Below are 72,089 nucleotides of genomic sequence, written 5' to 3'. Positions count from 1 at the left end.
TGACTTATCCAAGGTCACACAGCAGACAGCGCAACCTCTGACTCCCAAGGCTGGGTTCCTTCCACTAAGCCACGCTGCTAAGAAAATTTTATTCATTGATTGATAATAGTGCACTTCTGAGGAACTTTATTTTAGTTGCCCCTATGGACACTTATCTTCACTGGTAAGTTTGACCAGTCCAACTTCCCTGCCTTTCCCTCTACATCCCTAACTTTTCCTGAAGTAGTGAAGCGTAGACCTCTCGTCCATGATTATGTACAAACTCCTTTGAACCTGTGGATATTTTCAGCCTGCCCAACTCCCCGTGGGAACAGATTCCATACGCTTACCACCTGCTGGGTGAGAAGTAATCCTCCACATGTTACGCTTGAGTTTCCCCAGTGATCGTTACACCAAGGCCTCTCCTCCTCAGTGCTAGACACCCCTTCATGCTCTGCCATCCTTTTTGGGAGTGCTCTCTCGCACTCTCTGTCTTTTGGCAGATGGTGTGAGCACAGTGTGGAAGGAGACGTGTGGCGGCAGTACTGTCAGAGAAGATGGACTTCTCCCTGCTCCTTCGCTGGAACAGATGTCCCCGGCAGAATCCTGTCTTTAGCCCAGTGCTACCTGGCACCTCTGCTTGGTGGCAAGGGGCTTAGCAACTTGTGAGCGGGCATCCTGCCAAGGAAACAGATGGGCAGAGATTCTGGGGGAGCCAAACAGTTCAGGGGGCTACAAGGCAGTGAGACCATTTTAAAGGACATTCTGCCCGGCTGGGAACATTCAAATGATTGTCCTTATCTGAACTTCTTGGCCTCAACTAAAACACATTATCCTCCACTGATAATAAGGAAGCAGCCGCTTAAAGCGACAGCCACGTGTAGCCAGATAACCTACTCTGATAAGGAAAAGGGAGCATTCAAATGTAATCTTCCTGTTTGCCATTAGTCCCAGAAAGACAGAGATATTTAATGAAACATGGAAACAAGTGAGTTTCCTTAAAAAGACAGGCCTAAAATTAAAATTAGATTCATGAAGTACGGTCCGTATGTACGTATGTTTGTAGGTAAGTGTGCAAATGTATTTAGGTGTAGCACTGATGAGTCTCTTTAGTTCTTAAATGTCCTGTTTTTGTCCAAGCATTTGAGGTCCTGGGCCCAAAACCAAGTAAGGGGCTGCTTATTTATTAAATCTAGTCCCATCCCAGGAGTGTGCACTGCCAGACCTGAACTCAGGCTCATGTGCAAAGGTTCATATCATTCTCCCTAGCTTAAAATTTAGTTGTTCTTCCCACCTCCAGCCTTGTTGAATCATGGAGAACATTTTGTCTGTCTCTTCTCCTTATTGCCACTTGCCCGATGGGTAACCAAGGACAAGTCCCCCCTTCTAGACTGTGAGCCCACTGTTGGGTAGGGACAGTCTCTATGTGTTGCCAACTTGTACTTCCCAAGCGCTTAGTACAGTGCTCTGCACACAGTAAGCGCTCAATAAATATGATTGAGTGAATGAATGAATGAAAGTCACTTAACTTCTCTTTGCCTCGGCTTAATTATCTGTAAAGTGGGGTTTAAATATCTGTTTTCATTCCTACTTAGCGTATGAGCCCAGGAAGGCCAAGGACTGTGTCTGATCTAGACTGCGAGCCCATTGTTGGGTAGGAACCGTCTCTATATGTTGCCAACTTGTACTTCCCAAGCGCTTAGTACAGTGCTCTGCACACAGTATGCGCTCAATAAATATGAATGAATGAATCTGCATGCGTTGCATCTACCCCAGTATTTAATATAGTGCTTGGCCCAGGATTAGTGCTTAACCTATACTATTACTATTGCTTTTATTATTACAATATTATCACAGTCCAATTAGGAAGAACAACAGGTATGCGATCTCCATTTTACATCCGAGAAAACTGAGACACAGAGACGTTGTGACTTTGCCCAGGTCACCCAGCGGAGTGGCAGAGCTAGGATTAGAAACTAGGTCTATTGTTTTTATTATTACAGTAATATTATCACAATCCAATTAGGAAGAACAACAGGTATGCGATCTCCGTTTTACAGCCGAGAAAACTGAGGCACAGAGAAGTTGTGACTTTGCCCAGGTCACCCAGCAGAGTGGCAGAGCTAGGATTAGAAACTAGGTCTATTGTTTTTATTATTACAATAATGTTGTCACAATCCAATTAGGAAGAACAACAGGTTTGCAATGTCCATTTTACAGCCGGGAAAACTGAGGCCCAGAGAAGTGATGACTTTGCCGAGGTCACCCAGCAGAGTGGCAGAGCTAGGATTAGAAACTAGGTCTGTTGTTTTTATTACTACAATAATATTATCACAGTCCAATTAGGAAGAACAACAGGTAGGCAATCTCCATTTTACAGTTGAGAAAACTGAGGCACAGAGATGTTGTGACTTTGCCAAGGTCACCCAGCAGAGTGGCAGAGCTAGGGTTAGAAACTAGGTCAGTGGTTTTTATTATTACAATAATGTTGTCACAATCCAATTAGGAAGAAAAACAGGTATGCAATGTCCATTTTACAGCCGGGAAAACTGAGGCACAGAGAAGTGGTGACTTTGCCCAGGTCACCCAGCAGAGTGGCAGAGCTAGGATTAGAAACTAGGTCCGTTGTTTTTATTATTACAATAATATTATCACAGTACAATTAAGAAGAACAACAGGTAGGCAATCTCCATTTTACAGCTGAGAAAATTGAGGCCCAGAGACGCTGTGACTTTGCCAAGGTCACCCAGCAGAGTGGCAGAGCTAGGGTTAGAAACTAGGTCTGTTGTTTTTATTATTACAATAATGTTATCACAGTCAAATTAGGAAGGACAACAGATATGCAATGTCCATTTTACAGCCGGGAAAACTGAGGCCCAGAGAAGTGGTGATTTTGCCCAGGTCAATCAGCAGAGTGGCCGAGCTAGGATTAGAAACCAGGTCTTCTGACTCACAAGCCCATCCTCTTTCTGGTAGGTCAGGCTGTTCCCTAAGAATGATCATCCCCATCTCTGTGCCCCCATCTCCGTGCCCCCATCTCCCTGCCGTTTGCCCGTCCTTACCCCAATTTCTGCCACCATCGCTTGCTTTTCTTCTTCGGCCTTGCCCAATCTAGGGATTGTAGTGAACTGAACTGGAGAGTTCTCATTTGGGTTTTATTTTCAGCCTTTGCTTTCTGTGGTGATGAGGGAATTTCAACCTCCCAACAGCTATAAATCAACTGAGCTAAAATCCGACTGTAAATCGACGTGATAAAGTAGAATTCCTTGGACAAACATAGTAATCTCTATTTTGGCTATGCTAGAGTGCTAAGGTAAAACCGGATGTTAGTCGCTGAAGAAAAACCAGGTTTCAAGGTGATTCAGAAAGCTCTTTTCGGAGTCCACTTGCTGTGTTTGTTATCCCTTTAAAAAAAAGCAAGAAGAAACCTATAGGTCCAACGTGCTATACTACATGTAGCTTTTGCTACTGACAGCTTTAGTCAGTTGTTAATTTTGCTGAATTTATTTCCCTTCAGTAACAACGGGCAGATGTGATTCATATTCTCTGCAAGGATCAACTATTTATCTGCCTTTTAGTCCACTGGCACTGAGTCAATTCTATTACATTAAGAGATATAAATACTGCATAATCTATGACTTTGATGGCTGTCAAAGCCGCAGCTAAATAGAAAACGTGCCATCCTGTTTCTTACTCCGTTTCCAAAGTGGATCAAGCAGAATTACCATTTTGCATGTCACGAATGCCAAACAACAGTGTTTATTTGACCTTTCCGAGAACCTGTAAACTAGGTGTTTTCTGAGTGTCTCACTGATATCAGGGACTGTCTAGTTAGCAGTCAAATAGCAATATTTCCCAACTGCTATTGTGTTTTCTGCAGTTATAACAGCATGGTAGATCTAGAAATTCCCCTACTGTTCCTGCAAGGCAAAAATAATCAGAACCTTCCACTCAATTTTATTTTCAATCTATAAACAATGAAAGTAAATTTATTTCTGTGAATGTGAGTTACATTATTTCTTTCCCAGCAATAGTGAAATGGTGACGTTTCATGAAATGGGGTTCAGCGTGAGCTTGAAAATCTAGGAGCGGTTACAGGTATCCAAATTATCATTGAGCTCACTGGACCATTTCAATAAAAAAAGATTCCTATTTGAAAAGAGAAAGTTTTCAGTCCTTGCGATGAGCAGTTGAACGCATTTGGGAGAAATGGGTTCATCAGCTCCGACAAGTATTACATTTCTACATCAATCCCTTTTCCTTTTTGTGTGTCAAAAAACTGTACTTTTCCTTCTGCACTGAAAAAGTAGTACATCTAGGGATTTTGACAAGCATTTGCCTATCCACTGAGTGATAGGCACTTTGGTTTCTTTAAAAGCTCTTACAAGTCAGGAGATAGCATGCTATCTGCAACAGATTAGAGGCTCATTTTGAGAAGGAAATCAATGTGCAAAAATAAGATTGGAGGTCTGAGTGCTGATGATAATGATGATGAAGACTACAATTATGAAAAAAATATAATGATGTTGATGAAGCTAACAATGAGGAAGAAGGAAGCGTGATGGTCCTAGTGGTGATGATGATGATTCTTCAGTGACACCCAAATTCTCCAATGCCAAATTTGTTCAAACTGGGGTTTGAAAAGGGTCAGGAAGAATTTCCAGTCGTTAGCTGGGCTCCAATGGCAGTGTGGTACTAAAAGTCATAATTGCGGTATTCGTTAAGCATTTACAATTATTGTCGTATTTGTTAAGTGTTTACTACGTGCCAGCACTGGGCTAAGAACCAGGGTGGATAAAATCCAATGAGATCAGACACAGCCCCTGTCCCACATGGAGCTCACAGTAGCCTGATCCCTCTTTGAAATGAATTACTCTGAATTGAAACCTCTCAACCTGAAGAAAAGCAGTGTGGCCTACTGGATAGCGGCCGGGTCTGAGAGTCGCAAGGCCCTGGGTTCTAATCCTGCTCTACCACTTGTCTGCTGTGTAACCTTGGACATGTCACTCCACTTTTTCTGTGCCTCAGTTACCTCAACTGTAAAATAGGGATTAAGACTGTAAGCCCATGTGGGACGGGGGCTGTGTCTGACTTGATTATCTTGTATCTACCCCAGTGCTTCGTATTGTGCTTTGCACTTAACAAATACCACAATTGTTGTTCTTATTATTATTAATAGAGCATACACATACACAATCAGGAGAGGAGCAAGGACGCTTCTTCCCAGCATAGGATCCATTCTTCAAGGCCCTGATATTGTTAAATTTGTCTTCTCTTTGGCCAGAGATTGATTAAAAGCTTGATGCTAGGATCCCTTCTAGACTGTGAGCCCACTGTTGGTTAGCAACCGTCTCTATATGTTGCCAACTTGTACTTTGCAAGCGCTTAGTACAGTGCTGTGCTCACGGTAAGCTCTCAATAAATATGATTGAATGAATGAATGATTTAATAATAATGATGATGGCATTTGTTGAGCGCTTATTATGTGAGAAGTTCTGGTCTAAGCGCTGTGGGAGGGATACAAGGTGATTAGGTTGTCCCACGTAGGGCAACCAGTCTTAATCCCCATTTTACAGATGAGATAACTGAGGCTCAGAGAAGTGAAGTGACTTGCCCAAAGTCACACAGCTGACAAGTGGCAAAGTCGGGATTAGAACCCATGACCTCTGGCTCCCAAGCCCGGGCTCTTTCCACTGAGCCGCCCTGCTTCTCTTAATTTGGCAGTCAGGATTGGGATAAACATTAGACCTTTACCTCGAGTGTCCCGCGTTCAATAAATAGGCCTGTTCTTTGTATTTTGAGATGCCACTCCTGATAGTGAGGTCCTTTTGGTGGTGTGGCCGCTAGACTCCATGTGCTCAGAAAAGTCTGTCCACCACGTTTTGCTAGGCCTGTGTGATTGCCATTTGCAACAACTGTTGCTCCTTTTGAGTCCGTCTCGTGGTCTCCTCGTTTTCCTTAAATCTTTGCAGAAAAACTACTCCTCACCTGATTACTGTATCCCTGCCCCCCCAAGACTGATCCTTAGATTGGATGTGTCTTCTGACAGCCTGCTCTTATATCATTAGCAATCAGGCTTCACCAAATCTGTGAAATATTTGTTGTACACTTTCAATATTTATCCCATTGCAGTTTCAGTTGATTTTATAACAAGTATGTGGAAATCTCTGCAGAGGTTGAGGAAAGTTTTGTTGCTTACCTCAAAATGTTGGTGCTTCACTGTTGATGTTCCTCATTTTAGCATTTTAGTGAGTGTGCCTTATAGGTGAACAGGAGCAAAGCGAAAGCCCATAGGGAAGAATTCAGAAGCAAATTTGATCATCATCATCATCATCATCAATCGTATTTATTGAGCGCTTACTGTGTGCAGAGCACTGTCCTAAGCGCTTGGGAAGTACAAGTTGGCAACATATAGAGACAGTCCCTACCCAATGGTGGGCTCACAGTCTAAAAGGGGGAGACAGAGAACAAAACCAAGCATACTAACAAAATAAAATAAATAGAATAGATATGTACAAGTAAAATAAATAGAGTAACAAATATGTACAAACATATATACACAAGGAAGCCGTAGCATTCTTCCGCAGAGACCTGGCTGTCCTCCTTTGCCAAAATCTGTCATTTTATCAATCGATTGATGGTATTTATTGAACACTTACCATGTGCAAAGCACTGTATTAAGCACTTGAGAGAGTATAATAAAATGGAGTGGGTAGATGTTGCCATGATTCCTGACTAGAAGGAGTTTACTTACGCCTCACTTAATCCCAGACCTGGACTGTGCGAGAATCAGAGGTAATAAAGTATTGAGAAACAATTAAGAATGAAATGTAGATGACTGTGAGATCTTGGTGTATTGTTTTTCTTGGGTATTCCGGTGATTATAGTTGTCACTGGTTTTGAGAGTTAAAACACGTTGACAGGATTTCTGCTCTAAATTCTGAGAACAGCAGGGTTAATTGCTCGTCTTTGATTCGGGATCCACTGAGCTGAAAGGAAAAAGCCTTTCATCTCAGTGCTCCTCAGAATCAGGTATCTCTGAAGACTGTGGCTCAGCTCTCTGACCTTCTGGTGGGGAAGTGATTCTAAAGAGGAATCCTGCCAAGGAGTCTATGACTTGGGAATCAGTGTCTTTAGACTTCAGTTTAATGCTGAACTGTAAGGTATTCGATGGTTATAATGCCACTGTAAATGAGAAACATGGAAAACCTCCACCACAGTGATCATAATCAATAGCACCTCTGCCCCTGGAAAGAATGAATGTTTGGGAACTGTAAAACCCACACCCTTCAGGCCGAGGGAGACAAATGAGAATTTTTAAAATATGGAAAATTCGTATTCATTTTTTAATAGCGGCTATGTAGTCTGTTGTAACTAAAGTAATTTTAGTCACTAGTTCTGTCCCCTCTCCTCCTCTGCAATCTGATATTTCCTCCTGCCTCCAGGACATCTCTACAAGGACGTCCCACCATCATCTTAAGCTTACCATGTTCAAAGCTTAAGTCCTTATTCACCTTCACAAATCATCTCCTCCACCTATTTTTCCCAACCCAGTAGGCACTGCAATTCCCTCCGAATCTCAAGCCCACAACCATAGCATTATTTTTGACTCCAATCTTTCTGCAAATCATGTCAACTCTTCTCCACAGAAGTCCCACAATCAGTTCCTTTCTCCCCATCTAAATTGCTACACTTGAAATCTCTCCCCTTGACTACTGCATCAGTATATCAATCTATCAATCGATCAATCAATCGTATTGAGTGCTTACTGTGTGCAGAGCACTGTCCTAAGCGCTTGGGAAGTACAAGTTGGCAACATATAGAGACAATCCCTACCCAACAATGGGCTCACAATCTAAAAGGGGGAGACAGAGAACAAAACCAAACATACTAACAAAATAAAATAAATAGAATAGATCTGTACAAGTAAAATAAATAAATAAATAGAGTAATAAATATGTTCAAACATATATACATATATACAGGTGCTGTGGGGAAGGGAAGGAGGTAAGATGGTGGGGATGGGGAGGGGGACGAGAGGGAGAGGAAGGAAGGGGCTCAGTCTGGGAAGGCCTCCTGGAGGAGGTGAGCTCTCAGTAGGGCCTTAAGCTCTCAGTAGGGCCTGGTACCCTTCCTCCAGGTATCCTTCCCTGACTAACCTTTCATCTTCCCCACCTTATTCTCCCTCCCTTTTGTGTTGTCTCTGCACTTGGGTTCTCAGCACTTTGATAGTCGCCCCATCCCCACCTCCACGGCACGGACCTGTATGTCGTTATAGTCTACTGATTCTCCTATATGCAATTAATTTTAGCGTTTGTTTCCCCCACAAGATGTTAAATTCTTTATAACAGTGATCATGCCTACTAGCTCCACTGTATTGTATTTTCCCATGAACTTTGTACCGTGCTCTAAACTCAGTAAGTGCTCAGTAAGTAGCATGGATTAATTGACTATGAAGTGTTTGGAGATGAACGCTATGATGGCATTAGAGAATGTGACAGGTACAAATTACCACATCCTAAATCACAAACGGGCTCCGTATGGAATGTGGGAAACCTAATAAAGCAATTGGAAGTTCTGAGGAGATGACCATGACGGCAGTGGGCCAAGAAGTTCCTTTTTGAGTCTAAGGGATTCTGGAAAAAGACTAGCTCTGCTATGAGGGCTTGGGCAAATCCATTAACCACAGAAAGAATTCCCTTTCAACAGTTCATTCGCTTAATTATCCGTGGGGCCAGCATGTACAGGACTCAGTCGGGCACACAAAGTGAATAAACTCTAAGGTTAATGGGTAAAGTCATACCCCAGACTTTAAATTTGTTTTCCATTTCATTATTCTTTATTTTACCCAAACACTAGTTCTCCCCAAACACCAGGCTTTGGAAACACATCCCGGTCTCATTATGTCACGGTGCTTTCAGCTAAAGCTTTAACAGCCTTATCTCCACACTGAAATTATGTGAAGTATTATTCAAGTCCAGCGGACCCTACTCTTTTTCTCTTCCACACAACGTAGCATGTGAAAAGGGGGCCATCCGATGCTTTTCACATTTTCTTTGGAAGTTCCTTGTGGGCAGGGAACGTGTATATTAACTCTATTGTACTGAATCTTCCCAAAGTCTTAGTTCAGTGCTGTGCACATAGTAAGTGCTCATAAGTACCATGGATTGATTGATTCCTCTCATGAGGATAATTGTATTAAGAGCAGGGACTTTTCCATTGGAATATTCCCTTCTGGTATCTATGATCTGACTGTCCCCTGAGGGACAAGAGGGGACTGATTTGGTTCATTATGGGGGCAGAGGTTGAAGACCCCATTTTGTCCTTCCCCTTCTTCCATGAGAACTCCACCTAGTTTGTAAATTCTCTGAAGGCAGGGATTCTGCCTATCAACTCTAGTTTATTGTAATCTCCCAGGCACTCAGGGTACACTTTAAACCCCATGGATTGATTGATTGGAAAGGAGGAAGTCAGTCTGTGGGCAAGGTGTTGACATGGTGAAGAGTCATATTTCATAATAATAATAATAATAATGGCATTTATTAAGCACTTACTATGTGCAAAGCACTGTTCTAAGCACTGGGGAGATTACAAGGTGATCAGATTGTCCCATGGGGGGCTTACAGTCTTAATCCCCATTTTACAGATGAGGGAACTGATCCACAGAGAAGTTCTCTGTGCCTCAGTTCCCTCATCTGTAAAATGGAGATGAAGACTGTGAGCCCCGCGTGGTACAACCCGATCACCTTGTATCCCCCCAGCACTTAGAACAGTGCTTTGCTCATTGTAATCACTTAATAAATGCCATCATTATCATTATAATATGTTTACTAGGGAGAAGGGCTACTTGGGTCCTAAGGGGATTATTATTATTATTATTATTATCAGAATAGATAGAAGTAAAACTAGATGCACATCATTAACAAAATAAATAGAATAGTAAATATATACAAGTAAAATAAATAGAGTAATAAATCTGTACAAACATATATACAGGTGCCGTGGGGAGGGGAAGGAGGAGAGGAATAAGGGGGCTCAGTCGGGGAAGGCCTCCTGAAGGAGGCAATAATAAGAACAATAATAAGAATAATTATTGTTGTTGCTATCATCTTATTTCTCTGAATTATGGGTTTTATAAAGCCCTCAATCACTTTTCCCCCTCCTGTCTCACCTCGCTACTCACCTAAAACAGCCCTGCCCGCACTTTACTCCTCTAATGCTAACCTTCTCACCGGACCTCCATCTTGTCTATTTCATCGCCAACCCCAAGTCCTGCCTCTGGCCTGGAATGCCCTCCCTCTTCCTATCTGACAGACAGTTATTCTCCCCACCTTCAGAGCCTTATTGAAGGCACGTATCCAAGAGACCTTCTCTGACCAAGCCTTCATTTCCTTTTCTTCCACTTCTTCCTATGTTGCTCTGACTTGCTGCCTTCATTCATACCCCCTCCCAGCCCCACAGCACTTATGTACACATCTGTAAGCTTGTGGTGGTCAGAGAATGTGTCTGTTATATTATTATACTGTAGTCTTCCAAGCGCTTAGTACTCTGCACACAATAAGAGCTCAATAAATAAGATTGATTGATTTATGAACAACAGCTATCTCGTTTAGGAAGTCTGTTTCATGTAATGACTGTACACAGTGAATATACATGACTGTCTTTTGTTTGCAAAGATGATCTTAACATCGGTTAAGATCTTAACATTGGGAGAAGCAGCGTGGCTCAGTGGAAAGAGCCTGGGCTTTGGAGTCAGAGTTCATGGGTTCGAATCCCGGCTCCGCCAGTTGTCAGCTGTGTGACTTTGGGCAAGTCACTTCACTTCTCTGGGCCTCAGTTGCCTCATCTGTAAAATGGGGATTAAGATTGTGAGCCCCCCGTGGGACAACCTGATCACCTTGTAACCTCCCCAGCGCTTAGAACAGTGCTTTGCACATAGTAAGCGCTTAATAAATGCCATCATTATTATTATATACCTATCTAGACTGTAAGCTTCTTGTGGACAGGGAACACGTCTACCGACTCTCCTGTATTGTACTCTCCCAAGCACTTAGTACAGCCCTCAATAAATCCATTCATTCATTCAATTGTATTTATTGAGCACTTACAGTGTGTGGGGCACTGTACTAAGTGCTTGGATAGTAGAAATCGGCCACATGTAGAGATGGTCCCTACCCAACAACGGGCTAAAAGTCTAGAAGGGGGAGATAGACACCAAACCAAAGCAAGTAGACAGGTGTCAATACCATCAGAATAAACAGAATCATAGCTATGTACAAATCGTTAATAAAATAAATGGAGTAGTAAATATTTACAAATAAAATGGAGTACTAAATAGGTACAAATATATACAAGTGCTATGGGGAGGGGAAGGGGGCAGGGCAGAGGAAGGGAGGGGAGAAGGAGAGGAAAAAGGCGGGGCTGAGTCTGGGCCACTGACCGATACAGTGCTTTCCCCCATTTGGGACTCAGTGCTCTCTAATTTGAATTGAATTCCTTACTGCACCGATGTGTGTCACTTTCAAGAGCCGTCACTGCTTTTTTCACTAGTTTTTGCGAGCCAGCTCTCCTCCAAAGCCGTTGCCCCAGGAAGAAAGCCTCTGTCATTATTGCCGGCTGCCAGGCTTGCCTATCCACTGGCTGCTGTCTCCCAGATGCCCCTCTTAAGGCCCACTCCTTGAGAGTGGGATTCTTCTCTGTACAAGGTTTGTCTTGCCTCCCCGGTTGAATCGGGCTCTTTCCCCAACTCCTTGCACACCATGAAGTCCAGTGCTCTGCACACAGTCAGCGCTCAATAAATATGATTGAATGAATGAATGAATGAAGTAGGGAGCTTCTTTGTACAAACAGGCAGGACGGCCTGGTGGCTAGACCGTTTGCCTGGGAGTCAGAAGGCCCTGGCTTCTAATTCCAACTCCGCTACTTGTCTGCTGTGTGATCTTTGGCAAGTCACCTCACTTCTCTGTGTCTCGTTACCACATTGGCCAAGTGGGGATTAAGACTGTGAGCACCATGACGGACAGAGACCGTATCCACCCCAGTACTTAGTTTAGTGACTGACACGTAATAAACCCTTAACAAATATCATTATCATTATTATTTGAATATTCTGAAGAAGATGACAGTTGACATAATGACAGTTGACATGGGCAAGAATCTTTTTTTTTTTAAACTATTTCCTGGCTGGGGATCTGAGGAGCATGTGTTACACCTCATTTCTAAGGCTCCTCTAGATGTATTATTATATTTCTCTAGAGTGAAAGGAGACCCTTTACTGGTCTCCTGATTCAATGTCTCAAGACTGTTCCTTCCCCCAGTGGAATGGATTTAGCTTGTTCATATTTGTTCACATTGTCCCTGAATGGGAAATAGCAGTGTAGCCGAAATGTAGCACAAATAACACAAGCGATTCAAATCGACAAGGTATGCGTGCCGGAGTCATGCTCTCCTGCCTGAAATGAACCCTATTTTTCAGGCTTCACGAAAGGAATTGGAATTCATCTTCAAAATGGCTTCAGAAAGAGCGTTCCTGGCAATATTTTCTTTTCTGTTTTTTTTTTTTAATTCCTCCCATATACGCTTGAGAAGCATATGAGAATTTCAGTTGATCCATTATTATTCCATCATTTCTAGGAGTAATGGAATCGAGGTTCCAGCTCTGGATGTTAAATATATCAGGACCTAGGAAATGATTTTGGTAACGTGGAAGGAGGCGAGCCTGTTTATATAGTGTTTTTGAGTGTGTCTCTACTACAGTGTTCAGGGGATCAATCAGTCAGCGTCATCTGAATCCTATTAGGCCTGTCCTATTTTCTCCTGGAGTTATTGGGAAACATACTTCGCAAGAGGAAATTGAAACACGTCAAATACGTTGCAGCGACGGATGCGGAGGTATTTTGTCATATTGATATTTTCATTTAATGAATCCAACTGCCTCTGTGGGCAGGAAGGGAGTGAGACACCGTAATACTCTAAATAAGTGGGACAGCGAGGGTAGATTATTACGACCTATTGCGAACAGATAGAACCGCCACACTTTCCTGCCTGCCATCAATTTAAGACTTGCATCCCACATATAGAATTTTAGGCACTGGGAACACTAGTAGTAGGAGGGGAAGCCACCCCCATCGACTTTATTATGGTGCAGAAAAGACCCCAAAGTCACCATCCTGTCCCTCCACGTGTATCTTGTTGTCTATTTGGGTATGGTTATAGACAGATAATTCATTATAGTACAAGCCCCCTCCTTGGCTAGCAGCCCTACTGGCAGGCTGACCAACCTGGCATGTAACTATCAGAAGACTGCAAACACGTTGTGAGGATAATAATAATAATAGTAATAATAATAATAATGGCATTTATTGAGCAGTTACTATGTGCAAAGCACTGTTCCAAGCTCTGGGGAGGTTACAAAGTGATCAGGTTGTCCCAGAGGGGGCTCACAGTCTTAATGCCCATTTTACAGATGAGGGAACTCGGGCCCAGAGAAGTTGTGACTTGCCCAAAGTCACACAGCTGACAAGTGGTGGAGCTGGGATTTGAACCCATGACCTCTGACTCCAAAGCCCGGGCTCTTTCCACTGAGCCACACTAATTCTCTAATGATCCTAAAAGGCAGGCTCCGCTTCGTGGTTCCACAACTCCAAGCCCGCAGACAATTTTTATGTAGGCTGAGAATCGAGCGGTCCACTGGCTTGTCACTCCTCCGTATTTTGCGCCTTGTCCGCAATGAATTTCCTTATCATCGGTGACATGAATTATACAGATGCAGGCATTGAGGTCTCGATGGATTGATGACTTTGTTATCCAGCAGAGTAACGGAATTGGAAATGCTGTGGACTCCATAATTAATCACCAACTCCCCCGCTTATACTTACTATCCCCTCAGCCACTCACATCTTGTGATAATAATATAAATATATATATATATATATAAATATATATATATATATATATATATAAATAATGATCATCTTTGTTAGGCTCTTACTATGTACCAAGCACTGGGCTAAATACAGGATAATAAGATTGGGCACACTCTCTCTATTACACAGAGCTCACAGCCTTAAGTAGAAAGGAGAACAGACAGATATTTAATCTCTCTGACAGATGGGAAATCTGCGACACAAAGAAGCTGTGATTTGCTGAAAGGTGGCAGAGTCAGAATTAGAACCCAGGTCTCCTAATCCCCAATCCTGTGCTCTTTCCACTAGGCTATATTATTTCTCCTGCTAGCCCTCTTATGTACATAATGCTTTTCTTGACAGTTTCTCCTCTCTCCCCCAGCTCTCCTTGCCATCTTGAACAGGAAAGGCAAACATTTAGATTCCAAGTTAATTTCGTGCCTAGATTGTAAAATGCTTTTAGCCAGCCGCCCGGCCACTGGCTTTTTCACTTAGGCCTAACTTTCACCAAGAAACAAATAGACAAACAAAACAGCTTATATGTTCAATTTCCTGAAGTTGGGAGAGTTTTCCATTCATGCGGTTGGCTTGACTTTTTCTTCTGAAATTGTGCCTAGCATTTCGTGCCCCATTCTCCAACTATCCTTTCACAAGTATTCAGATAGTTTTTGTATTTTTTTTTCATTTTGTACGTCTTATTCCGTTCTGAAAATATGTGCATTATTACAGTGTAGAAGAGGTCAGTTTTCCGACACATCATGCCGTACACTGCTTGCTGTTTTAAAAGACTCCCTATCTTTATTTCTCACTCTGCACACAAATGCACTCTTTATATCAGAGCAATTCACCGACTCTCATGCCTCCTCTGCAAATGATAAATAGAAGCGGGTTTCTTGCTGTGAAATAGTGAAATCAAAATATGTTAACTGGAAGTTATTGCAAAGCAATTTTTTGCCTGTGGAATATTTTGCTTTGTAATTACTTTTGCTGCTTCAGCTGAACAAACTTACCCACTCAATCTTTACCATCAAAGCCAAAGAAAACATTCATTCTTGCAAAGGGTAAACAGTAACTGTTTTGGTTCTCTTATAAACAGCCTCCCCTCTCTAGTTTATTGCTGTAAAAGCTGCCAATGTTGTCTCCACATTCTCACTATTAAATGGGCTGGGGATGGGGTCTTGAAGAAGCATAGCAGTGAAGGGAAAGAAGTGGTGATGGTCTCCAGGAGACCATGGCAAACTGAGAACTTGTTTCAACATACTGATTGTAGTGCTAATGCTTTATACTACTACTACTACTAATAATAATAATGATAGCATTTATTAAGCACTTACTATGTGCAAAGCACTGTTCTAAGCGCTGGGGAGGTTACAAGGTAATGAGGAGGTCCCACGGGGGGCTCACAGTCTTAATCCCCATTTTACAGATGAGGGAACTGAGGCCCAGAGAAGTGAAGTGACTTGCCCAAAGTCACACAGCTGACCAGTAGGGAGCCGGGATTTGAACCCATGACCTCTGACTCCAAAGCCCGGGCTCTTTCCACTGAGCCACACTGCTTCTGTGCACCTGCAGTAATGATAAGCGACACAGAATCACTCTTCTTCCCTCCCAGTGGAGCACTGAGTGCCACAGTTGAGTATTTAGGCAGAGATGAAGCATATGGAAATAGGAATTTTTATTCATGGTAATGATTTATGGCCAAAGGGACCATGGCGTAGGATAGTGCAAGGCTGTGACATCATGATCCAGAGGGAAGTTGCCTTGGTAGCCATTGTGGTGTTCAAAGATCATGTTAGCAGCGTACTTTTCAGGATTTCTGTTGGACCTAAAATTGTCCTCTAGACAGTAAATCATTGTGGGTAGAGAACGGGTCTGCCAACTTTGTTCTTTTGTACTCTCCCAAGTGCTTAATATAGTGCTTTGCACACAGTAAGTGCTTAATAAATATCGAATGATTGACCTGTCCCTCTTGCAGAACACCAGAACTGAAATGCCAGTTAGAAACCTACACCACAGATGGGATAATAATAATAATAATGATGGTATTTGTTAAGCACTTACTATGTGCAATCACTGTTCTAAGCTCTGGGGGGATACAAGGTGATCAGGTTGTCCCACGGGGGACTTACAGTCTTAATCCCCATTTTACAGATGAGGGAACTGAGACCCGGAGAAGTGAAGTGACTTGCCCAAAGTCACACAGCTGACAATTGGCGGAGCTGGGATTTGAACCCATGACCTCTGACTTCAAAGCCCGGGCTCTTTCCACTGAGCCACGCTGCACCAGCAAACCCCAATGGGACTAGAGTCTGCGTCTCTTGATTCCCAGAGCAGTACTTTTTTGAATGGACCAAACAAGTAGAGATGACCTGCAAGTAGTGCTTGAATACCATTCTAATCAAAGCAGACCAACTTGCAAGATAAGGATTGATCAGTAAATACTCTGCTAGCTGAGGAAAGAACCACCTGAGTAACAAATCTCAGGCCATTGTGAGCATGGGAAATAATCATGGAGTAGATTGGACTTCAGGTGAAGCTTCCTGGAGTCAGAGGTCATGGGTTCATTCAATCAATCGTATTTATTGAGCACTTACTGTGTGCAGAGCACTGTACTAAGCGCTTGGGAAGTACAAGTCGGCAACACATTACTCATTACGGGATGGGGCCCAGCAGGAAAGCAGCATAAGATTTGCACATGCTTTGCTTTGCACATAGTAAGCACTTAACAAATACCATTATTATTATTATTATTATTATTATTATTATTATTATTGGATTTGGGAAAAATCTTCCAGTTCTGGTTCTACAAGAGCCAAAATTTCACCGATATTTTACACTGTTGGTTCTCCGGGCACCTGCACCTCTCTGCCTTTTCCTGGAAAACTCTTGAAGGTCTTGCAACTTAACTGGAATATTTCTCTAAGGACAAAGTCATTATGAAGAGAATTTCTTAAAGGCGTGAATGATTGCCCACAATACCTCACTTGCAAGCATCTTGGGCCCGATGTCATATATAGTAGGTGAGAATAGATATTCTCTTAGAATGCAGGATAGATGAGAGCCGTGAATTCCTAAACTTTAGCGCAGCTAGTCATTGTGCACACTCTCATGTATATGCACGGTAATCAATCAATCATATTTATTGAGCGCTTACTGTGTGCAGAGCACTGTACTAAGCGCTTGGGAAGTACAAGTTGGAAACATATAGAGACAGTCCCTACCCCACAGTGGGCTCACAGTCTAAAAAGGGGAATGCTTCAGACACATATCTAGAAGGCAGGTAATGGATCTCCTATCTATTATATTATACTCTCTCAAGCGCTTAAGTCAGTGCTCTGCATACATGCATTTATTCATTCATTCAGTTGTATTTATTGAGCGCTTACTGTGTGCAGAGCACTGTACTAAGTGCTTGGGAAGTACGGCAACATAATAGAGACGGTCCCTACCCAATAACGGGCTCACAGTCTAGAAGTGGGTGACAGACAACAAAACAAAACATGTATTGCATGTATTTATTCCTGTATTTATTTTACTTGTACATATTCTATTTATTTTATTTTGTTAATATGTTTTGTTTTGTTCTCTGTCTCCCCCTTCTAGACTGTGAGCCCACTGTTGGGTCGGGACCGTCTCTATGTGTTGCCAACTTGTACTTCACAAGCTCTTAGTACAGTGCTCTGCACACAGTAAGCGCTCAATAAATATGATTGAATGAATGAATGAATGAAGTAGACAGGTGTCAATACCATCAGAATAAACAGAATTATAGCTTATACAGTAAGCACTCAGTAAATAGCATTGATTGATTGATTGGTAGAAAGATCATTCATCACATAGGCAAAGCCAACCAACTTGTTAAAGCAAATTAAATCAAGCCTGCATAATAAAATGACATTTAAACTCTGGAGCAAATGATTATATTTTTTATGAGAAGCTGCACGGTCTAGTGGAAACAGCACGTGCCCGGGACTTCGATTGGGGTCCTGGGTTCTAATCCCCGCTCTGCCACTTGTCCGCTGTGTGATTGTGGGCAAGTCGCTTAGCTTTTCCAGGCCTCAGTTTCTTGATTCATAAAATGGAGATTCAGTACCTGTTCTGCCTATTTAGACTGTGAGACCGTGGGCCTGTGAGGCAGAAGGACCTGGGTTCTAATCCCGGTCTGACACCTGTCTGCTGTGTGACCTTGGGCAAGTCACTTAACTTCTCTGTGCCTCAGTTCCCTCATCTGGAAAATGGGGAACTATGTAGGACAGGGACTGTATCCAATCCAATCACCTGGTACCTACCCCTACTTAAGAAATAGCACCATTATTATTATTGTTATTAATAATAATAATAATCACACTTTTTATTATTATTACTATTGTTATTAGCTGAATGAAGGTGCTTTGTGAATAGCAATGTTCAACACGGGACTTTCAACTCAACTTCCTTTCAATTTCAAACAATGACATTGTATTATACTAATTTTACCTTCAAGAATGGTAAACAGACATTGATAATTGACCAGCACTTGTAATTTTACTTCCATTTTCTTCCATTTTTCAGACCCTTGCAAATAGAGACCTATAAGCATTTTATCCCCTGAGTGTCCCTCTTCTAATTTTATGATTCTGTACTGAATAGCCGCCTAATGATATTGAACTTGTCATCCTGGCATAATTCTAGTCAAGCGTCAGATGCAGTGTTATCAATACTCAAGAATGCTTATGAGATGATTAAAAAAAAGCTTTTATTTCATATCATGTCAGTCATTTTTACAATAGTATTCATTAGTATGACCTTATCATTGACATATCTTTTGGCAAATTTCCTTGAGGAACAAGAAAGCATAGACTTGAAAGCATGCTCATTCACAGAGCTGGAGAGTTAAAACACACTTCGATTTGAATCTTTCATTTTAAGAAGATTCCAATTATTTCAAAACATTTATGGAGCTTGATATTCTATGAATGCTTAGCCTAGAGTTTTCCCTGAAAATTGTCACGCATTTTGTAGTGCTGGGTGGAAGTGTAGGAATAAGTAGCAGTGGGTTCTGAGAGCCACCAATGTAACCTATTTCAATTTACAGCATGTTTTTGGTGAATTTGTCCTTCCTTTCCCACAAGTAATCATGAAAAGAGGATGATATGCAAGTTCTATTCCAGAAGAAAAAGAAAAATTGACCTGTCTACATGTTTTGTTGTGTTGTCTGTCTCCCCCCTTCTAGACTGTGAGCCCTTGTTGGGTTGGGACCGTCTCTGTATGTTGCCAACTTGTACTTCCCAAGCGCTTAGTACAGTGCTCTGCATACAGTAAGCGCTCAATAAATACGATTGAATGAATGAACGAATGAATATTCTATGAATGCTTAGCCTAGAGTTTTCCCTGAAAATTGTCGCGCATTTTGTAGTGCGGGATGGAAGTGTAGGAATAAGTAGCAGTTGGTTCTGAGAGCCACCAATGTAACCTATTTCAATTTACAGTATGTTTTTGGTAAATTTGTCATTCCTTTCCCACAAATAATCATGAAAAGAGGATGATATGCAAGTTCTATTCCAGAAGAAAAAGAAATATTGACCTGTCTACATGTTTTGTTGTGTTGTCTGTCTCCCCCCTTCTAGACTGTGAGCCCGTTGTTGGGTAGGGACCGTCTCTATATGTTGCCAACTTGTACTTCCCAAGCGCTTAGTACAGTGCTCTGCACACAGTAAGCGCTCAATAAATACGATTGAATGAATGAATGAATGAATGGTGACTTCATAGGTATTAGCCAAGGATGCTTGCCTAGATTCACTGAATGAAGCCTAACTTTTCTGAGTCTGCGTTTGTCCAGGACCTTTTATTTAATTTGTTTCTAATGGATGGCTGAAGATTTCACAAGTGGCAATTTTTGTTTCTGAGCCGGTGAGATGTCGATTTAGGATCTTTCATCATTAATCTGTTGCCCTCTCTTTTTTCCACATAAATGGGAGACTGGGTTAGCCCAAACTAAACAGAAGTCCGTAGACATGGGGTGAAATGGGGGAGGTCAGTCCTTCTGCTTTGAGCCGGTCTCTTTTTCTCGTTCACTCCAGGTCCCTGACGAGGTGAGAGCTGGAAAATCAGGGACAGAAACACCAATAATAATAATAATAATAATAATAATGGCATTTATTAAGCAGAGAAGCAGCGTGGCTCAGTGGAAAGAGCGCGGGCTTTGGAGTCAGAGGTCATGGGTTCGAATCCCGGCTCTGCCACATGTCTGTTCTGTGACCTTGGGCAAGTCACTTAACTTCTCTGGGCCTCAGTTACCTCATCTGTAAAATGGGGATTAAGACTGTGAGCCCCACATGGGACAACTTAATCACCTTGTATCCCCCAGCGCTTAGAACAGTGTTTTGCACAGAGTAAGCGCTTAACAAATGCCATCATCATTAAGCACTTACTATGTGCAAAGCACTGTTCTAAGCACAATAATGGCTTTCTAACTTGATAGCTCTTTCAAATCTCTCCCTTCTGATTGTCCATCCTCCTAAAATCCTACTTCCTTTTTACTACCATTATTACCTTTTTACTACCTTTTTACTACCCATTATTTTAGACTGTGAGCCCACTGTTGGGTAGGGACTGTCTCTATATGTTGCCAGTGTGTACTTCCCAAGCGCTTAGTACAGTGCTCTGCACACAGTAAGCGCTCAATAAATATGATTGATTGATCACTACCACACTCTAAATGAAATGTTGGAACCCGTGTACTCCGCAGTATTTTTTAACAGCCAAGTGAAAGGACTTAGTCTATTCATAGAAATGGAGTGTCTGAATGAGAATAAGCCGAGTTAGGGTCAATCCAGTTGACAGAGGTGAAGCTCACCGGATTCAGGCATTCCCTTCCGCTCTCATCCTGACTCTTTCATTATCTTTCATATTCGAAGATGAAAACTAGTGATGAGGAAAGCGAGTTTAGCCGAAAAGACAAATTTGTGCCTGAAGCCCTTTCCTCTCTGAGATCGTGTGGACTGTTTCCCTTTAGCGAGCAGCTGGAGCTGTTTTCAGGGACTGTCGTTGTTTGTTGTTTTGCCTCTTCGCTGTTGGTCGGTGTGATATCTAAACTCAAAACGACTCTGATTGTTCCTGGTCACACTGGACTGGCTGCTACTGCTGCTTCTCAGCAATCAATGGATCCTCCCCAGAGCTGGCTGCAGTGTAGGGCCCCGTTATTCATGATCTTGTCTTACGGATTCATCCCATGTTCATTCAGTAGAATTTTTCAGGCATCCTCTGTGTGTAAAACATTGTGCTAGGCATTTGGGAGAGTACAATAGAAGGATAAGAAGCAATGCAGCCTAATGGATAGAGCACAGGCTTGGGAGTCAGAAGGATCTGGGTTCAAGTCCCGATTCCACCACTTAATAATAATAATAATGGGATTTGTTAAGTGCTTACTATGTGTCAAGCAATCAATCAGTCAATCAATTGTATTTATTGAGAGCTTACTGTGTGCTGTACTAAGCGCTTGGGAAGTACAAGTTGGCAACATATAGAGACAGTCCCTACCTAACAGTGGGCTCACAGTCTAAAAGGGGGAGACAGAGAACAAAACCAAACATACTAACAAAATAAAATAAATAGAATAGATATGTACAAGTAAAAAAAATAAAGAAATAAAGAGAGTAATAAATATGTACAAACATATATACATATATACAGGTGCTGTGGGGAAGGGGAAGGGAAGGAGGTAAGATGTGGGGGATGGAGAGGGGGACGAGGGGAAGAGGGGGAGAAGTTCATCATCAATCGTATTTATTGAGCGCTTACTGTGTGCAGAGCACTGTACTAAGCGCTTGGGAAGTACAAGTTAATTGACTTGCCCAAAGTCACACAGCTGACAATTGCCTGTGTGACCTTGGCAAGGTCACTTCACTTCTCTGAGCTTCAGTTCCCTCATCTGTAAAATGGGGATTAAGACCGTGAGTCCCATGTGGAACAGAGACTCTGTCCAACCTGATTAGCTTGTATCTACCCTGGTGCTTAGAACAGTGCTTGAAACATAGTAAGCGATTAATGGATGCCATCATAATCATTATTATTATTACTATTATCATTCCTGTCATTGTCAGCTACTACGTTATAAGCTCCTTGAGGGCAGAGACTATGTCTACCAACTCTATTGCACTCTCCCAAGTGCTTAGTACAGAGCAATGTACACACTAGGTGCTCAATAAATGTGATTGATTAATTGAATAGCTCACACTCTAATGGGGAATATATATTGCCTACATTCAGTGGTTTTAAAAATGTTCACAAGCTAGTAAACTGGAAGATATAGCAGTAGATCTGTGACATGTGATCAGGAGCAATGTTTCCCGGGTGAGACCCAAATTCCATCCCCAACAGAGGCAATAAAGAACACTGTAGTTGTCCTAGAAAACCAACCGAAAGTTAAAGATGGACTTTCCCTCAATAACTTATTTTGCACCTCTCATCGGTCAATTTATTCAACCCCTCCTCAGACATATTGATATCATCTCTTCATGTTCAATTTCCATTTTAAAAAGTTGCCTTATCGGCGTTAACAATTTTATCCTTGCGGGGAAATTGGGTTTGAGAAGCAGCAGGAAAGTCAAGGAAGTTAAAATTCAGAAACTTTTCCCAGAGTGAACTTTGCAGTAGCTTAACATGGAAGTCTGACAGCTTTCAAATCCGTGCTTCTTATTTCAACCCGCTCTGCTCAATTGGTTCCTGTCATGCCAACCTACTCAGTGTACTTTGAACTTTTCTATCTCACCACTGACCTTTCGCCCGAGTCCTCCTGTCTTTTACCCTGGAACACCGTCGCTCTTCATATCTGACAAACGATGACTCTCCCCAACTTCAAAGCCTTATTGAAGGCACATCTCTTCCTAAGCTCTCGTTTCCTCTTTTCCCATTTCCTTCTGCCTCACCCTTTACCCCCACCTCTCTCAGCCCCACAACACTTAGGTTCATATCTGTAATTTATTTAGATTAATGTCTGTCTTCCCCACCCCATAGACTGTGAACTCACTGTGGGAAGGGAATGTGTCTAACCAACTCTGTTACATTGTACTCTCCCAAGATCTTAGTAAGTGCTCAATAAATATGATTGATTTCATCGTGGAGATTTCAAAACCTAACCCACAGATCTTATTAAGTGCTCAATAAATATGATTGATTTCATCGTGGAGATTTCAAAACCTAACCCAATAAAGGGCCTCACTTGCAATTGCTACTCTTAAATTTTCATTTGATAAAGACCCTGGCCTGTTTCTCAACTTTGTATAAGAATTATGTTTGGTATGTGAGAGAGGGCATCAGAGTTGTCCATAATCGCTTTCGGATAACTAAGGGGCTTCTAAACGCGAGTATTTCTTGAGCATCTTTGTGCAGAGCACTACACTTCTAAGACTACAATAGAAGTCAAAGATGTTCCTGTGAGCCCACTGTTGGGTAGGGACTCTCTCTATATGTTGCCAACTTGTACTTCCCAAGCGCTTAGTACAGTGTTCTGCACACAGTAAGCGCTCAATAAATACGATTGATGATGATGATGATGATGTTCCTGCCCTTGAGCATAATCTAATGGTGAAAAAAGAACACACAGTCTTTACAAATAGTAAGGGCAGGAGGAAAAACATAGATTCAATTGGCAACCACCAGAAGATGGTTAATTCTGATATCACTATTTATGTGCTGCTAACTGGTTTTATTTTCGGTCCACTTTTTCACAGTGCTGCATGAAAACATTGTTTTTTTCTTTAATGATAGCACAATTCAGTCCACTGTATTTAATGAAACTGGTAACTTTTTGGTGTTTGAGAATAGAAAGATTTAATTAAATAACAGATTGAATTCATGCTGTGATAATGAAGTAAATTTTGGAGAATCCACTTTGAATGGAATTTTATTGTGACATGAATTGTGCAATGGTTGCTTATTTGCTGTATATGTTTTGGTAATTCTTTAAAATAAATGTCTGGTTAGGAAATTATCAGCAGTCGTAAAGCAAAAGTTAAAATTCCCAAAGCCATGCTGATTTCAATATGGAGAAAAATAATTAGGATTAGTGGTGAGTATTTTACCAAATAAGCCTTGCGGAGGACACTTGAAACTTTCACTTGACATTGAAGAAATCAAATGCGATATTCTGTTAATAAACTGTTATTCATTATAACATAATGATAATAGTAATAATAATAATATAATAATACTATAATGAAGTCAATTTTCCCTCTGAATGGCGAGTGTGTGGCTTTTCAACATTCTTGGGAATCCCATCGGTAGATTAGAGAAGGGTCTGGTACTTCCAATCAATCAAGCAGTGGTATTTATTGAGCACTTACTTTGTGCAGAGCACTGTACTAAGTGCTTGGGCCAGTACAACACAACAATATAACAGACACATTTCCCGCCCACAATATATCCTGGGTAGGGACCGTCTCTATATGTTGCCGACTTGTACTTCCCAAGCGCTCATCTGTAATAATAATAATGATGGCATTTATTAAGCGCTTACTATGTGCAAAGCACTGTTCTAAGCGCTGAGGAGGTTACAAGGTGATCAGGTTGTCCCACATGAGGCTCACAGACTTAATCCCCATTTTCCAGATGAGGGAACTGAGGCCCAGAGAAGTTAAGTGACTTGCCCAAAGTCACACAGCTGACAATTGGTAGAGCCGGAATTTTAACCCATGACCTCTGACTCCAAAGCCCAGGCTCTTTCCACTGAGCCATGCTGCTTCTCCAATCTAATCTGTAGATTAGAGAAGGGTCTGGTACCTCCAATTAATCAAGCAGTGGTATTTATTGAGCACTTTGTGCAGAGCACTGTACTAAGTGCTTGGGCCAATACAACGCAACAATATAACAGACACATTTCCCACCCATAATATATCCTGGGTAGGGACCGTCTCTGTATGTTGCCGACTTGTACTTTCCAAGCGCTTAATACAGTGCTCTGCGTACAGTAAGCGCTCAATAAATATGATTGAATGAATATCCTACTTTCAGACTAGCAGGGGAGGCAGGCATTAATATAGATAAATAAATTCTGGATATGTACATAAGTGCCTTGGGTAGGTGAATAAAGGGGGCAAGTCAGGGCAACACAGAATAGAGTGGAGAAAAGGAAATGGCTTAATCAGGGATGGCGTCTTGGAGGAGATATGCCTTCAATAAGGCTTTGAAGTTGGGGAGAGTAATTGTAGGATAACTGCCTGGCATTCCAGGCCAGAGGCAGGAAGTAATAATAATAATGTTGGCATTTGTTAAGCGCTTACTATGTGCAAAGCACTGTTCTAAGCGCTGGGGAGGATACAAGGTGATCAGGTTGTCCCCCGTGGGGCTCACAGTCTTAATCCCCATTTCACAGATGAGGGAACTGAGGCCCAGAGAAGTTATGTGACTTGCCCAAAGTCACACAGCTGGCAATTGGCGGGGCTGGGATTTGAACTCATGACCTCCGACTCCCAAGCCCACGCTCTCTCCATTGAGTCACACCGTGGTACAGTAAGTCAGTAAGAATTAGAGGACTGAGGTTTGCGGACTAGATTATAGTAGGAGAGCAGTGAGGTGAGATAGGAGCGGGCAAGGTGATTTACTGCTTGAAGACCTTTTCTAATGTCTAATCCGTTTAATCAACCCATCTCCTGATGTTTCTCTTCTCTTTGGCAAGAGGCCCTTGAGACAGAGTACAGAATACACAGCCTGCCACCACCCAGGTAGTGCTACTTCTTCTGAAATAGGCACACCTGGCAAAGCAGGGAGAGTTAGGAGAGACAGCCTGCCCCTCTCAACACACACAGCTGGTCGGCATCCTACAGCTCCAGGCTCTTTGCCAGATAGGGTTGAGGAATCGTGGCCTCCAACTATGCCTCACGGCCTTGTCCAGACTTTAAAATCAACTCTTTCTGGATATTTGCTGAAAGAACAAATCCCTCTTCACGTGTGTATATTCATTCATTCATTCAATCAATCATATTTATTGAGCGCTTACTGTGTGCAGAGCACTGTACTAAGCACTTGGGAAGTACAAGTTGGCAACATATAGAGACGGTCCCTACCCAACAGTGGGCTCACAGTCTAGAAGGGGGGGTACATACATACCTGCATGTATATACATATAGACATGAGTGAGAACATACCTGGCTACGTATCTCAGACACACATATATCCAAACCTACATACATCCATGTATAGACACGTGTACACACACATACACGTATTTATTTTCACCTACTAACCACAGAATTCAAATGGGTTTTCTTCTGAACTCAGAAGATTCATTTTGCCATCAATAAATCAAAATATTTATTTTATTTTGTTAGTATGTTTGGTTTTGTTCTCTGTCTCCCCCTTTTAGACTGTGAGCCCACTGTTGGGTAGGGACTGTCTCTATATGTTGCCAATTTGTACTTCCCAAGCGCTTGGTACAGTGCTCTGCACACAGTAAGCGCTCAATAAATATGATTGATGATGATGATGATGAAAAGGAAATAGAAGAAAACTATTTTGGAAATAGTTATGCGGGCCGATGTTTGATGTAGAACTAGACTAGACTCCCTTCTAGACTGTGGGCCCACTGTTGGGTAGGGACTGTCTCTATATGTTGCCAAATTGTACTTCCCAAGCGCTTAGTACAGTGCTCTGCACATAGTCAGCCCTCAATAAATACAAATGAATGAATGAATGAACTATAGGTTACAAAGGGACTACCCCAAAGAGTTAGGATGTAGAGAGATATTTCTTTGGCATCACAATATAAATCCACTGATAGGCGATAACTAAGGACACAGGCAGGAGGAAAATGTGAAAGGAGAGGAGGTGAAAGCAGGAGAGGAGCACTGCGATCTTCAGCCATTCATTCGGTCAAATTGGACTGCTCATTATGTGCAGAGCACTGCACTAAGCGCTTGGGAGAGTACAGTATGACAATAAACAGACACATTCCCTGCCCACAACAAGCTTGTGGTCTAGAGAGGGAGACAGTAATATAAGTAAATAAATTATACATACACATAAGTGATGTGGGGCGGGGAGGGGGGATGAAAAAAGGGAGCAAGTCAGGGTGATGCACAAGGGAGCAGGAGAAGAGGAATGGGGGGCCTGAAGCCATAAAGAAAGCTGGAAGAAAACCCTGACCGAGTTATAAGTAGAATATTGTAGAATGATGGGAGCACTGACTGGGCAGGGGCAACAGCAAGAATGAGTAGAGGTTGGAATCTCCAGGCACAGATCAGCTATTTCTGCTAGTTGATTATATATATATATTATATATGTATTTATTTCATATATTTATTATATACATATTTATATTTATTATATATATATTATTGACCTTACCAGTCAATCAATGGTATCTAAAGAGCACTACTCTGTGCAGAGCATTATTACTAAGTGCTTACCCATATTTTAGACTGTGAGCCCACTGTTGGGTAGGGACTGTCTCTATATGTTGCCAATTTGTACTTCCCAAGCGCTTAGTACAGTGCTCTGCACACAGTAAGCGCTCAATAAATACGATTGATGATGATGATTACATACTAGTAAAAAAAGTTTCATCGTTTGTTATAATAATGATAGGGTCTGTTAAGTGCTTTCTATGTGCCAAGCACTGTTCTAAGCGTGGGGGTAGATACAGGGGAATCAGGTTGTCCCACGTGGGGCTCACGGTCTTTATCCCCATTTTACGGATGAGGTAACTGAGGCACAGAGAAGAGACTTGCCCAAGTCACACGGTTGATAAGTGGCGGGTCAGGAATCGAACCCACATCCTGGGACTCCCAAGCCCGTGCTCATTTCACCAAGTCACGCTGTAATAGAAGAGGGAAATGTTGGCTTAAAATGTGGCAGGCTACAACTTATGATTCATCTCAGCTTCTTAGGTATCCAACCACTTCTCATCAACAAAGATGGTATGACTCCCTTTTCTTAATTTATGTTGATTAGATCTCTTAATGTGTCACGAGCCCTTGGAGAAATTATTATATATTTTTCATTGGCATAGGGTATTCATTTCTGTTAAAAAAGACCTTGCTTTCCAAGAAATCCATTAGTGACCTAAGCTGAGAAGGCCCTACCCTTGACAAAGTTTGAGAGCTTTGAAAGTCAATAAATTAAGTGGAGATTAATTGGTACGTGCATTCAGGATACATCGTACATCTCTATTTCTCAGTTATCTGGATAATTAGAAATGCAGTTTAACGACAAATATCTACATGGTTTTGCCTTAAACTAATGGCAAATATGACTCATCAACGTTTAGGAAATACCCAAACTATTTCTAAAACAGTGAGTCCAGTTCTCTTCACCCAATTGTGAGGCTCATGTAATAATAATATATATTTTTTTTAAAATGTGCTATTTCTTAAGCGCTATATGACAAGCACAGTACTAAGCTCTGAAGTAAAGATAAGTTAATCAGGTCAGGCACAGTCCCTATCCCACACGGGCTCACAATCTAAGAGGGAGGAAGAACAGGTGTTGAATTACCACTTTGCAGATGAGAGAACTGGGGTTCAGAGAAGTTAAATGACTAACCTGAGGTCACACAAGTGGTAGAGTGAGGATTAGAACCCAGGTCTTCTGAGAAACAATGTGGTTTCGAGGCACGGGCCTGGGAATCAGAAGGACTTGCTTTCTAATCTAATCCCAACTCTGCCATTTGTCTGCTGTGAGACATTGGGCTGGTCACTTCACATCTCTGTGTTTCAGCCACTTCACCTAGAAAATCGGGATTAAGACTGTGAGCCCTGTGTGGGACAGGGAATCTGTCCAACCCAATTATCTTGTATCTGCCTCAGGGCTTAGTACAGTGCCTGGCATTTGGTATGTGCTTAACAAATACCATTATCGTTGTTATTATTCTGACTCCCAGAAAAATGCTCTTCCTCTCGGCCAAGCTGCTTCAGTGGAAAGGATCCCTTTCTAGACTTTCTCTCAATTAATCTGTTAGTAATCTGCATCTCCTCACCAAGATACTGGTGAACCTCTTGGACTCTACCAGTCTTGATTCCCTTCTCCAACTGTATTTCCTGGCGGAAGTGAAGTGTTCTGTGACTGTTTCCACTGTGCTAGAAGATGTTAAATAGTGTGTTTCCTGGGGAGAGGATTCGCTCCCACATTGAAGAGGCAGCAGGGACCCCCTTGTCTTCACGTTTGGACTAGAGAGGGGAGAGACTGGAGACAAGGAAATCTGTAGTAGGCTGATGAAGGAGTTGATCCAGAGGACTTTTTTTTTTGATGGCATTTGTTAAGCGCTTACTATGTGCAGAGCACTGTTCTAAGCGCTGGTGGGGGGTGTTACATGGTGATCAAATTGTCCCACGTGGGGCTCACAGTCTTAATCCCCATTTTACAGATGAGGTAACTGAGGCTCAGAGAAGTTAAGTGACTTGCCCAAGGTCACCCAGCAGACATGTGGCAGAGTTGGGATTCAAACCCATGACCTCTGACTCCAAAGCCCGTGCTCTTTCCACTGAACCACGCTTCTGGACCTACCTGGCGGCAGTTAGGATGGAGGAGAAGAGCTGGTTCCCCTTTCCTCTCTGTACTTCAGGAATAATAATAATAATGGCATTTATTAAATGCTTACTATGTGCAAAGCACTGTTCTAAGCGCTGGGGAGGTTACAAGGTGATCAGGTTGTCCCACGGGGGGCTCACAATCTTAATCCCCATTTTACAGATGAGGGAACTGAGGCACGGAGAAGTGAAGTACCTTGCCCAAAGTCACCCAGCTGACAATTGGCGGAGCCGGGATTTGAACCCACGACCTCGGACTCCAAAGCCCGGGCTCTTTCCCCTGACCCACGCTGCTTCCCACTGCTTATCGTCTGAATCTGTTCATTTTCCAAGGCCCAGTCCAGAACTTGGGTGTGAAGTTTGGTATGGACATTATAGCATCTCTCTTCCGACTGCCTCCAAACATGAGCTTATTCTGAGGAGGGTGTAGCAGCTATAAGCTATCCCATTCAAAGCGTTTAGTCCAGTGCTCTGCACACAGTAAGCGCCCAATAAATACGATTGAACGAATGGATTGCTAGTACTCCTGTTTACGTTTTCACTAACTGGTATTTGCTTCCTGGGAAACTCACTTCAAAGACTTTCAGGACACCCTAGAATTCTGCTTGCCAGTCTGACAATTTGTTTTCCTCGACAGTCACAGCTAGTTCAAGAGCACGGTCGGGTCCACTTTCCAAAGCGTTCCTAAAAGTGAGAAGTTTAAAATTAGATTTAACTGCATAATAATCCGATCCCTTAAGGTTTAAGTTCTTCCCATCTAATATATGAGAGACCTCCTTAGAGCCAGAGGAAATCATTTTAACTAATATTCATGGACAAGGCGCTTTCACCTTGAGTCGAAGCATAGTTCTGCCTCGAATTTGGTATGATTGGCCCATCACCGAATGCCTTAGATTTAGAGAGATCAATAGGACTCAAGTGTCATAGAGGTGAAGCAATTTAACATGTGGGTATCACGTGCATTCAGAGAGCAAGAGAAGGGCCCTGCTGAGAGCTCACCTCCTCCAGGAGGCCTTCCCAGACTGAGCCCCTTCCTTCCTCTCCCCCTCGTCCCCCTCTCCGTCCCCCCATCTTACCTCCTTCCCTTCCCCACAGCACCTGTATATATGTCTATATGTTTGTACATATTTATTACTCTATTATTTTACTTGTACATATCTATTCTATTTATTTTATTTTGTTAGTATGTTTGGTTTTGTTCTCTGTCTCCCCCTTTTAGACTGTGAGCCCACTGTTGGGTAGGGACTGTCTCTAGATGTTGCCAACTTGTACTTCCCAAGCGCTTAGTACAGTGCTCTGCACATAGTAAGCGCTCAATAAATACGATTGATGATGATGATGATGAAGGGACAAAACCAGTAGATCATTTGAGGGCCTGTTCTTGAACTCTACGGCATGGGAGTTTGCCGGAGAACGGAATTTTGTAGAGCAAATGAGCTGAACCAGAAAAAAATTACTCGCGTTACACGGCTGTGATCTGTGTCTGCCAGTCTTCCACATAAGATTGTAAACCCCTTGAAGGCAGGGGCATATCCTCGTTTCATTACACTCTTCTCAAGTGAACAGTACCAATCTCTGAACACCGGCACTTATAATGCTATTGATGGATCAGTTAATAGTGAGAAAGTAGAGAAGCCGCTGGCCTAGTGGAAAGAGCGTTGGCCTCAGAGTCCGAGGACCTGGGTTCTAATCCCAGCTCTGTCGCTTATCGTTATGGGACTTTAGGCAAGTCACTTAACTTCTCTCTGCCTCAGTTACCTCATCTGTAAAAATGGAGATTAAGACTGGAAGTCCTTTGTGGGACAGGTACCGTGCCCAATCCGATCACCTTTCATCTACCTTTCATCGCCTTTCATCTAGGAGAGGCAGCGTGGCTCAGTGGAAAGAGCACGGGCTTTGGAGTCAGAGGTTATGGGTTCAAATCCCGGCTCTGCCAACTGTCAGCTGTGTGACTTTGGGCAAGTCACTTAACTTCTCTGTGCCTCAGTTACCTCATCTGTAAAATGGGGATTAAGACTGTGAGCCCCCCGTGGGACAATCTGATCACCTTGTAACCTCCCCAGTGCTTAGAGCAGTGCTTTGCACATAGTAAGTGCTTAATAATTGCCATTATTATAATTATCATCTACCCCACAACTTAATACAGTACCTGGAACATAGTAAGTGCTTAACAAATACCATGAAAACAAAACAAAAAAAGGCATGTGATTGGGACAATAATGTCTTCCAAGGTAAGCTTTAGTAACCAAGGTAAAGTGACTCTTTTAACCACCAAAAAAATTACTTTTTTATTATAGCAGGTGTGCTTTGTGTTTGTAAAAAATTTTCCACAAATGCTATTGAAATATTTTCTAGACATTAACTCATTAATCCTCCAAGGACCTATTACAATTTAAATGACACGTGTAATAAAAAGACTTGACTGAGAATGCCACAAGATACTCACGAACCCTTCCGGGAGAAGTAATTGAATTATTTTGAGAGCTAAACTAAATTATCCAAACATCTCCAAGAAGAAAATGGAGAAACGGGAACCATGTCTATGTATATTCAACATAAATTTCACTTGAACTAAATGGCATCCTCTTTCACCTCCTGTGGATTTTGTCAAGAATGATTGAAGCTGCTTTGAGTTGCTCTTTGAAGGATTCACTTCAGTCAGCAAAGCCACAGCACATGCTGCTCTCAGGGCATTTCCACCAATTATTTTTTCTCTGTTAAACTCCAGGCAGCTTTAAATGACCGCCCCTGCAAACTCAGAACCCATAATTATATATGGAATTCTGCTTTGAGAGCAGAACGTGGGTGCAGGAATGGTCAAATCATTTTTATATATCCGGTTCAAGAGATTCTAGCTATGAATAGGCCTGGGTCCTTCTCCAAACTCAAATGGGCTCACACCAACAGTCCCTACAGAGTTTATGACATCTCTTTGTCTTTCAAGCCGGTAGAGCAGAGCAGGTCTTTCAAAACTAAAAATTATTCATGACTTAATTAATCGGTAATGAATGCTGTAGGCAGGGCACAACACGAAGCACTTCAGTACTCACTGATGCTCACTGAAGGTGGTTGGGGGGAGTCCTTCTGTGAGAAAATATCTTCCCTCTTCTCCCTGATAATTTTACAACTCAGACTATACTAAAGATAACATTTATATTCGGAGAAGCGGCGTGGCTCAGTGGAAAGATCCCGGGCTTTGGAGTCAGAGGTTATGGGTTCAAATCCCGGCTCCACTAATTGTCAGCTGTGTGACTTTGGGCAAGTCACTTCACTTCTCTGTGCCTCAGTTCCCTCATCTGAAAAATGGGGATGAATAATAATAATAATAATGATGGCATTTGCTAAGCGCTTACTATGTGCAAAGCATTGTTCTAAGCGTTGGGGGATACAAGGTGATCAGGTTGTCCCACGTGGGGCTCACAGTCTTAATCCCCATTTTACGGATGAGGGAACTGAGGCTCAGAGAAGTTAAGTGACTTGACCAAGGTGACACAGCTGACAAGTGGTGGAGCCGGGATTAGAACCCATGACCGGATTAGGACTGTGAGCTCCCCGTGGGACAACCTGATCACCTTGTATCCTCCCCAGTGCTTAGAACAGTGCTTTGCACATAGTAAGCGCTTAATAAATGTCATCATCATCATCATCATCATTTATATTTATGGGGTTTGTTAGGTGCTTACTATATACCTGCACTGTACTAAGCAGTGGGGTAGATCCAAGGTAAAATGGTTGGACACAGTCCACATCCCACTTGGGGCTTGCAACTCTAATCCCTGTTTTACAGATGAGGTAACGGAGGCACAGAGAAGTTAAGTGATTCACACAAGGTCACACGGCAGACAAGTGGCGGGGATTAAATTGGAAGCAGGTCCTCTGACCCTCAGGCCCTTGCTCTTTCCACTAGGCCATGCTGCTCCCTGGTAATGAATGAAGAGAAGCAGCAGGATCTAGTGGAAAGAGAATGGGGCTGGGAGTCGGAGTACCTGCTTTCTAAACCCAAGTTTTCCACTATCCTGCTGTGTGACTTTGGGCAAGTCATTTAACTTATCTGGGCCTCAGTTTCCTCATGTGTAAAATGGCAATTCAATCATTGTTTACCCTCCCCCTTAGATTGTGAGCTGCACTGTGGGACAGTGATTGTGTCTGATCTGACTACTTATCCAGTCCTTAACGTTTAATAAGCAACCCATCAATTTCATTTATTGAGTGCTTACTGTGTGCAGAGACTCTCCTAAGTGCTTGGGAGAGCACGATATATAACATGTACAATAAACGTATAACATAAAGGGCTTACTTAACAAATCATTGTTGTTGTTATTATTATCATTATTACTACTAATAATGTTTATGAGTAGGGAGAGAATGGTCACAAGCCAGTGGTGAACCGAACTCCCTTGCTCCTCTATCACTCTGCCAGTCTCGTACCACTAATCTGCAACCCTGGATCAACTTCACAGTCCACCTCCTTTGCTCCTGACTCCGAGCTGCAGAGTGCAGTTGGAGGAAATCCAGACATCTCTCTGACCTCGTCCACCTTAACTTCATTCTTACCTGCTTCAATTCAGCCCTCTCTCCCCACTGCCAGACAACAATACTTATTTCCAATTCCCTTCCATACCCACTGACCTCACCGGCTGTCCCAGACATTTAAATCCCTTCTCAAACCTTCTGCCCCCAAACCCTATTCCCTGATCACATCATTCATCAGTAAAATCGAAACCATCAGGCATGATTTCCCTAAAGTCTCTTCCGCTCCTCTCCAATGTCTGCCAATTTATCCGCCCTCTTTGAGTTTCCCTCTATTCCCTGCAGTAATTCAAGATGAAATTTCTCACCTTCCCTCTAAATCTACCCCCTCCACCTGTGCTTCTAACACCATTCTTCATACCTTCTTAAAACACTTGCCCCCTCTCTTCTTTCCTTCTGGACTTCCACCGTCAATTGTTCACTTTCTAATGGCTTCTTCCCCACTGGTTTCAAACATGCTTTTGTATCCTCAATCCCTTTAAAAAAAAACCCCTCCCTTGAGCTGACAGCTCCCTCTGGTTTTCTCCCCATCTCCCTCCAACCATTTCTTTACAAATTTCTTGAAAGAGTTGTTTAAATCTGCTATCTCCACCTCCTCTCCTCCAGTTCTCTCTTATATTTCCCTCCAAAATGTCTTGCACCCCCTTAATTCCACAGAAACAGCCCTCTCTTAGGTAACCAATGACCTTATCCTCACCAAATATAACACCTCTACTCTATCCTAATCCTCCTACAACTCTCAGCTGCCTTAAACATTGTATATATACCATCCCCTTGTCCTTTGGATATGTTGACACTGTCCTCTCTTGGTTCTCTCTCTGAACACTCCTTCTCAGTCTCTTACGCTGACTCCTCCTCTGCCTCCCTCCCTCTGACAGTTCCGCTCTCCATATGCATAATAATTTCTATTTATTTTTTATTCATAAAAATATTATTTCACCGTTTTCTTCAATCATAATTTAATTTTTCTCTGCCAAAAAGCTAACTTTGAGTGGCAGTCTAAATCATAAATAGCAGGGTGTGGTACTTATGTACATATCTTTACATTATAAATTACAGATAAGTCATATTAATGTCTGCCTAATTCTCTAAAATGTAAGCTCAGTGTGGGCAGGGATTGTGTCTGCTAACTCTTGTATTGTAGTTTCTCAATCAACCAACTGCTTAGTACAGTGCCCTGCACATTGTAAGCCCTCAATAAATACCACTGATTGATTGATCGGGGGAGTAGCTGATCAGTAAAATGGCAGTGAGGGCAGAGAATGTGTCCACTGTACCTTTATATTGTACTCTCCTACAGTGCTCTCTGTACACAGTAAGCACTCAAATATGATTTAAGTTCTCAGTACAGTGCTCTGCGCACAAAGTGCTTAATAAATATGATGGAAGGAATGAATGATTGATTACTAAGCCTCAGTCTCGTAGTCATACATTTATTATATAAGCACGTTCCCCCTCGGTCTGTCCTTAATTGGGATGGAACGAGGCCAGTTGAAAAGGTCTTTTGTTGACTTGAAGACTGAGAGAGTAGGACCACACCTCTGTGACACATACAATGTATTGAAATTCTGAGGAACCAGTTTCTATTTATTTTTTGTCCATAGAAAAGTATTCTTTAACTATATTTTCTTCTACCATAATTTAATTTTTCTGTGCCAAAAAGCTAACTTTCAGTGGCAGTAGAAAATAGAAGTAGCAGGGTGTGGGTCTTCGTCAAGTGGAGGTTAGGTTTGTCTGGACTCCTTTTATTTAATGATATTTGTTAAGGGCTTGCTATGTGCCAGGTACTGTTCTAAGTACTGAGGTAGATAATAATAATAATAATAATAATAATAGCATTTATTAAGCACTTACTATGTGCAAAGCACTGTTCTAAGTGCCAGGAGGTTACAGAGTGATCAGGTTGTCCCACAGGGGGCTTACAGTCTTCATCCCATTTTACAGATGAGGGAACTGAGGCCCAGAGAAGTGAAGTGACTTGCCCAAAGTCACACAGCTGACAAGTGGCGAAGCTGGGATTTGAACCCACGACCTCTGACTCCAAAGCCCGGGCTCTTTCCAGTAAGCCACGCAAGCAGATACAAAGTAATCAAGTTGGAAGGAGTCCATGTCCCACCTGGGGCTTACAGTCTTAATCCCCATTTGGCAGATGAGGTATCTGAGGCACAGGGAAGTTAAGTGACTTGCCCAAAGTCACACAGCACACGAGTGGTGGAGCTGGGTTTAAATCTCATGACCTGGCTCCCGGGCCCATGCTGCTTCTCAGATGAGGAAAATGCACTAGAGGCCCTTCCCTCTATTAAGATGGAAGTCTCATTAATCAATCAATTGTATTTATTGAGCGCTTACTGTGTGCAGAGCACTGTACTAAGCGCTTGGGAAGTACAGGTTGGCAACATATAGAGACAGTCCCTACCCAACAGTGGGCTCACAGTCTAGAAGAGCTGAAGGTGATCAATAAACGTCACCAGGCCATAGCAGGAGAGCACCACCTTAGACTAGGCCCAGTGAAGCACCCAGGAGAGGGATTTTCAAGAGCTGTTCCATTCCAGTACCTGTATATATGTATATATGTTTGTAGGTATTTTATTTGTACATATTTATTCTATTTTATTTTGTTAATATGTTTTGTTTTGTTCTCTGTCTCCCCCTTCTAGACTGTGAGCCCATTGTTGGGTAGGGACCGTCTCTATATGTTGCCAGCTTGTACTTCCCAAGTGCTTAGTACAGTGCTCTAAGTAAGCGCTCAATAAATGTGATTGAATGAATGAATGAATTCCAGTAACCGCCAACAGCCGTTCCGAACCTCCCACTCTGGTCTCCGGGACCAGTATTTTCCGGGAATCTGATGAATCTTACCTCGGACTCACGGATAGGATCAGGTCTTCCAGTCGGTAGTTCCAGAACATTCCATTCATTATTGAATTCATCGGAAAAAGTCCTGGAGTTACACGTGATAATGAACTAAAAGTAACATTCTCAGTTGTGTTTGACATTCTGGCACACAGCGATTGTGAAAGAATCATTTGCATTCGAGATTCAGTGGGTTATTTGGAATGCTATTATGGTTTCAGTTTAGCCCAATGAAGCATTGCTCCTCCCTCTAAAACAAAGCTGTGTTTTACAGAAACTTCTCTTGTGCCAAAACACATTTTAGTTTCCAGCTTTTATGTATTTATATTAATGCCTGCCTCCCTGTCTAGACTTATGGGCAGGGAATTTGTCTATCAATCAATCAATCAGTCGTATTTATTGAGCATTTACTGTGTGCAGAGCACTGTACTAAGCACTTAGTATCAAATAATCTGTTGTAATCTCTCAAGCAGTTCACACAGTAAACTCTCAATGAAACATAACTGACTGATTAGTAAATTAAATGAACTGGTCTTTTTTGTTATTCTGATATATCACATTATCATATTTGCTTTGGCTTTCAGGCTGTTTTACTGACTCAAGTCAAGAGGGCAAATGACATATTGTCACAAATCACCGTGAAACGCATTCAAAAATTGATGTTTTTATGAGAGTTTGAGTGTTGAAAGTGAACATGCCTAAGTCTTCGGAGTGTTTTTCTAATAAGAGAAGCAGAGCGGCTCAGTGGAAAGAGCATGGGCTTGGGAGCCAGAGGTCATGGGTTCTAATCCGGACTCTGCCACTTGTCAGCTGTGTGACTTTGGGCAAGTCACTTCACTTCTCTGGGCCTCAGCTACCTCATCTGTAAAATGCGGATTAAGACTGTGAGCCCACGTGGGACAACCTGATCACCTTGTATCCCCCCCCCCAGTGCTTAGAACAGTGCTTCACACATAGTAAGTGCTTAACAGATGTTATCATCATCATCATTACCTTTTGGGGAGCCTTCTACAAAAAGGTACCAGTTAGTCTAGAAATTTTACAGTAATTTCTCTGTTAAAGTAGTGCACATCCTTAGCCCTCGTCCCAAATTAATCACCCACACTTTGCTTGTGGGCCATGATTAAGAGATAAATGGAAAAGCCACAGTGAAATAAGGAGAAAAATGTGGAGCTAAGCAAGCAGATCTTTGTGGCGAGAGACGCAGAGGGATCATGAGGTCGAGGTATGCAGCCATACCGAAACATTTTGGTCCCCGTGGTGGGATTGCTACACGGGGTGAGTGAGATTTGGTGGTCAGCAGGTGGACCGCTGTAAATGGGACAGGGCAGGTTGATGCATAACTGTGAAATCCATGGGCAAACCTGTATTCTGTGGTGATCTACATCCTACTAATTATACAGCTCCAAACCAGGGGCAGAAAATCTGTGCTTCATAAAGGGAATAAATGGATGAGGAAGCCACTATTAAAAGCCATCTCAAACCCAGATTTTCACAAATATGTCTGGAAACAGCAGCAGTGTGTTAACTCTAGAAGTGAAGACCAGCAAGCATCTCTTACTAATGATGACCCGGTGTTCTGAGCACAGTGAGTGTTCAACAAATACCACCGATTTATTGATTGCAGTGGATGAAATGGTAACAGTCACACATTCGAGTATATTATATTTTTCTGGCTTTTTGACCCTGGATCGTGTTTACTTTCTTCGTAACAGTTGAATGTTAGGATTGTGGCTTTAGGGGTTTTCATGTAAATAGGTTCCACCTCTCTTCCTTTTGGGTATACTGAAGTTCTTCCCCCTTAAGTAAATATCCCATCCCTTTCAAGGTCTTCCTTTGAGAATCTTACCCTGCATGTATTTGCATGGAAATGCGTTTGCCATCTGTTACTTTAAGTACTTAAACCCCCTAAATCTTTCAGTGGGTAATTGCACTGTTTCTCATCATGTTTCAGCCCAACAAAGTGAACAGCCTCTGCAAAAGGGAAAAACAACACTTGTTCCTAATATTGTCACCCAAGACACTTAAAACAGGATTAAGAAGCTAAAACCTTAGATCAAATCCTCGTGGTGTCCCTTCTGTAGGCTCTTTATAAACTTTAAGCGGTATTTACTGTGCTTTTGTTTCTCATCTCTCAAGACTACTTTTCTGGTCTCACACATTTCATTTTGGATACTTTACGGATTAATATCTGGCATGAAATGCGTTAACTAGATTAAGAAAAAAATGTGATGTTCCACAGATCTCTATGGTTTACACAGATTTGAAACATATAATATAGGCAACGATGAAATATCTTTCTTATAATTTCCCTGGGTTCTGCAAACAGTAACTGCTTAATAAATATGATTGATTGATTGTGATTATTTTGCTCAGTTCCTTTTTCCTTAGATACTGCTCTATCTTAAGATAATATACTTAGTGAGTACTTTCTCTATTCACCTTAATGTACAAGTAATCACAAATCTCAAAATACCATTGTGAATATTACCATCTTTTTCAGGTCTACCTTCTAAAGCATCTCTAGTCCCTAGTCCAAGCCATTATGAACGAGGATAAGTGGATTTCTATTAAGTCAGGGCCAGAATAAATATGTAAGGGATTTCTGATACATTTATGATGCCCATTATATTATGAAATGAAAAGACTTCCTTTCTTTTCTGAGGTCAGGAATGTTTCCTCCACAAACAGGATGGTCAAGTAAATTTGTGTTTAGCAAACAATTCAAAACCACTGGTGGAGTTTTGTGGAATGGAACATCTAGTCAGATGTCCCAGTTATTCAAAGTGCCATATATCAGTTGTAGAAATCTGTCTACTCTGGTGAAGGAAGCTACTTCCAGATCCTGGCAATATGGTTCTTATCAATTCCTGTTTAAATATCTATTAATTTAGGATTGCCAATCCCTTGGGATTTGGGATTGTTTCTCTGAGATTGGCCCCTGAACAGTTTTTCTAGTCCTGTTCAGTGTTGAATTTCATCGACTCCTTTACTTCATTCACTGAACAACATCCCTGTGGATTACCCAACAAACCAGCTCATTTCGGGAAGGGAATGTGTCGTTCGTTCATTAATTCAATTGTATTTATTAAGTGCTTACTATGTGCAGAGCCCTGTACTAAGCGCTTGGGAGAGTACAATATAACAGTCAACAGACACATTTCCTGACCACAATGGATTTACAGTCTAGGGGGAAAGACGGACAATTAATATAAATGAATAAATTGCGGATGTGTACATAAGTGCTGTGGGACTGGAAAGGGGGGTGAATAAATGGAGCAAGTAGTTGAGCGATTACTGCCTGCAGAGCACTGTTCTAAGCAATATGGAGAGTACAATATAAACATATAGCAGACACATTCCCCGCCCACGAGTGCTATTTTATGGACAAAGGCTGTACCTCTGTAGCTAGAAGACCCCATCTAGGTCTCTCTCACCCCTCTCAACTACAGCGGGAGAGCTTATCCCTTCGACTTGCTTAGTAAGTGCTGAGTAAGATGGGAAAATCAGGACCCTTCAGTCTGGAAAAGCAAAAACTCGTCAAAGTCACAATGTCCTGAGGGGTGTGATTTGGTTGAATGAAGAAATCATCACTTATGAAATTCCACAATGCTAGGATGACATTGTCGGCTCAAATGCAATGAAAGGAAATGTAAGGAAACATTTCGTCCCTGGAGGGGGATTAAATATCATCACTCAGAGTTACAAGGAATGTGTCTACCAATGGGGAAGCGGAGTAGCCTAATAATAATAATAATGATGGCATTTGTTAAATTTGCAAAGCACTGTTCTAAGTGCTGGGATAGATACATACAAGGTGATCAGGTTGTCCCAGGTGGGGTTCACAGTCTTCATCCCCATTTTACAGATGAGGTAACTGAGGCACAGAGAAGTGAAGTGACTTTCCCAAAGTCACACAGCTGACAAGTGGCCGAGCAGAGATTTGAATCCATGACCTCAGACTCCCAAGGCCGGGTGCTTTCCGCTGAGCCACGCTGCTTCTCTAGAGCACGGGCCTGGGTGTCAGAATAATAGTGATAATAATGATGGCATTTATTAAGCGCTTACTATGTGCAAAGCACTGTTCTAAGCACTGGAGAGGTTACAAGGTGATGAAGTTTTCCCACAGGGGGCTCACAGTCTTCATCCCCATTTTACAGATGAGGTAACTGAGGCACAGAGAAGTGAAGTGACTTTCCCAAAGTCACACAGCTGACAATTGGCGGAGGCAGGATTTGAACCCGTGACCTCTGACTCCAAAGCCCGGGCTATTTCCACTGAGCCACACTGCTTCTCTAGAAGATCTGAGTTCCAGAAGACCTGGGCTCTAATCCAAGTTATGCCAATTGCTTGCTCCGTGACCTTGGACAACCCACTTAACTTCTCAGTGCCTCAAGGTTTCTCAGTTGTAAAATTGGAGATTAAACGTCTATTTTCTCTCCTACCTAGACAGTGACTCCCATTCAGGATAGGGGCTCTGTCCAATTTAATTAACATGTACCTATCTCAATGCTTAGACTAGTGTTTGACACTAAGTGCTTAACAAATTCCACAAAAACATGCTTTGTGTTGTACTCTCCCAAGCACTTAGTTCAGTGCCCTGCACGCAGTAAGCACTTAATAAATACCATTGATGGTTTTATTACTCCAAAAAAAGGAACCAGCTGAAAATTTCATTGATATAGTAGAGACACGATGGGGTACCTGGAAGGAATGGGAGGTTGTTAGAGGAAAAAGCTAAAGATGTTGGAAGTAGTTAGGGTTTTTATGTGATATCTGTTAAGTGCTTATTCTTTGTCAAACATTCTTCTAAGCACTGGAGGAGGTAAAAGTTAATTATGTTGGCTACTATCCCTATCCCCCGTGGGGCTCACAGTCTAGATGGGAGGGAAAACAGGTTTTTTAATCCCCATATTACATTTGATTCATTCAATTGTATTTATTGAGCGCTTACTGTACTAAGCACTCGGGAAGTATAGTTTGGCAACAGATAAAGACAATCCCTACCCAACAACGGGCTTGATGAAACTGAGACCCAGAGAAGTTAAGTGACTTGACCAAGGTCACGCAGCAAGCGCTTGGCAGAGCCTGGATTAGAACCCAGCTCCTCTGACCCCCAGGCTCACGCTCTTTCCACTAAGCTACTCGATAATGCAGGGATTATGTTCTAGAAAAAATCCGGAGTTCAAGAAAATTTGTTTTTTCTTCATTGCTCCCCTTGACTGATGTTGCATATGTTCATACATACAACCATGTTTCTGGCATTAATCGCCACTGATGTCACAAACATATATTTAGCTGTCTCTTCTAATATCAGAGCACATTCAGTTCACACAGACACATATGCTCAGAAGAACATTCCTTAATTCCTTCACATGATTCTGTCCTAAATATATAGTGACAGCTCACTGGGACAAATGACTTCACATTCCTAACCACTTGAATGGAGTAAAATGAAATACTGACCCTTTAATGGTACTGATACTGTTCTTGCCTATTGCCAATGTATTCATCTATCCACTTATTATTGCTTTGATTGTTTATTTTTTATTAATTCGTTTCTTTCCTTATTAATTATTTGATTGAATGATTTATAACATTTGTCAAGGACTTATTTTGAAGGAAAATACTGAGTGCTACAGAAAGGCACGTAGGTGATAATTCAGGTACATTCTCCATCCACATGAGAGTAAACTGAGCCCCCTCCTTCCTCTCCCCCTCCCCATTCCCCCGCCTTACCTCCTTCCCCTCCCCACAGCACCTGTATATATGTCTATATGTTTGTACATATTTATTACTCTATTTTATTTGTACATATTTATTCTATTTATTTTATTTTGTTAATGTTTTGTTTCGTTCTCTGTCTCCCCCTTCTAGACTGTGAGCCCACTGTTGGGTAGGGACCGTCTCTATTTGTTGCAAACTTGTACTTCCCCAGGGCTTAGTACAGTGCTCTGCACACAGTAAGCGCTCAATAAATACGATTGAATGAATAGAAAAGAAGCTCGGAGAAGACAACTTTCAAGGATGGCTATAACGTGAATAATAATCAATCAATCTTATTTATTGCATGCTTACTTTGTGCAGGGCACTATACTAAATAAGTGCTTGGGAGAGTACAATATCACAACGTTGGTAGATATGTTCCCTGCCCACAACCAGCTTACAGTCTAGAGAGGGAGACAGATCTTAATATAAATTAATCGATTACAGCTATGTACATAAGGACTGTGGGCCTGAGGAAGGGGGAACAAAAGTTGAATAAGAGAAAGTCCCTGGGTGAATGATCGTTTAACACACATCTCTTTTTTCTGCACTGACTTTCAGTGTCCCTCAGTTTCAAGCACAAACCCCACACTACAAGCTTCAACTCACTGCACCGTGTTTATTAGCTCTCTTCAACGGATTATTCCTCAACTCATTAGCCTGTCTTCTCTTAATTTAAACTTCTAACTGTACCTCACTCTTGTTTCTTCTGCCTTCCTGGATTCACTGTGGACCTCCCTCCTACCCCAAACCTGACAGTCCACAGCTCTGTCCATGTTCGAATCCTTCCTCCAATCCCATCCTCTCCAACTAAGCTTTGCCAAATAACTCCCAGGACCCCAATTAATCTCATCTATCATGTCTAGCACTTTAGGTACCTAGTCTCAGCATTTTTGTATACAAGTCCATTTAATTTTACATTTAACTATTTATTCTGATTGTTGGTATTTTTATGTCTGTCTCCCCTATTAGAGTGAAAACTTGAGGGCAGATAAGGTATAACTCCTTTCTTTTATATTTCCCAAGTGCTTTGTAAAGTGTTTCACAATCTTGTGGATATTCAGTAACTCCTCCTCTTCATCTTCCCTCCAACTTCTCCTCCTCTCCCCCTCCTCCTCTTTTTCCTCTTCCTCCTCCCCTCCTTCTTCTTCCCCGCTCCCTTCTCCTCTTCCTCCCCCTACTCATCCTCTTTCCCCCTCCTCCCTCCCCTTCCCCCCATCCTGCTGCTCCCACTTCTCCCCCTCTTCCTACTCCTCCATATTTTGTATCTCTCTCCCCTCCTCCTCCCTTCCCTTTCTCCTCCTCTCCCTTCCCAGCCCACCATCGATATTTTGTGTCTCTCTTGTAGATAGTAATTTCCTTGCAATAGTTCTGGGTTTTTTTTAACTATAGTGTACTCTCCCAAACACTAATCATAGTGCTCTGAGTGTTGCATATCCTAAATAAATACTCTTGATTGATTGGGGCACAAAAATTTCATATTTACTTTCTTCGTAATTGAACTTGCAGAAGTATTGTAATGGAATAAAAAAAAAATAGAGAAGGAAGCCATCCCTTGAAAAAGTGAAGTGTGACACTGCATTAGAAATGCAATGCAGCCTGCAACAGGATGATATATTCTTGCCTGAAGACTGTATTTTACCATGAAAGGAAATAGACCATAGTTCACCTCCACAGTACTGATGAGCCAGCTTTTGGCATGTGTTCTTCGGTTTGATGACTCAACTTGCAATTGAACAGCTCAGTAAATCTCTTTATTAGAAACATCCTCCATTGGCACTGGCCAGTCCAGCAGTCTCATCTCAGCTCCACTGATTCCTGGAAGAGGCAAATGGGAAGGATGTGTGAGATGAACTAGAAACAATTTCACCTTAGGATACTTGTACTTCCCAAGCCCTTAGTTCAGTGCTCTGCACACAGTAAGCGCTTAATACGATTGAATGAATGAATGATACTGATCACCAAATCTGAACTCAGCAGAATCGATTTTCAGTTTCTAAAGTAAAGGAAAGAATAGCATACACTGAAATAGAAATTCTGCTCTTACAATTAGAATAGAACACCATTGATAGTGAGGCTCCATCTCTGGCTGTAAACATCTGTGGATGACTGACCCTCTGCCCCACACTTAAAGATCATCAAATGTTTCACTTTTTGGAGTCGCCCTGATTTGCCATTTTGTAACTGCCCCATTTCTGCCATTTTTGTGTTAGGAAAGATCACTGTAAAACTAAATCAGTACAGGCAGTCTGGCCCAGAAAATATTGCATATATCAGTATGGGAAATGTACATGATATATATTTTAAATACATATTTCATATATATGTTGAAAGACTTTACTGTTCTCCAATTTGGAAGATGACATTAACCAGATGATCGATTAGCTACCAAAACATTCAGCCACATGGTTTGCATTTAAGGATAGATCTTTGTTGCAATACTGGGTCCTGTGCAGAACGTATTTCTTTTTCTTAACCTTCCTTTTAGTACTCCAGTCTTCATGAAGCCTTTGTCCCAGAGAGCAACTTCTCCCCTGAAAACTGTCTGGAGTCATGATACGATTTTCATCCACTGGGAAACTCATTCCATTTAAAAGGTTAGGAGGATCTTCAAAAATTATCTTGAGATAGAAGTTCATGAAATTATGTCTGCGAATAATGGTGCATAGAGTGTGAATTGGTCTGAAGCAGGAGATGAGAGCTGAAAAATAAGAGCCTGAGGAGAAATGTGGAAGCCAATCAGCAGTTTCTATTTAAGGCAGAGGGAAATGGGTGGCCAGTGAAGGCTTTGGAAGAGGGGGGTGCTGTGCACTGAATGGTATTATAAGACGTTAATCTTGACAGCAGTGTGCCGGACAGATGATAGCACTAATAAGACTATAGATTTACCTGAAGAAGGCTTGATGATAGTTCACTATGCAACCAAAGCCAGCCCTTACTCTCGGATGAATTAGTCATTACTGGCCCATACCTGCTTGAAAGATCCGTCTAATGTAGGGACCTTATTTATCAGGATAATCATCTAATGAAGACCAAGTATTTTGTCTCTGATAATTGCCGACGGCTTTTTCCTTGTGCCATCCAAAGAAATATACACCCTATTTTTCTTAGCAAAGAGTATAGGCTGGGTTGCTTTCCAAGCTAGGAATTAAATTTGGATCCTTGTATTCCAGCCTTATTCCCTGCCTTAGCAAGGCCATTGTTCACCACAGAAAATGTGGGAAGTCTTAGGCAGTGTTCTATTTCATTTTCATCCCATTCAGTTTGATTCTTAAAATTGCACAGTTGCACGGGCGCAACCACCAATTTATATTTCATCTGAGCAGTTTTTAGGGGAGTAACTTTATGTGAAAGCCAATCAGCTGTTGTGATTCCAACACTTTTTTGTGGCTTCTTCTTATAAGTAATACTCTAGGCACAAAAAAGCAGCATCTCATTAACATTTATTGTTCTTCCAAGGTCAGAAGAAGAAAGCGTACATTTTAATTATAAGTGCAGTTTCATGAAAGTCATATTTTACCAAATGCCTTAAAACACTGTCATTTTCCTTATGAACAGTTTAATTAGGGCCAAAACCACCCCTAAGAAGATGTCATAAATGACATTTCAGAAATTAAAGTTCTTCAATCTGGAGTCGTGAATGCCGTACTGTCATTCTCTTGGAAATCTGAGGGCAAACTTTCTCTGTTATTAAAATGTCTGTTAAATTCATTGTCAGATCTTTGAAGCACAGTCTATTTCGAGAGAGACAGTTTTAAGAATTGACTTGAGAAAGACAACCATCCCCCAGCTTTTCCAAGCACCCTGGTGCCATGGTCAAAAACAGCCTCTCGATCTGAGCAGATCGTTGTTCGGAGTCAGTAATGGAGTTGTTTAGAGTGAATTTGGCCTAGTATTCTGTCTCTGATCAGGACAGCAGAGGGCTTGGAAGAACCAAATATCCGTTGCCTACTTGATGGCTATCCTAACGGCTATATCCAAAGGTCTGGGGACCAAGTTTTTCCATTTCATTAAGCACACAGTAAATGCTAAATAAGCCGTACTTTTGGTCGGGTTAAAAGGAAAACACTCTTAGTAATAATAATAATAATAATAATAATCATGGCATTTATAAAGTGCTTACTATTGGCAAAGCACTGTTCTAAGGGCTGGAGAGGTTATAAGGTGATCAGATTATCCCACGGGGGGCTCACAGTCTTGATATCAGGGCACTTGGAGTCCAGCCCCAGTTCTTTCTCCTGAGCCTATGTTAATAGGGATGAAGGTTTTTTACTGAATAGTTCCCCATAGTGTTTGATTAAGTGGGTCAGGACCAGGAGGGATTAATCAGTTGATGGTATTCACTGAACACTTACTGTGTGTGGAGCACTATACTAGCCATTTGAGAGACAGCACTACAATAATAATAATAATGCTGATGATGGTATTTGTTAAGCGCTTCCTATGTGCAAAGCACTGTTTTAAGCGCTGGGGAGATACAGGGTGATCAGGTTGTCCCACATGGAGCTCACAGTCTTAATTCCCATTTTCCAGATGAGGTAACTGAGGCACAGAGAAGTTGTGACTTGCCCAAAGTCACACAGCCAGTAAGTGGTGGAGTTGGGATTAGAACAGATGACCTCTGACTCCCAACCCCTGCTTTTTCCACCGAGCCACGCTGCTTCTCTAATAGTAGATACTAGAGAATAATAATATTATTAATAATAACTCTAATAATAGAGTTGGTAGACCTGAAACCTGCCTTTGAGAGTGCTAAAGGACACCTACCTAGAGCAGGTGGCAAAGACATGGTCAGCTACTGAGGCAACACCTTGAATAATGATAATAATGATAATAATAATGGCATTTATTAAGCGCTTACTACGGGCAAACACTGTTCTAAGCACTGGGGAGGCTACAATATGATCAGGTTGTCCCTCGGGCCGGGGACTTTGTCCAACTTGAGCAACTTGTATCTTCCATAAGTACAGTGCTTGACATATAGTAAATGCTAAATAATTTTACCACAGATATCATGATGATGAATTTGTTCCAATAGCCTCTTTTGGACTCTTCACCCAGGAACTCATTTTAACCCTGCTGAAGACACTAGAGGGAGTTTGAAAGAAAAAAAAAAAATAATAATAATAATAGTAGTATTTGTTAAGTGCTTACTATGTGCCAAGCACTGCTGGGCATGGGAGCGATGAAGGAGTGAGAAAGTGCTGATAAGAGCAAAAGACCCAGTGAGAGAGATGATTCCTTTTTCCACTACCAAAGGGGAAATGTTACGGTGCAAGGCATCTCTGGTTATATTTTCTGGTTGCTTTGGGACTATGTGTTTTTCCTTTGGGTTCTCTTTGAGAGGGTGCTGGAAAAGATTCATGTCTGTAGTTTTAGAAACCCACTCCACAGATCACAACCATCAAATTCTTTTGAGTCAGATTCCCCTGGTCGGCTACAGCTAAGACATTGGACCAATAAGTGCTTTCAGTCAACATATATGACGGTCATTTTGCATTTTGATCAGAAAATCTGTTAGCAAAATGATGCCACCTTCTAAGAGAAAAACAACCCAGAAACATTTTCTTTTCTGAGCGAAATTTGTTTGAAAACACATCACCAGGCCAGGATGAGCAAAGATTGCCCACTAAACCGCCTTTCACTCTTTAGGCCTAAGCTTAAGAAGCAAATTGTGAAACTGCCAATATTCTGTAGTGCAGATGGGAGATTGACTTATTTTATTGGAAAGTGTGGCCAGTCAAGCGGAGCGTCAAATTTTGAAAGCCCAGACTAAAATTTACACATTTGCCTTGAAGCTTCTTTCACCCCTAAAATCTCCTTTTGTCGGGAAGTTTAATAGCTGAGACTCACTATTTCAGTAAGGCTTTGTAGAATATTATTTTTTAAAATATTAATGGTGCTTTCTCTGTAGAAAGTTGGACATCTTAATTGATAATGCCTTTGTTGTTATTTTGCCTACTGGCTTCAATAGATACTGAAGATGTTTGTCACTTTGAAAACATTTTTAATCATCATCATCATCAATTGTATTTATTGAGCGCTTACTATGTGCAGAGCACTGTACTAAGCGCTTGGGAAGTACAAATTGGCAACATATAGAGACAGTCCCTACCCAACAGTGGGCTCACAGTCTAAAAATAAAGCAACTGTATTATAAAGTTAACTTTCATGTTATAAAAAAACAAATATAATTAGGTTCTCTCAAATGGGTATCATTAAGAGTAGTTTCTTAATTCTAAATAGCTTTCTAAAAGTTAAGCTTATTAACAACAGTAATGATAATATTGACAGTAATGAAGATAACGTTGTATTTCTTAAATGGTTACCATGTGCCAAACATTGTACTAAGCCCTGGGGTCCAGGATTCACTCTTTTTCTATGGAAACTGGTGGAGATATTTTATAGTTTATCCATAACTATATTGATATGCTCTGGAACTTTAAAGGATAGTTGGTTTAGGCTTTTGTCTAAAAGCAAGTTGAATTTACATGTAAATTCAACAGTGTGAAGTAGCATGGACTAGTGGGCCTCGAAGTCAGAGAATGATGATGATGATGATGGCATTTATTAAGCGCTTACTATGTGCAAAGCACTGTTCTAAGCGCTGGGGGGGTACAAGATAATCAGGTTGTCCCACGGGGGGCTCACAGTCTTCATCCCCATTTTACAGATGAGGGAACTGAGGCCCGGAAAAGTGAAGTGATTTGTCCAAAGTCTCACACCTGACAATTGGTAGAGCCGGGATTCGAACCCATGATCTCTGACTCCAAAGCCCGGGCTCTTTCCACTGAGCCACGCTGCTTCTAATACCAGCTCTGTGTGTATTTGGGGTGCCACTTCACTTCTACATGCTTCAGTTTCCTCCTCTATAAAATGGGGATTAAATGTCCATTCTCTCTCCTACTCAGACCGTGAGCCCCTTGTGGGCCATGAACCGTGTCCAACCTGATTATCTTGTATCTACTAAGAGAGGCAGCTTCTGTAATCTTGTAAGAGAACCTTGTAAGATTATCTTGTAAGAGAAGCAGCGTGGCTCAGTGGAAAGAACCCGGGCTTTGGAGTCAGAGATCATGGGTTCGCATCCCGGCTCTGCCAACTGCCAGCTGTGTGACTTTGGGCGAGTCACTTAACTTCCCTGTGCCTCAGTTACCTCATCTGGAAAATGGGGATTAAGACCGTGAGCCCCCCTTGGGACAACCTGATCACCTTGTAACCTCCCCAGCGCTTAGAACGGTACTTGGCACATAGTAAGCACTTAATAAATGCTATTTTTCTTCTTCTTCTTCTTTCTTCTTCCTTCTTCCTTCTTCTTCTTCTTCTTCTTCATCGTCGTCGTCTTCTTCGTCTTCTTCTTCTTCTTCTTCTTTCTTCTTCTCTCTTCTTCTTCTTCCCCACGGCTGTCAGTATTACTTATTCCTGAACATAATATTTTAGTAATTTAACATCAGGTTTGGCAATTACACAGAATAATTTTATAATAATAGTAGTAGTAATAATAATAATAATAATAATAACATCGGTATTTGTTAAATACTTACTATGTGCCAAGCACTGTTATGAGTGGAAGGTGATCAGGTTGTCCCAGGTGGAGCTCACAGTCGATCCCTATTTTACAGATGAGGAAAATGAGGCACAGAGAAGTTAAGTGACTTGCCCAAGGTCACACAGCAGACAAGTGGCGGAGCCGGGATTAGAACCCATGTCCTCTGACTCCCAAACCCCTACCCTTGACACTAGGCCATGCTGCTTGGTCTGACTATAGCAAGCGAAGGGAATGGCAGAAAGACTTTTCGTGTGAAGTCTAAATTTCAGTGTCCCCCTCACATTCCCACAAAAGTAGTCTTTCCAGGTGCCTGAATAATCTTCAAAATATGGCATGTTAACAAAGGCCTTGATGGTCTTTGAAGTCCCCTTTAGGGAGAGAAGGCATACCTAGTTGAAAAAACCCTTTCCTCCCGTCAATTATTCACGAGGCACGAAGGGCACTTTCTGGAGTAGCAGTAGCTTGGTGTGAAGGTGAGAAGTGTCTTTCGCCGCACTCCGACTCCAAGGGCCTTTACAGAACCGACTCCAAGGGCCTTTACGGGAAGATCTTTCTATTCAACCGAGTTTCAGCATTCCTTTCCACAGAACCAAGGGGACAACCTCACACTTTCCCATCTATAGAGCCACATAATCACCTTCCCACTCTTCCAGCCCAGGGAAGTAACATTCAGCTTGAATTCTTCTCTTCTCAATGAGGCTTCAACTCTCCCTCTTTCCCAGAGAATCACATCTCCTCCAAAGGTCCTTTCTTGATTAAAGCCCTTGTTCCCCCGTCCACTCTTCCCTCCGTATCAAGCATGTATTTGTCTGGGTAGCCCTTAAGTGCTTTAATATGCACCTCCGTTCCCCAGTGCTTATCGTCATCATCAATCGTATTTATTGAGCACTTACTATGTGCACAGCACTGTACTAAGCGCTTGGGAAGTACAAATTGGCAACAAATAGAGACAGTCCCTACCCGACAGTGGGCTCACGGTCTAAAAGGGGGAGACAGAGAACAAAACCAAACATACTGACAAAATAAAATAAATAGAATAGATATGTACAAATAAAATATATAAATAAATAGAGTAAAAAATATGTACAAACATATATACATATATACAGGTGCTGTGGGGAAGGGAAGGAGGTAAGATGGGGGGGATGGAGAGGGCGACGAGGGGGAGAGGAAGGCTTATGTAACTATCCTTGTAATGGCCTATGCCAGCCACCTAATTTATTTCAGTGGATATCTGCCCCTGTAGAATATAAGCTCGCTATGGTCAGTCAGTCAATCATATTTGTTGAGTGCTTTCTGTGTGCAGAGCACTGTTGTGTAGGGACCGTCTCTATATGTTCCCGACTTGTACTTCCCACGCGCTTAGTACAGTGCTCTGCACACAGTAAGCGCTCAATAAATACGATTGAATGAATGAATGAATGTGTGCGTGTGTGATTCTAGACTGTGAGCCCACTGTTGGGTAGGGACCGTCTCTATATGTTGCCGACTTGCACTTCCCATGCGCTTAGTACAGTGCTCTGCACACAGTAAGCGCTCAATAAATACGATTGAATGAATGAATGAATGTGTGTGTGTGATTCTAGACTGTGAGCCCACTGTTGGGTAGGGGCCGTCTCTATATGTTGCTGACTTGTACTTTCCACGCGCTTAGCACAGTGCTCTGCACACAGTAAGCGCTCAATAAATACGATTGAATGAATGAATGAATGCAAACTAAGTGCTTGGGAGAGTGCAGTATAACAGACACATTCCCTGTCCACAACAAGCTTACAGTCTAGTAAGCAGCTAACAAATGCAAAATTAACCAAACAAATAATGGAGCTTTGTGAAGGGGAATTATAATGAAATAGATGGCACATCCATACTCCTGAAATTATTTACAGGATTCTGCTTCTTGGGAGCAGGGATCACCTCTGCTTACTCTATTGCATCCCCTTAATTGCCTAGTACAGTGCTCCGCACTGATTGATTGCTTGCTTGATGCCACAACCATGTTGTTGGAATTTTTTATGGTATTTGTGAAGCGCTTACTACGTGAAAAGCACTGTTCTAAGCGCTGGGGAGGATACAAGGTGATCAGGATGTCCCATGTGGGGCTCACAATCTTAAACCCCATTTTACAGAGGAGGTAACTGAGGCCCAGCAAAGTGACTTGCCCAAAGTCACACAACCGATAAGTGGCGGATCTGGCATTTGAACCCATGACCTCTGACTCCCAAGAGCGGGCTCTTTCCAGCGAGCCACGCTGGTTCTCTGGAATTCTCTGGAATTCCGTGGAATTCTTCCCAAGGTTCTGTAGTTTCCAAGTGGAGTTGTTTACACCCGTAAATGACCTGATTATCTTTCTCTCCCGACTCACGGCCCCCATAGCCAAGAAGAATGACCCCAAGCAATCAGCCCCAGGTTCAAATTTCCAAACTAGTGTGTTTCAGTGGATAGAACCGTGGTTGTCACTTGGCCCGGGGGTTCCTAATAGCCAATTCCTTGGAGCCAAGGAGGAGGCTCCAGGTAAGCGGGAATTCTGGGCAGGGATGGGAGATCAACAGAAAATTGTTGTCTCTGCAACCAGTTGCACACGTTCCCCCTCTAGACTGTAAGATCATTCTGAGACGGGAAGGTGTCATTCATTCATTCAGTCATTTATTGAGCGCTTACTGTGTGCACAGTGTGACCCAGTGGAAAGAGCTCGGGCTTGGGAGGCAGAGGACGTGGGTTCTAATCATCATCATCATCATCATCAATCGTATTTATTGAGCGCTTACTATGTGCAGAGCACTGTACTAAGCGCTTGGGAAGTACAAATTGGCAACACATAGAGACAGTCCCTACCCAACAGTGGGCTCACAGTCTAAAAGGGGGAGACAGAGAACAGAACCAAACATACTAACAAGGTAAAATAAATAGAATAGATATGTACAAGTAAAATAAATAAATAAATAGAGTAATAAATATGTACAAACATATATACATATATACAGGTAATCCCGGCTCTGCCACTTGTCTGCTGTGTGATCTTGGGCAAGCCACTTAGCTTCTCTGTGCCTCAGCTCCCTCATCTGTAAAATGAGGATTAAGACTGTGAGCCCCACGTGGGACAAGCTGATTACCTTGTAACCTCTCCAGTGCTTAGAACAGTGCCTTGCACACAGTAAGTGCTTAATAAATGCCATTATTGTTATGGGCAACCACTGCAGCTTCTTAAAGAGTGGGGAAACATGTCCTCAGCGTTTCTGTAGAAAAATGATCTGGGAAGCATCATCATCATCATCATCATCATCAATCGTATTTATTGAGCGCTTACTATGTGCAGAGCACTGTATTAAGCGCTTGGGAAGTACAAATTGGCAACATATAGAGACAGTCCCTACCCAACAGTGGGCTCACAGTCTAAAAGGGGGAGACAGAGAACAAAACCAAACATACTAAGAAAATAAATAGAATAGATATGTACAAGTAAAATAGAGTAATAAATATGTACAAACATATATACATATATACAGGTGCTGTGGGGAAGGGAAGGAGGTAAGATGGGGGGGTGGAGGGGGGACGAGGGGGAGAGGAAGGAAGGGGCTCAGTGTGGGAAGGCCTCCTGGAGGAGGTGAGCTCTCAGCAGGGCCTTGAAGGGAGGAAGAGAGCTAGCTTGGAAGCAGAGTGCAGTATGTCCTGGAGGGGGGTGGAGTGTCTGTTATATTGTTATATTGTACTTTCCCAGGTGCTTAGTACAGTGCTCGGCACACAGTGCTCAATAAATATGATCGACTGACTGACATGCTTGTTGCCTTCAACCTGACACAAAGAAGAAAATCATTTTCACTGTGAACTCGTTGACTCCCGTATATTTCACGTACCATCTGGGTTTATTTTTCATTCTTTAGAAAACAGAGCCCGGGCCAGAGGGGAGTAAGGGATCAAACTTTTGGAGATGAACTAAAACGCATAAATTTTTCAGTAAGAGAATGAATCTGAACCACATATTGGTCCCTAGAGGATGGCACTCCCAGATTTCTGTTCTGGTGAAGTGGATCCTTGGGGAACGGCTCTCCCAGCTCCGTGGGGCAGCTGGAAGATGAGGCCCGCCCCACATTGGAACACACTGTGTGTAGGGGGGAGGAGAGAGAGAGAGAATTCAATGACTGGAAGGCCGTCAAAAATGCAAACTCCACGATGAGTTGTGGGCTAGCGCTCTCATTATGGTCCTGACCACCCCTTTTTGGGTCGTAGGCCGGTGGGCTGTAGACAGGTAAGGAGCAGAAGAGAGTGAATACGGAAGAGAGGCTGATCCATTCCTCTCTCCCTACCTAATTCCCAGAGACACTATCAGTTCCTATTCGTGCCACACTATTGCAGGGGAGAGAAGGAATGAACAAGCAAGACCGTACTTGTTTTCTTGAACATGTCTAAAATCCAAATCCAGCAGCACGGTGTCTCCTGCTTTGCAGCTGTAGGGTCTGACCAAGATGCTCTGCAGATGTTGGAGTCTGGCTAGTGATACCAAAATATTTCACTTGTACATATCTATTCTATTTATTTTCTTTTGGTAGTATGTTTGGTTTTGTTCGCTGTCTTCCCCTTTTAGACTGTGAGCCCACTGTTGGGTAGGGACTGTATATGTTGCCAATTTGTACTTCCCAAGCGCTTAGTACAGTGCTCTGCACATAGCAAGCGCTCAATAAATACGATTGATGATGATGATACCAGCAGGCAATGCCTTTGAGAACAGAGGAATGGGTGTTCAGACATAATAATAATAATGGCATTTATTAAGCGCTTACTATGTGCAAACTGTTGAGTAGGGACTGTCTCTATATGTTGCCAACATGTACTTCCCAAGCACTTAGTACAGTGCTCTGAACACAGTAAGCGCTCAATAAATACGATTGATTGATTGCAAACCACTGTTCTAAGTGCTGGGGGGGTTGTCCTAGAGGGGGCTCACAGTCTTAATCCCCATTTTACAGATTAGGTAACTGAGGCACAGCGAAGTTGTGACCTGTCCAAAGTCACACAGCTGACAATTGAAAGAGCCGGGATTCGAACTCATGACCTCTGACTCCCAAGCCTGGGCTCCTTCCACTGAGCCACGCTGCTCCTCCAAAACTCTACAAACTCAACCTCTGGTTACCTTCTTACCCCAAATAACCTTGGAACAGAGTTAGCAACAGGAATCAGAGTGTGCTGGAATCAAGGATAAACGGCACCGAAACGTGTGACAGAAAGTTTTGAGTTAAGAATCAAATGAAGAATTTGCATCCAAGTGTCATGGGCTAGAAGCAGTAGAAGTGCTGACACAAAGGAAAAACTTGGCTTTGGGGAAAGACAAAGAGAACACGAAACTAAGAACCTCAGTACGAATGTATTATTTGCAGATGGAAATAGGCCACGTTTGTGGCTGCTGAATTATAGGCCAACAAAATAAAGAGAATCATCATACAGCTTGATTTTGGAAGCCAGTGAAGCAGGAACATTTTTCTTTTGTATTTTGGCACTATGGCTACCTTATTTTCCACTCATAGTACAAACACTATCTGGCAACATCTCAAAAAAAAATAAATAGAAGCTGCCTTTTAAGATTTTCTTTCCATTGGACCCCACTATAAATTGATCATACACGAGTCTGTATGACAGGTGGACTGTGAAAAATTGGCTTTGAGGATTTTTAAGCCCAGTTGCTAAACAATCAGTCTATGGAAGGGATGGTAAAAATAAATGGAATCCATCAAGGTCACGACTGAACAAACAAGGAAGCCCCAGGGCCCAGAAGAAAAGAAAAATTGGACAACTGCTCCTTACTGTACAGCATCCAAATGTAAAAAGTAATTTGACGAGTTCCTTTTATGCTTAGCTATGTTTCACCATCCATCTGTGCATTTACCAAGCCGTATAGCTTTCTATCTGCGTATGTATCTACGTATCTTGATAGTAGTGTGGCTCAGTGTAAAGAGCACGGGCGTTGGAGTCAGAGGTCATGGGTTCAAATCCCGGCTCTGCCAATTGTCAGCTGTGTGACTTCGGGCAAGTCACTTAACTTCTCTGTGCCTCAGTTACCTCATCTGGAAAATGGGGATGAAGACTGTGAACCCCCCGTGGGACAACCTGATCACCTTGTAACCTCTCCAGTGCTTAGAAGAATGCTTTGCACATAGTAAGCGCTTAATAAATGCCATTATGATTATGATTATGATTATTATATTCTTTGAGTTTGAAGATGGTGTTTGAAATTGAGGTTTGTATCAGTGTGAGTTATAATAGTAATCATCATTATAGGATTTGTTAAGCGGTTAGTATGTGTCAGGCACAGTACTGAACACTGGCGTGGATACAAGCAGATTGAGCCGACTCAGTCCCTGTCCTGCATAGGGCTCACGGTCTTATTCCCCATTTTACAAATGAGGTAACTGAGGCACAGTGAGGTGATTTGCCTAAGGTCAGGCAGCAGACAAGGGGAGGAACCAGGATTAGAACCCAAGACCTTCTGACTCTCAGGCCGTGCTGCTTCCCTAAATTATAAATTACTCAATCTTACTGAGTGCTTATTGTATGCAGATCTCTTTACTAAGCACTTGGGAGAGTCCAATACAGCAGAATGAGTAATAATAATGACAATGCTGGTACTTGTTAAGCACTTTCGACGGTGCCAAGCACTGTTCTAAGCATTGGAGTAGGTACAAGTTAGTCAGGTTGGACAGAGCCCCTGTCCCACATGGGTTTCACACTCTCAATCCCAAGTTTACAGATGAGATAACTGAAACCCAGAGAAGTGAAGTGACTTGCCCAAGGTCCCACAGATGATAAGTACTTGTACATATCTATTCTATTTATTTTATTTTGTTAATATGTGTTGTCTTGTTCTCTGTCTCCCCCTTCTAGACTGTGAGCCCACTGTTCGGTGGGTACCGTCTCTATATGTTGCCAACTTGTACTTCCCAAGCGCTTAGTACAGTGCTCTGCACACAGTAAGAGCTCAATAAATACAATTGATTGATTGATTGATTGGTGGATCTGGGATTAGAACCCTGGTCCTTTTAACTTCCAGGCCTGTGCTCTATCCACTAAGTCAGGTGACCTACTACTCACCTGATGCCTGCCCTCGAGGAGCATTCGGTCAAGGGGACATAATGTGAATGATAAAAAGTGATGTGAATAATAAAATTGATCCCTAGCAGTCAATTCCAAAGCACGACCTACAGAGCTCTGACCTAGGTGCATTTCCCATCCTCCCGTCTCGCCCTACTTTAGTCCCTACTTCACTCTGCTGCCTGGATTATCTTTCTACAGAAACGCTGTGGGCATGTCACTCCTCACCTCAAAAATCTCCAGTGGTTGCCTATCAACCTTTGTGTGAAGCAAAAACTCCTGACTGTTGGCTTCACAGCTCCCATCCCCTCGCCCCCTCCTCCCTCACCTCCCTTCTCTCCTTCTCCAGCCCAGACTGCACCCTCCGCTCCTCTGCCACCACTAACCTCCTCACTGGTCCTCGTTCTCGCCCATCCCGCCATCGACCTCTGGCCCACGTTGTACCTCTGGCCTGGAATGCCCTCCCTTCTCACATCTGCCAAACTAGCAGACTTCACCCCTTCAAAGCACTACTGAGAGCTCACCTCCTCCAGGAGGCCTTCCCACACTGAGCCCCCCCCCTTTCCTCTGCTTCTCCTCCCCTCCCCATCCCCCCTACTCCCTCCCTCTGCTCTACCCCGTCCACAGCACTTGTGTATATATTTACGTTTTTATTATTCTATTTATTTTATTAATGATGTGTACCTATCTATAATCCCATTTATCTACACTGATGCAACTGATGCTTGTGTGCTTCCTTTGTTTTGTTTTGTTGTCAGTCTCCCTGCAATAGAGGATCGCCTCTATTTGTTGCCAGACTGTACTTTTCAAGCGCCTAGTACAGTGGTCTGCACAGAGTAAGCGCTCAATAAATACGATCGAATGAATGAATGACTAGTCGCAGAAGCCGGGCACCATTTCATTTTTCCCTCTTTTGGCTTCAATATTTCCAAAGCCACTGTTCTAAAAAGGTCATTCCATAACCAAATGCTCCATGGTAGGCTGATAGGCCTCCTGTTTTTGACCTCCAACTGTTCCTCTCATACTACAGTGTTTGAAGTTTTGCGGTGGGTTGTCTTTAAAAAATTTACATATCTGTCTCTATAACTTATTTACATTTATCATCCACCTATCCATCTTTCCATCCATCCATCTACTTGTCATTATCTGTCCATCTATTTATCTTGCTTTCTCTCCATCTACCATTCTACCCCATAATCTATCTACAGACAGTTCTGTTTTGCTTGTTTTCTTTGTACATTTTCGATACGATGCTATTGAGGACCTAGGGAACATTCAGGCCACAGTGTTCTCCTGTTGGATTCAACATGCTGGGCAGTTGGAAAAAATAGCCTTATGTGTATGCAGTGTTGTTTCAAGGCATTAAGTATTATAGCACTTGCTTTCCATCACTAGAGGTTCTTCATAAGCATAACCCTCATTTTGTGTTTCTTGTCTTTTTGTCTCATTCCCTACTCATTCTACACCTTCCGCTCCTGTCCTTTTATCCCCAGCCCCACCCTTGGGGGTATTTTGAGAAAAGTTATCAAGAGTCTTTAAGGTAGTTCATCTGCCAGCGTCTGGTAATTAGAGGCAATTCTGGAGAAAGAGAGGGAAAACCATGCGGAGAGGGAACTAGAGCGACTGCTCAAGGCCTACTGTGGATACCATTTGCTGACTCCTGGCTACTGCTGAGAGATTTATTGATGACACTATCCTCCCAGGATCCAGCCTCTTCCCTAGGAGTGGAAAACCAATCTGCTTGGATATTATTTTTTACTGGAGATCCCACCTCTCAATCAGTCAATCAGTCAATTTTATTTGAGAGATTACTGTGTGGGCAGCACTGTATTAAGTGCTGAAACACTTAATACAACAGAATTTGCAGATATGTTCCCCGTCCCTAACGTGTTTGCAGTCTAGAGGGGGAGCTTACAGTCTGTGGGTGGTGGTGGGGGCTTCTCCCAAGACCCCTTTGAATCTTTAAGGTTTTGACTTTCTTTTGAAGATTCAGGCTCTTCACAATCTTCTAGAATCAGCATGGGAGGGGATGATGAAGTAGCCAGCACCATCCAGAAGCCCCCGAGAACTTTAGTGTTGCACTTTCTGTATGGTCCTTAGAATATCTTGTTCCTGAAAAAAAATTATGGTTTTTTTGCTTTGTTTGTCCTCTGCTATTAATAACTGTGATAATTGTTAAGCGCTTACTATGTGCCAAACACTATTCTGAGTGCTGGGGGAGATACAGGTTTATTTGGTTGTCCTAAGTGGGGCTCACGGGCTTAATCCACATTTTACAGATGAGGTAACTGAGGCACAGAGGAGTTAAGACTGTAAGCCCACTGTTGGGTAGGGACTGTCTCTATATGTTGCCAACTTGTACTTCCCAAGCGCTTAGTACAGTGCTCTGCACACAGTAAGTGCTCAATAAATACAATTGATTGATTGATTAAGTGACTTGCCCAAAGTCACACAGCTGACAAGTGGCAGAGCCGGGATTAGAACCCATGACCTCCGACTCTCAAGAGCGGGCTCTTTCTGCTAAGCCACACTGTTTCTCTTTCTTTAGGGGCAGGGAATGTGTCTGTTCATTGTTACGTTGAACTCTCCCAAGTGCTTAGTTCAGTGCTCTGCACACAGTAAGTGCTCAATAAATATGAATGAATTGAATGAATGATTGTTTTTGTTTTTCTTAACCACCACAGATGTTCTTCACATCAAACATAACATCATTATCATCAATGATATTTACTGAGAACTTACTCGGAGAATGCATTGCTACTTGGGGTTTCATGTAAGCAAGTACAAATAATAACATATGGATATAACTAATATAACTAATTTCTTATTGGTGAGATCAATAATCCATCCAGAGCAGGAAAATTCCATGTCCAAAAGTGGCCCTTGGATTCTGGGGGGAACTGTACTGTGAAATAGTGACAGTTCCTGACATCGTTCTCACGGTTTGTGATATACCATCTAACCTTTCAAATTTTTCCTCTAGATCCACAGCTTTCCCTTTAGCATCCCAGATGGTAATCTAAACTGTAACCTTCCTGTGATCAGGGAACATTTCTACCAACTCGGTTGTATTGTACTCTGCCAAGTGGTTAGTACAGTTCTCTGTACACAGTAAATACTCAGTAAATACATTGTTCGATTACTCTTTCCTGTGAATTTAGCCAAACCTTCTTGAATCATATGGAAATCTGTCCAGTGATTGCAAAGTCTCTCTTCTTCTCATGGTTTTCGTGCTAGCTGTAATCCAAAAGAAACACCAAGCTCCAATATTTGCTTAACCAGTGGCTGTTGGTTCGAAAAGTCCTTGGCTATCCTGGCCTATTGACGTGATGAATGTGTTTCAGCAAGTGCTTTTATTGTTTATAGTTCTAGAACTTAAATCATATCTTTATGGCATTACATACATATTTTAACAGATATGCATTATACAACACACATATAATTGAATCCTCTTCCTACAGTCATGCGCAATTCCTTAATAAAAGAGACGGATGTAAACCACTTGGGGTAGAATAGGAATCGATCTGAATGTTCCTGCAAAACTTTTTTTTTCTTCATCTTTCTGTAATTCTTTGGCTAGTGGGGTAGTAAAATATGAAATATGGCTGTGTTACTTCCAGCAACCTAGCTCAGCTGAATGGGGCATGTTAGGATAAAAGATGACAGCAGGATCCCCACGCATCTGCTGTTCAGGGAACTCAGAGGGGGACTCTTGCAAGTTGAGAGGGTAGAAAATAATTTAAAGAAATAGTGAACCACTGTCTCAAATAAAGCAACATAGCCATGGACTACAGAGAGACCGCTAAAGCAGAAATACTAGCCTTGCGGGGTGCCATTAGAAGAGAAGTTGCCCTCCTTGGGGAAAGGCTGGCCCAGAGTGGGATACTGAAAGGCAAGCTCAAAAGAAGGACAAGTCTTTCGTGGGATAAAACCAGTGGGGTAGCAAGGATCTATCTTAATTTTCACACAATGCATAAAGGTATCATAAGGGTACCATCAGCTTTTTCAGCCACTGGCAGGCATAGCCAAGATCGGTAGCAATTTTAGCATCATTTAAGAAAATGAATAACTGTGTAACTCATGGATGATGTCACTGCCAGCAAAATACTCCGGGTGTGGCTGGACTCTGTGGGGATCCTATCGTATATTCACTGCTACTAATACACTTTTAAAAGGTCTCCACGCCAGGAAGTTTTGACTCACTCCACAATGTTCCTTTCAGCTTCAATTTCATTCACTCAGTCATATTTATGGAGCGCTTACTGTGTACAGTGCACTGTACTAAGCTCTTGGGAGAGTACAATACAACAATAAACGGATGCATTCCCTGCCCACAATGAGCTTATGGTCTCCGGGGAGGAGGGAGGGCACGGGGAGACAGACATTGATATAAATAAATTGCAGATAGATACATAAGTGCTGTAGGGTTCGGGGCGGGGGGGAGGATGAGGGAACGATTTATGTAGGTCTTACTATATGATTATTATTATTATAATAATTTTGCTGTAATTTTGCCGGAGTATTTTGCTGTCAGTGACATCATCCATGAGTTATACAGTTATTCATTTTCTAAAATGATGCTAAAATTGCTACCGATCCTAGCTATGCCTGCCGGTGGCTGAAAAAGCTGATGGTACCCTTATCATCAATCGTATTTATTGAGCACTTACTATGTGCAGAGCACTGTACTAAGCGCTTGGGAAGTACAAATTGGCAACATCTTGAGACAGTCCCTACCCAACAGTGGGCTCACAGTCTAAAAGGGGGAGACAGAGAACAAAACCAAACATACTAACAAAATAAAATGAATAGATATGTACAAGTAAAATAAATAAATAAATAGAGTAATAAATATGTACAAACATATATACGTATATACATGTATGATACCTTTATTCATAATTATTATTATAATAATAATAATGGTATTTGTTAAGCGATATGTGCCAAGCACAATACTAAGTGCCAGGGTAAATACAGTCTCTGTCCCACATGGGGCTCATAGTCTCAATCCCCATTTTACAGATGAGGTAACTGAGGCACAGAGAAGTTAAGTAACTTGCCCAAGGTCAGACAGCAGACAGGTGGAGGAGCCGGGATTAGAACCCACAGCCTCTGTGTCCCAAGCCCGTGACTTATAATGAGAATTAGCGTTATATGACCACAGAAATGAGGAGCATCCTGAAGGATAATGATTTTTATCTATTGTAAGTTTCTTGAGGACAGGGATAGTGACTACCCACTCTACTGTATAGTAGTTTCCCAAGGGTTTAGCACACACAATAAGGACTTAACAAGAGCCATAATTATTACTATTATTATTATTATTATTTTATTTATTGAAGTGACCATACACTACTAGGAAAGACATAACCAGAAGCCAACGTAACCTTCCAAACGCTATCAAATCTAAATCAAATACGACTCTATTTCGTATCTGGGCAGCCCAATTTTCAAATGATATTGTGTGATTGTTTCATTTCATCACGTGCTACTTTGTCACAAGGATGGTTACAATTCAGAGAATTGATAAAGGTAAGAGCACATCGAGGACTATTTGTCTGGATGACTTTACAAACAGAAGTCTCAAATGATGTGGCTTAACAGCGCCCAAATGAGAGATGGCATCAGAATGCAAGTGAGCCTGCGGTAAAATCCAGCAGAAACTACCGAAAAATTGTAACCCCAAAGAAGTGTAATGAAAAGAGGGCCAAGAAATCTTTATAGCAAATCCAACAGTGTAAAAATGGGCAATCTTTACAGGCACACAATGTGAATAGATTGTCGGTTCTTCATGGTTCTTATAAACTACACTTACCCATACTGACAATATCCCACAGTCAGTAATGACATCTTGGTAGACTATATAGATGAAAAAGATAAAGATGGATGGATGGGTACATGGACAAATATTGATATAGGGCCATATATATTAGTTTAGCTGGAATATATGCATCCTATATTTGTATTAGATATGTATAATTTATGTTTACCAGCGATGATGTAGGTGGACTGAACTAAACAGTAAATCATTCAGTTGTTTATATTGATCACTTGTGTTTGCAGAGCACAGTAGTAATAATAATGATAGTATTTATTAAGTGCTTATTATGTGCCAAGCACTGTTCTAAGCACTGGGGAGGTTACAAGGTGATCAGGTTGTCCCACGGGGGGCTCACAGTCTTAATCCCCATTTTATAGATGAGGAAAATGAGGCCCAGAGAAGTTAGGTGACTTGCCTACACTGCTGACAATTGGCAGAGCCAGGATTTGAACCCATGACCTCTGACTCCAAAGCCCGTGCTCTTTCCTCTGGTACTTTGGAAAGTACAATCCAACAGAATTGGTAGACACATTGCCTGCCCGTAATGGGCTTCGTGTTCTCGGGGAAGACAGATATTAGAGAAGAGTATAATTTGCACACATTTTCTGGACAGTGCATTTGTAATGATGTGTATGATCTTGCTATTTATGAATTGTACTGACAGTATTTTAACCTGAGAAAAAGATAATGAGGCCTTGGAGAATATAACAAGGTGAATTGATATCATGATTTAAGGAACACTTCCACTGTTTATTCTGCTGACCTGGTTTGCCTCTAGCATATCTTCAGTTTGTCATCAGTCATTTAGAAAGATCTCCAGCTTTTTATACTGTTGTTGTTTTTGTTCTGTGTGGGTCTTAAATAATTCTTCATGCCCAGAAAGAGGGGGAAATACATAAAACACATTTGTGAAACAATTTGTTGAACTCAAATTGCTATGTCTTTATCAGGTTGAATCAACTTATTTTCATACATGGTATTTCATAAAAGTGGGTAACAGAATTTGGAGAGATTTTTGAGATTGATTCTGAGACTAGTAAACTGCACTGTAATACATTTCCTAGGGAAACTTTCAATCGACTTCTGGAGCCTAAAGCATTTATCGGAGATTAAATATTTTGGGTTAGCCAAGGCCCTCCTACAGCTTCGAAAGTCATATAAGTTGAAAATTGTTTGCAAATTGCAACATGCTACTTTTTCCCACTCTGGCTGCCAGAGAACAATGAGCAAAATAGGACATTTCTCTGTTGAGTTATAAGATTCCAGTAAACCGGACATGGCTGCCTGGTGAGCCTGTTTGAAGTCTGGAGAAGCAGGAAATGTTAAAACATTTTCCTAGCCCCTTCCAAATTTGGAATGAGCAGTGCCTTCCTAAATGGGGCTGCTCAGAAAACTAGTCGGCCACAAATGCCAGGATCACCACATCCACGATCAAATGCCCACTTGCACAGAACATTTGCTTAGACTCTTCATTCATTCATTCATTCAATCCTATTTATTGAGCGCTTACTGTGTGCAGAGCACTATACTAAGCACTTGGGAAGTACAAGTTGGCAACATATAGAGACGGTCCCTACCCAACAGCGGGCTCATAGTCTAGAAGGGGGAGACAGACAACAAAACATATAAACCAAAGAAAATAAATATGTAAAATAAATAAATAGAGTAATAAATATGTACAAAAATATATACATATATACAGGTGCTGTGGGGACGGGTAATGGTGATTGTATTGAGCCAACTATACTTTCTTATTAGCTCTCCCTGTCACCAGTAGTAGGAACTGAGAAAAGGTTAGGGTGAGATCTAAGGCTGTGAATCAGAATATTTATGCATCTTTCGCAGCAATCAATTCATGGTATTTATTGAGCGCTTGGGAGACTACAATGCAACAGAATTCATAGACACATTTCCTGTGTATAAGGAGCTCGCAGTATAGAAGGGGGAAACAGATATTCAAACAAATTACAGATAAATACTTAAGTGCTGTGAAGCTGATCATGGGGTGAATATCAAGTGCTTAAAGGGTACGCATCCAAGTGCACAGACAGTGCAGAAGAGAGAGGGAGTAATGGAAATGAGGGCTTAGTCGGGGAAGACCTCTTGGAGAGGATGTGATTTTAGCAAGGCCTTGAAGGTCGGGAGAGGAGTGGTCTGTCGTATTTGAAGGGGAAGGGAGTTCTGGGCAGAAGGAGGATAAGAGGGTAGTGGCAACATAGACAAGATTGAGGTGCAGTGAGTAAATTTATGGGAAAGGAGGGGAAATGTGTGGGTTGGGTTGGAGTGGGAAATTAGCGAGGTAAAGTAGAAAGGGTCAAGCAGATTGAGTGCCTAAAAGCCAAGGCTAAGTAATGTATTTTAAATGCAGATACTGCTGCTCTCCTCTTCTGCTATTGCTAAGTGTAACGCTCCCGCTGATAAAATAAGAACTGTGGTATTATTTAAGTGCTGACTGTGTGCCAGACATTGTTCGAAGTGCTAAGGTAGATACAAGACAATCAGGTTGGACACAGTCTCTGACCCACATGGGGTCAAAGACTAAATAGGATGGCGACCAGGAGAACTGAGGCACAGAGAAGTTGTGACGCATCCAAAGTCACACAACAGACATGTGGCGATTGGAATCCAAGTCCTTCAGACACCCAGGCCCATGCTCTAAGCCACCTGCTTCTCAAATAAATAAGTAAATACAGACACATTCCCTGCCCACCACGAGCTTACAGTCTAGAGGGGAGGAAGCAAATCAGGTTGGACACAGTTCCTGTCCCTCAAGGGGCTCATAGTCTCAATCAATCAATCAATCAATCAATTGTATTTATCGAGCGCTTACTGTGTGCAGAGCACTGTACTAAGCGCTTGGGAAGTACAAGTTGGTAACATATAGAGATGGTCCCTACCCAACAGCAGGCTCACAGTCTAGAAGGGGGATGACAGACAACAAAACAAAACATATTAACAAAATAAAATAAATAGAATAGATATGTACAAGTAAAATAAATAGAGTAATAAATATGTACAAACATATATACATATATACAGGTGCTGTGTGGAAGGAAAGGAGGTAAGGCGGGGGGATGGAGAGGGGGATGAGGGGGAGAGGAAGGAGGGGGCTCAGTCTGGGAAGGTCTCAATTCTCATTTCACAGATGAGGTAACTAACTGAGACACAAAGAATAATAATAATAATGATAACTATGGTGTTTGTTAAGCACTTACTACTAAGTGCTGGGAGCAGCGTGGCTCAATGGAATGAGCCTGGGCTTTGGAGTCAGAGGTCATGGGTTCAAAACCCGGCTCCGCCAACTGTCAGCTCTGTGACTTTGGGCAAGTCACTTCACTTCTCTGTGACTCAGGTACCTCATCTGGAAAATGGGGATTAAAAACTGTGAGCCCCCCGGGGGACAACCTGATCACCTTGTAACTTCCCCAGCGCTTAGAACAGTGCTTTGCACATAGTAAGCGCTTAATAAATGCCATCATCATTATTATTACTATGATGATAGAAGCAATTGGGCTGGATCATAGTCCCTGTCCCACGTGGGGCTCACAGTCTCAATTCCCATTTTACAGATGAGGGAACTGAGGCACCGGGAAGTTAAGTGACTTGCCCAAGGCCACACAACAGACCAGGGATTAGAACCCATGACCTTCTGAATCCCAGGCCCGTGCTCTATCCATTATGCCATCCTGGGTTCTCTAGCATACTGTACCGTAATCACCTGGTTCTCCAAAATAAAAGAGGAGAGAGTTAAGCATGGACATCACGGGGGTGTTTCGCTGCTTTTTGGCATACTTTCCCAACAGCTTAGAACAGTGCACTTCCCAGAGTTAAGCACTCAGTACGGACTGATTGATTAATCAGTTGATCGATTTCCTTTGCATCATCATCATCATCAATCGTATTTATTGAGCGCTTACTATGTGCAGAGCACTGTACTGAGTGCTTGGGAAGTACAAATTGGCAACATATAGAGACAGTCCCTACCCTACAGTGGGCTCACAGTCTAAAAGGGGGAGACAGAACAAAACCAAACATACTAACAAAATAAAATAAATAGAATAGATATGTACAAGTAAAATAAATAAATAAATAGAGTAATAAGTAAATAGAGTGCAGGAATCTTTGCAGGTAAGATTCTAGCCAGCATCCTCTGAGCAACCTATATAAGAATACAGTGCGCCGACGGACTGATTCAAAATGTGACTTCAAGCCAAAGTGGAGAAGCAGCGTGGCTCAGTAGAAAGAGCCCGGGCTTTGGAGTCAGAGGTCATGGGTTCAAATCCCAGCTCCACCACTTATCAGCTGTGTGACTCTGGGCAAGTCACTTAACTTCTCTGGGCCTCAGGTACTTCATCTGTAAAATGGGGATGAAGACTGTGAGGCTCCCCGTGGGACAACCTGATCACCTTGTTAACCTCCCCAGCGCTTAGAACGGTGCTTGGCACATAGTAAGCGCTTAATAAATGCCATCATTATTATCATTAAGATCTTTGCACCGTGGTAGGTGGAGAATAAGCACCTCTATTCATTGATCTTTCAAAAGGACTTATCATCAACCGATCAGGACTCAGGCGATTCCTAGGTAAGATTGACTGTCCTGTGTCATTTCCTAAAAATGGTTTCATTTTTTTTTTTCATAAGCGTAGTGTGATCTGGGTGACATTTTTGAAGTTCTTTGGCATTTCTTCCATGTGTCTTATACTGAAGCAAGATCTTGTGCAAACATCTGAGGATTAGATCCCCCTTGCTTGAAGAGTTCTGAAAGCAAGCCATTAGGTTTGGTTGCTTTCCCATTTTTTCTGACTATTATTGTTGATGCTACCTCTTTAGAAGGCGTAGTTTCAGTTGAAGGTTGGCATTTCACCTTCACATTTTGTTTGGTTTTTCCCTTCCATGGAGAAAGGTATATTCAAGAGATTACTGTGAAATTTTTGTCATTTGTATTAGATTTGTTCTTTACCTTCAACGAGGGTAGGGTCATCTGTACTCTCGGCATAGCTGTGGTGGTATAGATATGGTCATTCACATAGCATCCGGAAAGCGCACGGGTTTGGGAGGCAGAGGTCGTGGGTTCTAATCCCGCTCCGCCACTTGTCTGCTGTGTGACCTTGGATAAGTCACTTCACTTCACTGGGCCTCCATTCGCTCATGTGTAAAATGGGGATTAAGACTGTGAGCCTCATGTGGGACAATCTGATCACCTTGTAACTACCCCAGTGCTTAGAACAGTGCTTGGCACATAGTAAATGCGTAACAAATACCGCTATTATTATTATCTCTAGCAAAGAGTCAAATTCCGTAACATCATCCTTCAGCTTCGACACTCTGTCGCTGCTTTAGTATGTGTCTTAGCTGGATTTACACACTACCTCATGAGTTTTTCTGTTAATAATAATCATAATGTCATTTATTCAACCCTATCTGCGACGAACTGTAGTGGATAACAGATCATCATCATCAGCAGCAGCAATCGTATTAATTGAGCGCTTACTATGTGCAGAGCACTGTACTAAGTGCTTGGGAAGTACAAATTGGCAACATATAGAGACAGTCCCTACCCAACAGTGGGCTCACAGTCTAAAAGGGGGAGACAGAGAACAAAACCAAACATACTAACAAAATAAAATAAATAGAATAGATATGTACAAATAAAATAAATAAATAAATAAATAGAGTAATAAATATGTACAAACATATAATTTGATCAGCTACCGTTCTTATCCCACAAAGGGCTCACAACCTAAAAGGGGCCTAAAAGCGTGAGTGGGAGGTAAAGTGACTTTTACAGTGTCACACAACAGGCCATTGGCAGTGCTTGAGCCCAGATTTCCTAGCTTCTAGACCCATTCACTCATTCATTCAATCGTATTTATTGAGCACTTGCTGAGTGCAGAGCACTGTACTAAGCGCTTGGGAAGTACAAGTCAGCAACATATAGAGAGGACAACGGGCTCACGGACACAGACTGAGACAGAACAGAGACAGACACAAAAATAATGAGATAAATTGAGGCAGAGACAGAGATGGATCCAAGCTGAGCGAGGGAGAGGCAGACACGGAGACACAAAGGTGGAGACAGAGACACAGGCTGAGAGACAGAGACAAAGAGAGACAGACAGAGACAAGTGGACAAAGACAGAGATGGAGTGAGACGGGCACAGAGAGACAGACCCATGGTTTTTTCACTATCGGACCATTAATTAATCAATGAATGGTACTTAGCACTTACTGCAGCACGGCCGAGTGGCTAGAACACAGGTCTGGCAATCAGAAGGACCTGGGTTCTAATTCCAGCTCCACCACTTGTCTGCTGTGTGACCTTGGGGAAGTCACTTCACTTTTCAATGCTTCCATTTCATCTGCAAAATGGGGATAAGGCGTGTGAGGCCCACGTGGGTCAGGGGCATTAGTTACATGTATCTCCCCCAGTTCTTCGTTTGGTTCCTGGATCTTAGTAAGTGCTTTGGAAAATACCATTACAAAAATAGAGAAGCAGCATGGCTCAGTGGAAGGAGCCCGGGCTTGGGAGTCAGAGGTCACGGGTTCCAATCCCGGCTCCACCAATTGTCCGCTGTGTGACCTTGGGCAAGTCGCTTAACTTCTCTGTGCCTCAGTTCCTTCATCTGTAAAATGGGGATTAAGACTGTGAGCCCCACGTGGGACAACCTGATCACCTTGTATCCTCCCTGGCGCTTAGAACGGTGCTTTGCACATGGTAAGCGCTTAACAAATGCCATCATTATCATTATATATAATATATATATATATATATATATATATAATGATATATTATCATATAATATAATGGGACAGGGACAGGGGACTATATATATATATAATGATAATGATGGCATTTGTATCTCTCTCTATATATATATATCTTGACATATATATACATGTATATATACATTATATACATATATATACATGTATATATACGTTATATACATATATATATACACATGTGTATATATATATATATATACACACACACATATATATACATATATATATGTATGTATATGTCAAGAGTTTGGAAAAGTACATTGGGGTTGGTAGACACCGTCCCTGCCCATGAAGTGTGTAGAATCTATTAAAGAAATTAACAATCTATTGGGGAGCTTGGATAAGAACAGCCTTCCCCACATTTTGTTGTAACTAATAGATGCAAGTGAATAAATAACTAAATAATACAGTGAATAAACAGGTAAATACGTGGATGCTGAGTTGGCTGGTGTGATGATATGATTAGGAAGATGGGGACCGCTCCTTGATGAGATGACTTTTCAAGAGCTATTCATCCCCCTTAAGGCACTTTATATAGCATCTGCCTTTCAGAACTTTGCAGTGCCCTTCAAAGCGGGGAGGGAGGAGTATAGAACTTGATGCCAATTATAATTTTCTCACCAGGCTCCAGGATTGGAGGAGATAATGAGCCTTGTGTTCTTCCTTTTCCAAGCCTGCTGCCTCAAGTGCCCTGTGCACAGTTAGAACAAGATACCACAATATGCCACGTTTAAAGACCATTTGAACTTCAAGAGTTCTGAGTTTAAAACTGAACCGTGTGCCTAGTCCTAAAAAGAAAAAAAAAACCCTCTCTGTTCTAAGAAGAGAGGTTTTCTTCAAAGGGCTCACAAAACCGCAAAAATCAGACCCGAAAATAGGGATTTTGCAACCCGTTGAAAAAAATGAGTGCTCCATATAAGTACTGAACAATCAATCAATCAATCATATTTATTGAGCGCTTACTGTGTGCAGAGCACTGTACTAAGCGCTTGGGAAGTACAAGTTGGCAACATATAGAGACAGTCCCTACCCAACAATCTTTAGAGTATTCAAATAATGTTTCCTGCCTAATCCTCACAGCCTGCAGGAATCTATAGGTTATATTTCTTTGAATCAATCAATCAATCAATCGTATGTATTAAAGTGTCTCTGCTCCATGATAAGGAGAAAAGGTCTCAGCTAAATTCATTCATTCAATCGTATTTATTGAGCGCTTACTGTGCTTACTGAGCACTGTACTAAGCGCTTGGGAAGTACAAGTTGACAACATATAAAGATGGTCCCTACCCAACAGCAGGCTCACAGTCTAGAAGGGGGAGACAGATCACAAAACAAAAGATATTAACAAAATAAAATAAATAGAATAAATCTGTCCAAGTAAATGCATGTAGGCTATGCTCGATACAAAAATGCATAAAATGAAAGTCATTTCAGACACTTTTTCATCCTAAAAAAACCCCCAAGAAACAAACAAAAACTGTATAGCTCTTCCTTGAGAATCCAAGCAGTTATTTATCTTTTTGGAACAATTTGATTTACCCTAGATGGCTAATCAGTACGTAGATATAGAAATGCTTTTGTGGAGCTCACATGGGAACAAGGCTTAGATATAAAGGTCCAGCTGACATTTTGGAGTTCGGTCAGGGATTTATGGCAGAAACTCTGGATCTGTTTTTCACTATATGGAAAAAAATTAGCCAGTTCTTTCTGTGGCCAGAGGAACTGGAAGAACAGATGAGTACATTTCACTTTGCTTTTCCATTTCTCTTAGTTTTATGCCTGTGGAGCTGAATCTGCATCTAGGACTCATCCGTATTTTTACAATAATGTTCATTACTATTTGACAAGCACTATGCTGGGGTAGTACAGTACTGGGGTAGTACCCCGCAGTACTGGGGTATCTACAGTCAGAACTAAAATGAGGGAGATGAGATATCTTACCCCCATTTTACAGGTGATGAAACTGAGGCTACAGAAAAGTGAAGTGGCTTGCCCGTGGACTCCTAGCAGGCCAGTGGTGGAGTCACCGGACTCGTCATCCAACACTCAAACACGAGGCCTCCTAGGTACCACACTGTATATCATTTAACTCGTGGCAGGAGAGCGAACAAAAGTTTTCAGAATTAAATCTGAAATAATAATAATAATAATAATAATAATAATAATAATAATAATAGCGTTTATTAAGCACTTACTATGTGCAAAGCACTGTTCTAAGTGCTGGGGAGTTTACAAGGTGATCAGGTTGTCCCACGGGGGGCTCACAGGCTTAATCCCCATTTGACAGATGAGGTAGCTGAGGCCCAGAGAAGTGAAGTGACTTG

This window comes from Tachyglossus aculeatus, chromosome 10 (genome assembly GCF_015852505.1).
Source record: "Tachyglossus aculeatus isolate mTacAcu1 chromosome 10, mTacAcu1.pri, whole genome shotgun sequence".
Lineage (NCBI taxonomy): Eukaryota > Metazoa > Chordata > Mammalia > Monotremata > Tachyglossidae > Tachyglossus > Tachyglossus aculeatus.
Note: the sequence above shows the minus strand (reverse complement) of the source record.